General features: G+C 33.2%; 4 protein-coding genes across 5 annotated transcripts; 3 read left to right on the top strand and 1 right to left on the bottom strand.

The window, feature by feature from the left end:
* The first annotated feature begins 40,826 nt into the window (after positions 1-40,826).
* Positions 40,827-42,482, top strand: LOC118035603 (transcription factor SCREAM2). 2 transcript variants are annotated; one of them, XM_035041205.2, is made up of 4 exons: positions 40,827-41,057; positions 41,227-41,346; positions 41,475-41,648; positions 42,217-42,482. In XM_035041205.2, exons 1-4 carry the CDS (start codon positions 40,989-40,991, stop codon positions 42,289-42,291), a joined length of 438 nt encoding a protein of 145 aa, XP_034897096.1. In that variant the 5' UTR covers positions 40,827-40,988; the 3' UTR covers positions 42,292-42,482. The 2 variants fall into 2 exon arrangements, with proteins under 2 accessions (XP_034897096.1, XP_034897095.1); XM_035041204.2 differs by having other exon boundaries at positions 40,832-41,057; positions 41,472-41,648.
* Positions 42,483-44,650: 2,168 nt separating this feature from the next.
* LOC118035636 (EP1-like glycoprotein 3) lies at positions 44,651-46,636 on the bottom strand. The gene is made up of 2 exons (XM_035041245.2): positions 45,966-46,636; positions 44,651-45,861 (listed from the first exon to the last, which is right to left on the bottom strand). The coding sequence occupies exons 1-2, from the start codon at positions 46,473-46,475 to the stop codon at positions 44,851-44,853; spliced, it is 1,521 nt and encodes a 506-aa protein (XP_034897136.1). The 5' UTR covers positions 46,476-46,636; the 3' UTR covers positions 44,651-44,850.
* A 4,159-nt stretch (positions 46,637-50,795) lies between these two features.
* Positions 50,796-53,776, top strand: LOC118035633 (DNA N(6)-methyladenine demethylase ALKBH1D). The gene is made up of 4 exons (XM_035041241.2): positions 50,796-51,047; positions 51,382-51,818; positions 52,253-52,597; positions 53,271-53,776. Exons 1-4 carry the CDS (start codon positions 50,891-50,893, stop codon positions 53,544-53,546), a joined length of 1,215 nt encoding a protein of 404 aa, XP_034897132.1. The 5' UTR covers positions 50,796-50,890; the 3' UTR covers positions 53,547-53,776.
* A 6,293-nt stretch (positions 53,777-60,069) lies between these two features.
* LOC118035601 (alanine--glyoxylate aminotransferase 2 homolog 2, mitochondrial) lies at positions 60,070-63,918 on the top strand. Its single transcript, XM_035041201.2, has 9 exons — positions 60,070-60,418; positions 60,617-60,847; positions 60,972-61,142; positions 61,916-62,059; positions 62,156-62,335; positions 62,642-62,867; positions 63,275-63,388; positions 63,471-63,557; positions 63,656-63,918. The coding sequence occupies exons 1-9, from the start codon at positions 60,176-60,178 to the stop codon at positions 63,697-63,699; spliced, it is 1,440 nt and encodes a 479-aa protein (XP_034897092.1). The 5' UTR covers positions 60,070-60,175; the 3' UTR covers positions 63,700-63,918.
* Positions 63,919-72,089: the final 8,171 nt, after the last annotated feature.

Raw genomic sequence — 72,089 nt, 5'->3', positions numbered from 1 at the left:
AAGACGCGCCACCAGCGTTCAGTTGCCCTGAAAATGCTCCCAGCACTGTTTCAGTGGTGCAAAAGGTGTTCCTGTGAATTCCATATTGTTTTAGGGCTGTTATTGTAATTTTTATTGTAATTTTTGTTTGATGTAATTTCTTATTTAGTTTTGAATTTGTATTTGTATTTGTATTATGGAAAGAAAAGACAAGAAAAGAAAAAGAAAAGAAAAGAAACAAAAAAAATAAAATAGTGAAATATGAATGTGTGTGTTTGTATTTTTTATTATATGTTATTGAATTATAAAAATTAAAAAAGGACAAAAAGAATTATTTGTTAATTTAAATATGGTTAAATATCTCAAGGACAAATAAAATCAAGTTGTATTTTCCATGAAAATATGAGGACAAGTTTCTACATATATTCGGGAATTTAATAACTGATTTATTCAAGCCTAAGAATTTAATTAATATTTTAAATTTTCAAATCACATCAGAACACGAAGCAGCTTATCTCAGGTAGGGTGTGTTAGGGGTGCTAATACCTTTCCTAACCACAACCAGTCCCTTACCCGCGATCTCTGACAAGACCAGTACATCAGGTTTCCTAGTAGCCCTCAATGAATTACTAGGTGGCGACTCCAACGAACTAAATTCAAGCAAACACAACAAACGATGAAAAATCGACAGCCGATGCCGCGCGCCAGATTTTTTTTGGGGTGCGACAGAATGGCGACTCCACTGGGGAAAGGTATTGTTTTCAACTTTATCGGACTAAGCTTTGTGTTTTGATGTGTTCAATTTTATTTTTTCTTTGGTGCTTTGTTTTATTTATTTGTGTTTTATTCATGCATTGTATATAATTCTCTCATGCATCACAAGTTTTAATTTTTGTTAAGCACACACCTGCTTTAAGTTAGGTGGGGGACTAGCAGCTTACCTTATGACTTGAGTCAAGGTTGAAGTTTGTGTAAACCCCAACTCTTCGTTGAGTGCTTAGACTGGTAATAGTTGGACACGTGCCAACCAATTACCTGCTGGGCCCCTATATTGCCTTTACGAGGGCAATCACTGGGACAACAAGAGACCCCTTTTAGAGACCAAGTAGCAAACCTACCCTGTCTCACGTAAAATGAATAGAACCTGCCTGTAGGATGTATGCTCCGTAAATATTTGTTTTGCATCTGAGCAAACCCTTCTTGAAGCATTGGCCGTCACTTCGAAAATTTTCATTGGAGAGTTTGGGCAAAAATCATGATTCTTGTTCCATCATACAAGAGTTACGATCATATTGTCACCCCTCGAAAGGCGAGTTCATCATATAGGTTACATGTTCATACATTTATCATGCATGAACCGGGTTGAAAGGTAGGTCCCCTGTACAAGTTGTGCTGCAAGTGATTGAAGAAAGATGATGAAAGTAAAGAAATGTGTCAGATAGAGGCTCATTATCAGATTAAGGTTGAGAGCATCGAAGGTGAAGTAGCTGGACTCAGATCTGCTCGAACAAGTGTTGAGCATCAAATGGAAAGAGAATGTCTGCATAGTCTTCTATAGGAACACTGCTTGTTCACATCCAATTGAAGCTATATCTCTCATTTTCAGTCATGAACAAACAACAACGCCTTCAGTCATCAACTAATGACAACTCTGATTCTTGTCCAGTTGCACTGTTAAGTGTTCATCGCCTCCACATCATTTAATGAAACCAAACGACTACTAGCCTCCTGTACATGGTGCATTAGCTTGCTTTGAAGTTACCCCCGATTATGAGCTCAATTCCAGTTCAGCAGCACAAGATGGTCTGAAAAACCATGATCAGACACTGCACTTCTACGTGGTAGAGCTCTCTCTGTAGAGATTTATTTGAGGATCTGCCAATGGGAAATGCAAAAGGGAATGTATTAATTTCATATGCTTTGAAATTTTTTTCCCACCAGTGGCACCAGCAAAGCATTGTAGTAGGCAGAAGAGTCAGACCTGGTTTGAAAAACATGGAGCAGACATCAAACTTCAACGTTGCAGAGATCTCTCGGCAGGAATCTATTTGTGGATCTGTAAGTGGGAAGTCCAAGAAGGAATATAGTAGTTTCAAATCATCTATGATTTTCCTCCAACAGTGTCAGTATTAAAATGCAAAAGTAGAGAGAAGAGACATGCCTAGACTGAAAAACATGAAGAATACTGAAACTTCGACAGAGCAGGACTTCCTCTATAGGTTTTTGTTTGCTGCACTGTCAGTGAGAAATCGAAGAGGGGACAAAGGAGTTTTAGATTCATCAGGTGCTCTTCCAATAGAGACAATGTGTAATTCCACACGTCGGTAGTAGCTATACTACAAGTTTCTATGCACTGCCAAGATTACCAAGCTGTTGGAAAGTTTTCTAACAATCCGCAGCCAACCATAACAACATTGGAAGATTGAAATGATGTTGTGAGGATTTGCCGAAGAATTGAACAAGCTATGAAAAGAGGATAGATTGAAGGATCTGCCATGGATTCCAGAACAATGATGAGAGGTGAATCAAGAGATGACTTCGACGGTGTGAACAATTATGGGGTATAGCCAGGTCTCACGGTAGCATCAATTGCTCAAATGTCTTTGCCAAGATGGGACATTCCTCTGCCGTTTAAGTTTGTCGACCAGCATCTGCCAGATTCCAGAATTTTGCTTGACTCCGACAAATCCCATGCAACCACCAATTTCTCGGTGGTATAATCCAGATAAGAGATGTGATGTCATGGTGGGGTCCTCAACCATTTCAAGTGAACAGTTTCAAGAATTGCAAGAATTGAGTCTGAAAGTTGGTGAGCAAGAGACAAGTGGAGTCGGTGAAGAAGGGTGTCATTGGCTATATTGTCCCCCGAACATCTTCAGAATGACATGTTGATCGAAAGTGCTTGGCAAAACGCAAATATTGCCAGAAAAGCTGATTCAAGAATGGTGATGAACAATCAATCATATTGTTTTGGAATTCTGCATTTTGTTTTGGGATCACATCTCATCCTTCAACGAAATATGTCTTGCTTTGTCTCTTTGTTGTTTTGAAATCAACAGATGTTTAACATTTTATTCTGACAAAATATTTTGATCAAACTCCAACATGCGATAAAGGTTAATCAATCCGGAAGATTAAAAGTGTTTTGATTACAGAAATGACTCGATGCTTGAAAATGACATGAGGTGACCAAACAATTTTGAACTCGTACCTTTTGAAACTGAACCACACATCATATAGCTAAGTTTTAGCAGTATGCATAATGACATATAGTGGATTCAATAGTTATGGACTCGTGAATCATGACTCTTACAAGTCCAAATCATTCATTGGATGAGGTCAAAATTTATCAGTTCTAACTGACCTTGCTTGAAATGAGAAAAGGCCATCTTTGATATCCCTTCACTTTCTAAAGGTTATATCCCTTGTAGTCCCATTTTGAGCTGAATAGAATATTCTTTTCATGAAAACCCTGACTAGGATCACACCCCATACTGGGGGCAGATGAGAGATATGTTGGAGACATTGATATAATTAATGGATAAAGAGGAAGGCTTAGAACAAAAGTCCAATGATTGAAAGAGAGCTAGAAGAAGACACATAGACTGAGGGCATATAAGAAAGTTTTGAGGAAGGCTACGATGAAAAAAAAAAATGAAAAAAAAAAGAAGAAGAAGTTGAAATTGCCTTCACTTAAAGACAAGTCGAAGATAAAGGAAAGAAAACGCCTATCATGTCTATGAAAAGCAAAAGCAATTTCAATCAAGGACACAACAAAAGTCAATACCAGAAAAAAAGACTAAGCTATAAACGTGACTTTTGGTGTCCATTATAAAGCCTCTGATGTTATCAGATGATTAAGGTTGGTTATTCATCAAGGAAATGTGGATTTGCATTATGACTTATGTTAAGAAAAGTCTAAACTTTGAGGTTAACAAGGTTATATGTCGTTTCCTCTAGAAAGACAACAATAGAAAAGAGTTGATGAATAGTTGATGTTGATCCTAGGTCTTTGAAACCCTCAAACACCTTTTGAGCCTGTGAAATTCCTTTCTTTCATAGCCATGAACCATAGCCTGCATTATGTGCTTTTAAAAGCCCTTTTTAATCAAGCAAGAAATTTGAACCGATAAATGGCGCTCTCAAAACTTAAAGAGCTTTTCCATAAGGGTCGTGACTTCATGAATTAAGCTACTGGTTATTATGCATGCTGATAAAATAAATGCTAAGAAAAGAAACAACTTTTCTTGATAAAGCCTGAGCATCTTGTTTTTGAAATTCACAAAAATGTCACCTCATCACAGACCATCAAATGATATACCCAATATCAAGGATTCAAATTGATACAAAGAACCATGGAAAAAGCCATTTTAATCCTACAACGGGTCGATTTCTGTTTTCAAAATACAAGACAATCAAAGGACTGTGTATTTCGAATAACGTGTGTTGGGTCTTTGATCAAAAAGCTTGATTTTCAAAAGATTTCCAAAAAAGGGACATCTCTGATTTCATTTCAACAAACTAGACTTTGAATAGACATGATCTTTGAAATATGAGAGTTGATTCCAGAACAAGGAAGATTATCAAACACAGAAGAACATTGATTGAGTATGCAAAATCGTTGATAGAAATGACATTGAAGTCCTCGACACTCCTTGAAAAGTTGAGCAGCTGGGGGCAATACAGTGGACCTTAAGAAGGAAAACAAACAGTATCCAGATCAACTGGGGGCAAAGAAAGAATCACATGATGAGTCATCAAAGTCCATCAAAGTCATTCCTGGCATTCACAAAAGCCATTTGGTTGTAAACAGAAGAATGAGCATGTTCAGATCAACTAGGGGCAATGTTGTTCAAAGACAATCCATGATTTAGTGAACTTCAGCAACAATTGATGAGCAACACTGCACTTGAAGGATATTTTCATATCTTCATCTTGGGTAACCCTCTGAAACATGGCTATGACTCCTGACAGATGTTATCGGGTGAGTGCATTTGAATGAACATCGAACATATGCACACCACCAAGACTGACTGTGGAACAATGCTGCACTTGAAGGACAATCTCATATTGTCATCCTTTGAAACATGGTTATCGACAGACGTTACCACGCAACTGCATTGAATGAATGTCAGAAAGGCACCCACCCCGAAGACTGACTGTGTGGGACAATTTGTTTTAAGCCAGATGAGCACTTCACCGCATGAGTATGGGTGATAGAAGTAGCATCATTGATGAGGCCGAGGCATTTCTTTTCACAATCTGATTAGAAGAGTTGAAAGGAGTCCATGAGAAGAGCACTGAGCATACAACCATGAGCCTTTGTACTGCAAGCTATGAGATGCATGATTGGATGACTGAATGAGTTCCAAGAAGGCTGATGATAACATGTACTTGAAGAGTACTGTTTCAAATAGAGGCAAGTTCATGACTGATTAACAAGTTTGATGGGTGTTGGCATGATGCACACAATCAATCAGAGGATAATTCTCAGAAGAAGCCAGGAGAGAAAATCCTTCATGATGAATCAAGCAGTACCACACTTGGGGGCAGGGTCAAGCTTGATGAACGATGCAAGCAATAATTGTCGAAGACAGCTCGGGTTGGGCACTAAATTTACAACTGAGTGGATGGCTAGCACATGAATGAGCCAATGCATCGGAAGAGTAAGGAAAGCTTTGGAATGCAAACAAAGGCACCCTATGACGATGGAGCATCAAAGAGGGGGGGACCTATATTTCAAAACAGGTAAGGATGCATGCATGTCATCTAACCTAAAAAAAAAAAAAAAAATTGCACATATTTTTGAATTGTTACAGGAAAATCCTTAAGGAGGTCCAGCAAGATATTGGAAAAAGAAAGAAGCATGGTGGTGATGATAATAAAGAATCGGTTTTGATCATGGAATAAAAGGACGATGGGATGAACCCTAACATTAGGAAAATCCCAAAGAAATGAAAAGATCAGCCTTGCAATCGGGAAGCCTCGAGTTTTCAACCCTTGCAGTCAGGAAACACCGAGTTTTCAAATCCTATGATCGGGACTTATCAGGAAGCACCAAGTTTTCCAGCCCTTCTTCTGTCATCCCATCAGGACTTCGCCAGGTAAGTCCTATTTTTCACACGTGTCATATCATATTTTTTCCATCTGGGTAGGTCGCCCATCATAATAAGACCGTTCTTCATATTTTTTCCATCCGGGTAGGTCACCCATGACAATGAGACCGCAGTTTTCCACATTTTTTCCATCTGGGTAGGTCACCCATTACAATGAGACCGCATTTCACATTCTTTCTATTTGGGTAGGTCGCCCATCACAACGAGACCACTTCATCATATTTTTTCCATCTGGGTAGGTCACCCATTACAATGAGACCACACTTCATATTTTTTCCATTTTTTTGGGTAGGTCGCCCATTACAGGAGACCACACTTCACATTCTTTCTATCTGGGTAGGTCACCCATTACAATGAGACCGCACTTCACAGCATTTTTCTAGGGTTCGTCACCCGTACAATGAGACCAGCATTTTTTTAGGGTTCGTCACCCGTACAATGAGACCAGCATCTTTCTAGGGTTCGTCACCCGTACAATGAGACCACCATTTTTCTAGGGTTCGTCACCCGTACAATGAGACCATCATTTTTCTAGGGTTCGTCACCCGTACAATGAGACCAGCACTTGTCTAGGGTTCGTCACCCATACAATGAGACCAGCAGCACCAGGGTTCGTCACCCGTACAATGAGACCAGCAGCACTAGGGTTCGTCACCCGTACAATGAGACCAGCTTTTTTCTAGGGTTCGTCACCCGTACAATGAGACCAGCACTTTTCTAGGGTTCGTCACCCCTACAATGAGACCATTTTTTACACATTCTTTTGTTTTGGTTAAATGAGGTCGCCAGATGGGATCTCATGTAGCTTTGGTTAAAGGGAATCGCCAGATGGGATTTCAGGTTAACCGAGTTACACAGTTTAGTTCCAGTTGAATGAGGTCGCCAGATGGGATCTCATGTAGCTTTGGTTAAAGGGAATCGCCAGATGGGATTTCAGGTTAACCGAGTTACGCAATATTTTCGTTCCAGTTGAATGAGGTCGCCAGATGGGATCTCAGGTAAACCCAATGTGTGGGCAGGTCGCCCGTGAAAATAGACTATTGGGAGAGTGTGGGTCGGTCGCCCGTGAAAATAGACTAGGGTGAGTGTGTATGGGTCGGTCGCCCGTGAAAATAGACTAGAGTGAGTATGTATAGGCAGGTTGCCCAAGATAATGAAATCATTTTCCTTTTGTTTTCTTTACAAAGCTTACTATGCAAAATTTTGAGAATTTTCGCTTCGTAAGCATTGTAAAGAGGGGGCATCTGTTGCTACCCAATTTTTGACCCATGTTTTTTATATATTTTCAAAAAAATCCAAAAATAGAGAAAAACAAAGAAAATCAAAAAAATATGTTTTTTAATATATTTTCATCATTTTAGCATTTTCAACGTCGTCTAAAAAGAATTTAATTTTTCAAAGGATTTTCAAACGCGTTCGACTTTTCACGCGTCATTTTTAAAATAATTGATTTTCCGTATTTGAGTCGACGTCGATATTGCTCGTTTTCAAAAAATACAAAAAAAACAAGAAAAATCAAATTTTACAAAAAAAAGAAAAAAGAAAATTAAGGGACCAATTTTGAGGCCGAAACAATATTTTTGCCTAAGGGAATTTTGAATTTTGGAAGGAGGGGCAACCTAAGAATTTTTTTCTCTTCACCCGAAATTAGCCGTTGCCCCTGGCCCAATACTATTATTTAATCCCTCTCTTTCGGCTAAAAATTAATTACTTAGCCCCCACCCATGGTCTTCTTTTCCTTGTTTCCCGCCGACATGTTGGCCCTCCTCATAATGAAAAAAAACCCATATTTCTTCTGATTCCCAGCTTTGCAAGAGGGGGGGGGGGAAGCCATTTTCGTCGGGTCCCGAGAGCAGTGTGCAGAGACCCACGATCCCCAGCTCCTTTGAGATTTTCTCCTTCTCCCCCACTGGACCTCCATTTTTCAGAAAACCCCCACAGCCATAGCTCCCTTCTCCTCCAAAACCGCACAGCCCCCTCACCATTTTCATTTTTCTTTTCTTCCCCAAACCAGCACCACCCACAACGCCGATCTTCCTCTCATCAGCACCGGACCACCCCCTTCCCTCACTGTCTCCCTCACCCCTCTCTCGGCCACGCCTCTATTTTCATTTGAAAATCAGAGGGACCTTCCCGATTCCCACAAATCCTCTCCTCTCAGCCGTTTCTCCTTCAACCGGTTAGCAGCAGCCCTTCTTCGGCCGACCAGCACCAGACCCTCCCCCCTCTCAGCAGCGTCACCTCCTCCTCCGGACCATCAACGCCATCCTCCAACAGCAGCAGCTCCTCCACAGCAGCACCCGATCTCCCCGCAACTGAAGAACCCAGCGACGACCACAGCAGCGGCCGAACAGTCCCAGCGGCAACGCCCCCTTCTCAGTCGTTTCCCTCTTCACTGCTGGCCACCTGAAACGGAGGAGAGGAAGGAGATGACCGATCTGCAGCGAGGCAGATTCAAAAGACCCGCACGGGACAGATCTGAAGAGAACTTGAACAGATCTAAAAAACTAAAATCGACTGTGTTGTGCATTTTCTGTTATTGCAGGTCACCGCCGGCGAGAGAAAGGAAGAGGAGAGGAAGCCATTACAGCCCCTCACGCTGCCCAGATTTCATGGCGGCGCGTGAACCCACACGCCGCCAGTGACGGTGGCGCGTGGGAAGACGCGCCACCAGCGTTCAGTTGCCCTGAAAATGCTCCCAGCACTGTTTCAGTGGTGCAAAAGGTGTTCCTGTGAATTCCATATTGTTTTAGGGCTGTTATTGTAATTTTTATTGTAATTTTTGTTTGATGTAATTTCTTATTTAGTTTTGAATTTGTATTTGTATTTGTATTATGGAAAGAAAAGACAAGAAAAGAAAAAGAAAAGAAAAGAAACAAAAAAAATAAAATAGTGAAATATGAATGTGTGTGTTTGTATTTTTTATTATATGTTATTGAATTATAAAAATTAAAAAAGGACAAAAAGAATTATTTGTTAATTTAAATATGGTTAAATATCTCAAGGACAAATAAAATCAAGTTGTATTTTCCATGAAAATATGAGGACAAGTTTCTACATATATTCGGGAATTTAATAACTGATTTATTCAAGCCTAAGAATTTAATTAATATTTTAAATTTTCAAATCACATCAGAACACGAAGCAGCTTATCTCAGGTAGGGTGTGTTAGGGGTGCTAATACCTTCCCTAACCACAACCAGTCCCTTACCCGCGATCTCTGACAAGACCAGTACATCAGGTTTCCTAGTAGCCCTCAATGAATTACTAGGTGGCGACTCCAACGAACTAAATTCAAGCAAACACAACAAACGATGAAAAATCGACAGCCGATGCCGCGCGCCAGATTTTTTTTGGGGTGCGACAAGGATGATGATTGTCATAACTCATTTCTAGGTTATTCCCTAAATTTACTTTTTTTTCTTCCAAAATAAAAATAAAAAAATAAAATAAAAACTGGCAACGCGGAGAAAGCAGGCCAAAAAAGATCTTAAACATATGAGAAAATCAAATTGTAATTTTAGAGGAAATTCGAGGCCTAATTGTACCTCATTATGCCTAAAAATAGAGAAAAAATATAGATTCAAGATCAAATTAAATGATTATTTGATGAATCTGCATAAAAATTAAGTCCAGGGACATAATTACATTTTAATAGGTCAATTTGATTTAATCATGGGCTAAATTTAATTTAATTTAATTAATTTGGGTCCAATTAAAGGATTTAATTAAATACAAGGATTTAATTAAACTCTTAAATGGTCAAATTAATTTTATTAGGGGCTTAATTGGTGATAAATTAAGTTTGGAAGCCTAATTTGAGCTTAATTCAGAAGATTAGAATTTTAGGAGACCAAATTTAATTTTTAGCAGGTTAATTGACTGAAATCAGGAGTAAAATCGCAAGAAAATTAAAGTTTTGGATTCAATTAGGGGTTAAATTGAAGAAATTTGTAGCCAATGACCAATCTACAAAAGGCGTCGAACTATAAGGACCTAATTGATTGAAATCAGAAGTGAAATTGAAAGTTTAATGGTCAATTGAGTGTCAAATTGCATAAATTCAAAATAAGGGACCAAAGAGAAAAACGCATGTAAATCCAAGGTTGAAATAAAGTTTTTCCATGGACGTAATTACATAAAATTAAAAAGTTTGAAGCCAATTTGGAGTGTAAATAATGCATTAAAAGTTGAACGCGTTCAAAATACCTTTGAAAATTTAAATTCTTCAAAGATGACATTGAAAATGCTAAAAACGATGCAAATATATTAAAAATGTATTTTTAGGGGTTTTCATTTTTTTTTTTTTGCTATTTTTGGTTTTTTCTGAAAATTTATCAAAAACATTGGTCAAAAATTGGGTAGCAACATGTATCATGCAAGATTGACATTTGCTTTCCAAAGCAATGGTATATGAAACACATTATGTATCATGGCTAAATGTGCATGCAACATTAATCGATAAGAAACTAGCCCAGTCTTCCCAATAACCTCAAATAACCCGATATATGCGAGTGTTAATTTACCCCTCATTCCAAATTGGATCATGTTCTTCCAATATGCAACATTTAAAAATACCTAACACTAACTTGAAATTCCAACTATCTTCTCCGATTATTGGCATAACTTTTTTATTGGTTTTGGGCTTTCTTCATCCCTTCCCCAATTACTTATGCTTGTAACAAGACTCTAGCAAATAACAACTCAACAAAGTTCTAAGCTCAGCAAAACTCGAGTGAATGTTAAACCTAGTTAGGTTTCAACAAGAAATAGTCCGACAAGCTTCGGCAAACGAGAACCCTATAAGATTTTGAACCTAGCAAAGCTCAAGTTGATTTCAAACCCAACAAGGTTTAGCAAAAAAAAAAAACAGTAGAACAAGACTCTGGTGAAAAGGAACTTGGTTGTCGCACTTGAGATCGCGATGATTTTTTTTTTTAAAAAAAGAGGGAATTTCAGACGTCAGTGAATAAACTAGTAAAATGATTGTAAAATCAATTCATATATATTTTTATGTTTTATTTAAAAAAAAAAAGTATCCTACACTAAATTTGTATTTCACATTAAAAATCCACAAATCAGATCAATTATATAGTGAAATACCTAAAATAAAAAAAAAAGTATGAGGGGCCTACAAATAAATTAAAAAGGGTTCACAAATTTTTTTTGGAATTTTCTGAAATTAAAAGAAGGCTTGTTTGGTCAAGTATTAAAAAAAAAAAAACTTAGATAAATAGGATTAGGCTAGCAGGGGCTGAGGCCCAAGCCTAGTTTTTTTTTTTTTTTTTTTTTTTTTTCTGTCGGATTTGACCCAACCTAAATGGTTGGGCTGGACCCAACCGGCCTAGACTGGTCATTGGCTTAAGCTAGTGATCCGGTTGAGTATTAGGCACGCAAACCTGCTACAGTAGTAAGGGAATTATAATTCACAGCTATAATAGAGTGAATTATAATGCAAAGGAGAGAAGAAGAGACTTACATGGTTCAGATGCTATTGGAGGCGAAAATGATGACTGGCCAATGTTACTCCTCTATGTTTATGCTTTTCATTTACTCCTCTAATTCTTGCTTTTCTTTTTCTTCTCTCTCTCTCTCTCTCTCTCCTGGAATGCTTTGTTTCTGGTGCAATGGCTGATAAAGATTATTCTTCTTTGTCATGCACCCGTCTTTCTCTGGCTTTTCTTAGAGCCAGAGAATGCCATGCGGTCACCTCTAAATAACGAGGTGACCGATCGTTTTTATTGCAGGAGTAATGGCGATTAAGGGGCGTTTGTTTTTTTTCTTGACCTGGTAAGATGAAGAAGATGAATGGTTTTCTTTGAAATGACACCGTTTTGGGATGAGAATTGTTATTTTCAGTTTGGTCATTGACGTTTTGAGATGTTGTAATCAAACCCCTTACTCAGTCAATTCCAGACCCTATATTTACGTGTATTTTCTATTTTGATTCTTAGTTTTGGATTTCTTCAATCAAGTCCCTAAATGCCCATTAAACTTTGATATTTATGTAATTAAGCCCCTGATTTGACCAAATCAACTCTTAAAAATTATAATTTGACCCTTAAAATTCAATTTCTTCCAATTAAAATCTAAATTGACTTAAAAATTAATATTTCTTGTAATCAAACCCTCCATAAATTCAATTAAACCTTAAATAAAATTTAATTGAGTCCATAAACATCTGATTTTGAACTTTTATTCCTCATATTGAATTTTATTTATCAACAAGGCTCTCATCAATCAAAACTATATTGTCAAATTTTAATCTTTGTATTTTTAACCTTTTTAACCAATTTTTGGTCATTGTCTGAGCACTTTGGTATTCTCTTTTCATTGCTATTTATTTTTTTTGTTTTTTTAATATTTTTTTGTATTTTCTCCTTTTTTTTGTGTTTAGGAACCCGAAAATGGGTAACAACAACTGTTATTCATTTTATTTTTAATCATTTTCTTAATTGAATTTTTATTTCAATTTCATTCATCGACATTTGATTTTATTTTATTTTTATGTCAAATTTTCTCTAGTATTCTTTTAATTGCTATTTGTTTTGTTTTAGATTATTTTTTATTGAAACTTTCTTTTTCAATTTTTTCCTCAACATTTTGTTGATTGAAAAATTAGCTTTGTAATTTTATTTTATTTTTCCTTTTATAGTTTATTTCCAACATCAAGACTCAAGTCACAGGTTTGAAATGTTAGCCTAGGTTGACTTCGGTCTTTTTTATGTTTTTTTTTCATAATTGATTTTTTTATTATAACTTTTAATATTAGGTTTGTTGAGGATTGAAATTCGTTAATTTTCTTTTCAAAAAAGTTATCTTGATCTTGTGTGCTGGGTCACGAGTTTGATAAGCAAACCTACATTGACTCGGGCTAAATTTTTTTATCTTCTTTTGTTGTCTATTTTTTTATCATAATATTAAATTAATTGACCTTATTAGATCCAGTCAAGTCAATGATCTGACTCTCAAATTTGTCTTACTTCTTTAAATACACTAACATCACTCGAGCATCTTTTTTTGTTTTGGAAAAAGTGTCCAACTTGCAACACAACATGAACCACCAATATAGTAACATAAAGTAATTGAGAAGGGAAATTCAATTTTGTTGTCCTTACATGTCACTGTTAACTGGATATTGATATATTTTTTTTAATTTTATTTTTTAACATTGAATTTATTGGAGAACTTTTTAATTTGTCTTGATTTATTTTTTATGAGATTATCCTAGTATCATGATCCATATCGCGGGTTTGGCATGTTAACTAAGGTATATTTTTTTTTCTTTAATTGAATTGTTTTCTAGTTCCATCCTTCAAAGTTTGGTTAATTGAGAACTAAGTTTCATAATTAGTTTTAGTTTTATTTATTTGAGGTTATCTTGATCTTATAACTCAGAATGCGTGTTTGGTGGGTTAACGCAATTGATTCAGGTCATTTTTTTTATCCTTTTTTAATTATTTTTTTAATATTTAGTTTATTAGAAATTAGGTTTTATAATTTATTTTAGTTTTATTTCTATAAGCTTATCCAAGTTTTATGGCCCAGGTCATGAGTTTGGCGGGTTAATTCGAGTTATTTTCATGTTATTTTTTTAATTATTATTTTTCAACTTCATCCTTTAATATTGAATTGATTAAGAATTGGGATTCATGATTGGTATCCAAGTCTCATGACCAGAGTCGCTGGTTTGGTAAGTTAATTTGAGGTGACGGGATTCATTTTCTTTTTCTTTTTTTAATTATTGTTTTTCAATTTTATCATTCAACATTTGTTTGATTAGAATTTAGAATTTAGAATTCATGATTTTTTTTATTTATTTATATTTTAAATTATCATGGTCCAGGTCTGGAATTTGAAAAAGTAACACGGGTTGAGGCAAATCAATCTAATATATTACAGTATTACTATTATAATAAGGATATCTTTTTTTAAAAAAAATTTTATAGTCAAACTATCTTTTAACCAATCATCTAAATTATCTTTGACCTTGCCAAATAAATGAGATCATATAAAAAAAATATTAATACAACCTTTAGCATAGTAGTATCTAGTAATCTAGTTAAGTGCTAAAAGGTTAAAATAATAGAAATCAAATCTAAAAAATTAAAAAAAATGAAAGATGAAGAAATTAAAATAATAATAATCAACATTTCATAAATTATTTCAAATAAAATAAGTAACAATCAAAAGAATGAGGATCAAATTTAATAGATAAAAAATTTCAATAAAAAAATGATAAGGAAAAAGCAAATATCAATTATAAAAATAAGAACCAAAGTTAATATAAAAATAAAATTTTAAGAGATGAAATTGAAAAATAAATATTCAAGACAAAATATATATAGCAATCAAAAGTTTGAAGATCAAATTTGATATAATCAACAAATAATAATATTTCTAAATTTTTCACAACATCCGGAAAGTGTTTTTCGTCCAAATTTTACAAGAAAACACTTTCTTGAAACCCAACCTAAATTTTCCTTTTATAAAATTTTAATACAACCAAAGTTACTGGAAAAGTGTTTTCTGTTGACCAACTTTTCTAATGGCAAACAAACACAAGAAAGTTTGGAAAGTGATTTTCCAAAAACCACTTTTCAGTTTCCGAAAAACAAATACAGCCAAGGGAAAACGCTTTTCTGAAAACTAAGCCAAATTTTTCTTTGACTGAAAAGTGTTTTTCGTTAACCGTAAAATGTTTTCCGTTGATTAGAAAATGTTTTCTGTTGACCAAAAAGTGATTTCTGTTGATCAGAAAATGTTTTCTGTTGATCAACTTTTCTTAAAAAAAAACAAATATAAAAAAGTTTAAAAAATAATTTTTCAAAAATTATTTTTCATAAAACAAACATGTTCGAATGGCTGCTCGTATCCTCATTAAAAAAGAGACTCGTGTTTTTGATGAGCATGTTTGTACATGTTCTTCTGGGGTATCAGGACAGGTCCTTTTTTGTGGGTCTATTTCTTGTTGGGCTTTTCAAGGCCTTTTTTATAATGGATATCAATGCTTGACGTAGAATGGGCCTCTTTGTTCTTATTTCTCAATTTCATTTCATACAGATTCTTAGTACTCATTGGGTCTTTTAGCCCATTATCTTCTTTCTTCGTTTCTTAACTAAAGGGCTTCGAGAAACCCTAAAATATTGATTTTTTAAAATAATAAATATCAACAACTTTGAAAGAATTAGATTGACGTCAGACTAAATATATTTTTATAAAAGCAATGGACTCCATCACCAAACACACTGAATGCCCTCAAAATGGACTAAATGGATGGACACGATACCGTCCTCCGCGAAAGGACAATGAGAATTCTTACTATAAACTGGGCAATTAACACACAAAATTTAAAAGTTCGTAGTAAAGTTTTGGTCAACTAACATAATTTTATTATGTTATACTTTAGAAACATAATTTTTATTAAATGTTATTATTCCTAAACACAATAATATATTTGTTACATTTAGTAACATTTAAAGTTATGTTTTTGAAGCGCGACATTATCAAAATATGTTAGTTATGGCTTAATTAGTTGACCTGTTCGTAATGGTCAAGGAAATCAGTTTTGAAAATAAAAAGAAAAATCTTAAAACTGTCAAAATTAAAAGGACCTAAAGATATTTTTTATATCTAAAGATATGATGATTCACATAACGACACAGTAGTTACTACAGGTAAAATGACTTCTGAAAACTACTATAAATATTTGAGTGCAATCTAATGATAAAATAAAAAGTTATTGCTCTTTTGAGATATTATTATGGTCTAGTACAACCAAACTTTTTTTTGGATTTAAACTTGTCCTGCCGGTTCATAAATACATCTGTTAGGTAATTTATGTAATCTATTTTGGATAGTTTTTTATTTAGTTATGATAGACTTATATATAATTGTTTAAAATCACTCACTATTAAATGAATAATAACATATTTGAAAGAAAAAATTTATAAAATCAATTTTTAATTTTGAGTTTATAAAATAATTTTAACTCGTAAAATATATTTGAATTTTTTTTTTTTATAAAATTATAATTTTTTTAGAAAACAATTGAACAGTTAAAATAAAAGATTGGAATTTAACCACGTTGTATGACATGGTATGTACTATTTTTTTAAAAAAATGAAATATTGTGTGAAATTTTTCAGGTTCTACTTTTTTTTTTTTTTTTTTAAATCCGACTTCTTTCAGTTTTTGAAGCTCGAAAACTCTCCCAAAAAGGTGGAAAGGGAGATGTTCGCAAGTCCTTGCGGCATTTTTCAACAAAAAAATGAGTGATGCAAGGCGTGAATGGAGCATCTCCAATCAAGAGTTTTACGCAATGATAAGTCCTTTCTCACATCTCATCTGATACAGTAAAGGTTGGGAAACTAAAAGGAAAAAAAAAAGAAGAGGAAAAGTCGTATAAACAAACTACCCATTCAGTCTCCAACAATCATTCCAATTTACTATATAAAAATAATTATTCCAACGTATTTACATATATGTAGTTCTCCAATACTGTCAAAGATCGAGTATTCAAGTTGCAGTCCCCATGTTAGGCAAAATATACTATTCATCTTCCCAAAACAATAAACAAAATATTTTTAAAATATTATCAAATAAGAACATTTTGGTTCATCTTCCTCTATCCGGCAAAAATATTTAACCAAGAGAGAGTTGTATATATATGGTTGCCTTTGAGTGAGTTTACTGAATAAAGCATATCAAGAGTGATTTACTCTATTCATTCTAAGAAAATGGATCGATTTACTTGATCTGATTATTATTTTTTAATAAATCTTGATGATATATATGCATCAATTAAAAATAAAAAGCAGGTTTGTATAACCTATTCGTATGGTTTCAATATTCAAGGAGATGATTCTTAGTTGATGGGTTTTATAGGATTTCTAAATTCAAGGTGTCAGGTAAACTTTATGATTCATAAATGAGATTTAGGGAAAAGGGTAACCTTAGAACCTCTCAAAAAAACAGAAATAAATAAATAATACTTGAGAAACATTATCATTTTCTCTATGTTTCTCGCGAACATATTTCTTTTTTATGTCAAAAGATGAGTAGAAAACACATGTCCATACTATCATTATTCAATTTGACTTAGGCATGCAAGCATTGTCAAGGGATCTTCATCCAATTTTCATGGGAATTGCAGCTAAATTAGTTTAGTTTATCTGGTCATTGGAATATTGAAAAACCATATGTAAATCTGCCGACTTCTCAACGTGTTTCGATGGAAATGGCAAGAACCTCCAAAAGTCACCTTCTCTTTTTTTATTTTATCTTTTTGTCATAAAATTAATCACAAAGTAGGTACCACATCGTTTCACCTACAGTTTGATGTAATTATGTACTAGCTTCAAATTCATAGTCTTGCGATGTAGCCCATCAAACTCCCTTCTTTCCTTGTATATGTCACAGAGAGAAGAAAAAAAAAGTCTTTCCCTTCCTCTCTGATCTCCTAATTTGTGGGGGATTAAGCATTTTGTTCAAAGTAGTACTAATTAATCAGCTTAGCTGTCTAGTGGCTAGCTGAAGAACCTACACCTGATGCTTGATAATGTAGGGATTTTACGATTTGCAGCTATCATGCATGTTGGATGCTAGGGAGTTTGATGGGCTACATCTACATGTGAGGAAATAATTGATAGTTCGGTTTGCACCTCAAAGCTTAAGCTTTCTAGTAGCTAGTGTATTCTAAACTATGATTTTGAAATAGTTAATATAGAACTATTTTCAAGGTTTTTGTTTTACTTTTTAAATTTTTTAATTAATATGATTTGTGTGCTTAATATTGCAGTTTTAATAATGATTATAAGTTTTAGATATATTCCACAAATAATATAAAATTACTAATAATATCTCAGTTTAAGTACTTGATTGGAATTTTTTTAAAAAAAATTTTATTTATACCATAATGAAGTTGAATATAAACTGATGTAATATGCAGGGATTTAAAAAATCTAGATTAGAATATTTGTCCATTTTATTTAAATGGTGGGTAAGATTACATATTAATTTTGAGGAAAATTATAATGTTAATATTTTGTTATGAGTATAACAATCTTATTAATAATTATATATATATATATATATATATATATATATATATATATATATATATATATATATATAAACTAGAGTTGTAATTAGGTAGTCAAGCCCGGGTGAAATCTTTTTTTTTTTTTTTACCTTTTTACTTTTATCTTCTAAACAACACTGTTTTGGATATGAACAAGACATAAAAATCTCTTGATTTCCCACAAGCAGAAGAGAATAAACAATCCCTTGTGCTCGTCTTCTACACCCAACCGGCTTCTTCTTTCAATTTGAATGTCCAGCAGATCAAAAAGTTGCTGAAATTTGTGAAAGTGTTGCCTACTTTCAATTAGATTGGCTCATCTTTCTTTCCAAGGTATAATTACCAACAACTATTTTAAAATAGCAGATTCATGTTCTACTCCTCCCACCACTGAGAATCATTTTCTTGGATCTAAAGATGACCTGAGATGGGACTTTCCAAAGCCGCCATCATCGTACAATGCCTCTTTCTTTTGAAGCAGGCCTTACACTTGAAAGAGATTGTTTCCTCTTCAAAACTTCTTTGTATAATATTGCATTCAGTGGCTTTTAATTTCAAATCTGAATTGCACAACTAAGACTTTTATTACATTGGTTCATTTATGTAAAAAAAAAAAAAAAACATCTTGATACAAAATTTGAAGTTTTTAGATGAAGTTTAATGAATTCATATTACTTTCTGAAATTTTGTCACATTGCTTTATTGAATTTGAATTTTATCTAAAAATAACTTATGGCCAATGATTTATTCTCAACTTTATTTATATCCGTTCTCACTGGATGTTGAAAAACACATATACCCTCCAAATTAAAATGATTTTTAAACACCTGACCACATTTTAAGGACTACCATCTATATTTTGGCCCGTGAACCATGATGTCACAAATCCCAGGTCACAACAGAGAGGAGGCATGTTTGTTTGCCTGGACCTGGCCCCTAGATGCATCACTTGAACTATCATTTGTCAATTTGTCATACCCTTAAAAGATACCCCACGACACCAGCAAGCCTTGACAGTTCATAGAAAAAAATTGTTTGTTGTAAGTGAAAATTACCATGGTTTTTTTTTTTTTTTTTCCTTTTGAAATGAGAGGTTGGAATCCGAAATCCTTACAAAGCATGGGCATCATCCAAAATCGAGTACGCAAAACCTCCAAGCTAGCTATCTCTGGATGTTCAAAAGGAAAAGAAAATGCCAAGAGCCTTCCAAATCGACCAGGCAAAACCTGCTTGCAAGCCAGCTCAAGATCATACGTGAGATGCATGCAAGAGGTAATATTAGCTCAGCAAGTTTCAATCACTTGTAATTATTTCTTTCTCTTTCTGTTCAGCTTTTATTCTGCTGATTTTGACGTTTGATTGATTCTTCTCTATCATCTTATTTTACTGATTAAACTTCATCATTGTGTTTCTAAACGCTAAATGAAAACAAGAGATTTAAGGTTATTTATTTCTTCTCCGTAATGATTACTATTCCTAGAAATGTTTTTGCTTTATAGGGTTTGCTCGAGTGTTCATTATAGTTTGTAAACTTCAATGTAGACAAATATACATAGCTGTCAAGAGATTGTGAGACTTGTTTCTGTGCTGTGTCTTGGATATACATGTATATTGAATATTACAAGTGCCATCAATCCATAAAATTAAGAGACTGTTTATGGGAACCCTAGTTACTTTAAGAACATGGAAAATCACCGTTTTTGTTTACCCTGATCAGAGTTTTGTCTGTGCCCTTGTAAGATCTGAAACCGACCCCTCTCGTCAAAGTGATCAATATTTCTTCTTGGTTTTTTACATTTTAAATTAATTATCATTACATGTATACATTCATGTGATCCTACATAATATTCGTAAGTACTGTAATACAAGTCTTGGACAGATGTCATATATAAAACTAGAAATCTACCATAATTAAAAACTGCTAAAGCATAAAAAAATTAACCAAAATTCGTAAATCTTTTGAAAGTCACATTTAGCCATATGGGTTTTGATAATTACAACTCATTTCTTGATTGTTGGCATTTCTATCCGTGATAAAGGGTTGCTTCTACTGCTGATAAAATGTGGGGCTAGGCAAGAGCAAAGGAGCACGAGCTTGATCATCAACAGTTGCTTGGCCTTTATTCATTCGTGGAAGATTCAACCAATCATCTCTTTTAATTACACCTATTCTCTTAACAATAAATTAATCTTTTAGAATAAAACATAGGCTGATAATATAATAAAAGTAGAAAAGATGTAGAAACCTAACAACACAATGGAAAAATAAAAGACTTACGACAAGCATCGATTCATCATGAGGGGAAAAAAAAATTACCTCTTGTTTCCTTCCTTTTCATCATGAATTTCTAGTTTTCAACTTCTCACAATATTGAGTCACTTTTGTGAATCTCAAGTTTCAACAATTCTATAAAATAAAAAAGGTCAAGTCAATATCCACTTCATCTATAGTTTTGCTTACTTTTAATAAAGAACAACATTAAATTCAAACCCGAGAGAAAAGCATAATTAAAAAAAGACCATAACATAGCAAACATTTCATGTGTCGCACCTTCATGTACGTCACGAACAACTAAATATGCTAAACATATCAAGAAAAATTGGGAGTCGCCACCCGATTAATTTAAGAAACTAGGGATTTTAAAACATACACTGGTTGAGAGACTCAGATAAAGGGTTAATCATGCCTAAGAAAAAATCGACATCGTCCTTATAGCATCCTTTCTTACAAAAGACCACCTTTACTATGTGTTTATTTTCTCACATTTATCTTTTTGACTAACCTTAATTATTCTACTTGTTTCTAGTGTTATACTTTTATTATTTTGAGAAAAACTTGACGTTGGTCTTTAGACATGACAGAAAATAACATCAGTCCCTAAAATTAAAAAATTCATCTAAGATGTTGACATTAAGTCTTAAAAAAGAATTTTCATGAAAATTGCTAAAAAATGAAGCATAACCCGTATTTGATTTTAAAAATTGGACATTGGTACATTTAAAAATGAGACCTATAAAAATTATGGTATTTATCCATAAAAAAAAAAAAAATTCATCAAGATTGTTATAAGAGTGGGTGTTTAACCCCTATGGAGGATAAGAATTGAGCTTTGAACTCATAAGAGGAGTGAAAATGGGCTTAGGCCTTTTTGTTCAAAAAATCATGTAAATTGAGAAATTTTATCATTGTTTATTTTATTTTAAAAAAGAAAATAAGGGTTTTTTATTTTTTTTATTTTTTTTTAATATGTAGGCCTAATGGGCCAGTTTATTCTGGCCAAGCTTTCAATGGGCTTGATGAACTTGTTATCAAGCCCAAAAATACATGAAAAAACAATACATTTTTTTTATTAATCCTAAATCATTCAAAATGATTTTTTTATGCTAAACATGGTATTAAAAAAAATGCTAAATTATGCAAAAGAGAGACATTTTTTCTGCTTTCTTTTTTCAAAAGCTTGTCCATGATGCAAATTAAAAAAAAATTAATTTTTCTAGTGTTCTGTTTTTTATTTGTCCTAACACATGCAAAGAAAATAAAATCATTCATAACACATATACATTTTCTTTTACTAATTAACATACACACCTTATAATTACATGCAGTAATACAATCATGATCCAATAACAATCACAAACAATACATTAAATCACACAAAATCCAAAATAAACCTTCTAGAATGTTGGAATTGATTGAAACTGTTGAAACCCCAACAAGGAAGTTGTTGGAATTGCTAGAATAGTGGCAGTGTATAAGTTCCACGTGCCACTGCCACAAATGGTGTTTGGAATCATACATCGTTATTCATGGAATATCGATGCCTAATGGATTTGAAATGCCTTTACCTTCTATTTCTTTTTTGGTTGGTGGTGTTGTTTCCTATTACTTGTAAACAAAATAAAATCCAAAATACACATAATCAGTTTATTTCCTTATTTTTTTCAAAGATCTACTTCTACACTCAATCAAGTTGAAAGGCGAGATGGACGATCCGTCAAGCATCGATGCTTCTCTATCCTTTTTGTCATTGGCACTACAAGTGGTGTTAGATTAGGCAATGGTTGAGATTTAGGTTAGAGAATATGGTGGTTGTGTGTGGTTATTGGCCGGAAGAAATGGCAGAGATAGGCTATATAGGGTGGCTCACCACAAAGAGAGGTTTTGATAATTAGAGTGAGCAGTAGTGCGTGTTGGTGAATTGAAAGATGAAAGACAATAAATTAGTATTGGCTTTGTGGAAAGGTTTTGTTTCTTTTTGTTGGTCCTGTATTTGGGTTTTTTGGCTTTTTTTTTCTATGTTACAAGTTCTTAAAAGGCTGGTTTCTATGTATTTTGAACATGTTCATAGAAAGAATCATGTGGTGGATTACTTGGTCAAGCAAGGAGCTCTTGGAGAAGATGACTTAGTTTCTAATTTATAGTTTAAGACTCATTTGGTTTTTTTTTTTTTGTATTCTTCTTTTTGTTAAGTCATATTTTTAATAGCTATAATAATTGTTTAATGAATCTGTTGTATTTTATAAAAAATTATATTGGGCATTGTTTTATATTATTTTTTAAAAAAACTATATTCAAATGGAAGCTTTTATTTTTAAAAATTGTACGAGCTCAATATTAAGTATTTAATTTTATTAGTTTAACTTAAAAAAATAAAAATGATAAGATTCGATTTCCTAACTATTTAATCAATAAAAACATAATAGTCTATCAAATAATCACCATAATCTAAAGTTTCATTCAAACTATTGGATGAATTATGAAAATTTGTTTTTTTATTAACTCTTTAACAATTTTCATATATATATATATATGCACACGCATGGTGGATATGGATATAGGCGTCATCATGGGCAAAAACTTTCTGACAATTCCATGAAGTTCCTGTTTGAGTTAGACTGCAGACTTATCTTCTCAAGGCTTGGATATGATTTGCCTATCTACCAATTAATGGATTTGCAGGAAAAGTTAATTTGTCAAGAAAATAATAGGTTTTGTCACGAGACACTTTTCCAAAATTAACTCTGTTTGAATCAACATAGGTATTGTGTGATTGGACATTTTAATCATAACCTCTTATAAATTCTTTTAATACTCCTATTTCACAGTAATTCAATTAAAAAATCAGAAGGGAAATGCTGTACAAAACAAAGCTGCACCACATAAAATTATAGCCGGCATCATAAGGTTATTTCCGAGGTTTTTTTTTTCTTAAAAAAAAAAAGAATTAGCACAGATATAAAAAAAAAAATGGACAAATAACACTATTCACAAAATATTTAAAATAAATAAATATTTTTTTGACTGCGTCAACTTTATTATTTTTTAAATATTTTTTTGATTATTTTTTTTTAAAAAAAAAACACTCTTGACTTCCCATCCTCCCCCTCGACAAAACAGGCATTGATTCTTGTTCTTGATGTCCAAACACACTGCAATTATTCAAAAAGAAAAAAGGGGAAAAAAAGGGGCAATTGCTATACTGCATGTAACACAACAAGGGTAGTCAGTCAAATCAATTTCTTTAGCATGTAATTATAGCAGGATGCAAAATGCATGAATTCTCTGGAACATATAGTCAACTTCAAATTAAAAACAAATATTATATTCTATAAGCATGTGAAAGAGTGTCAAAAACTTGAAATTTGTATAAATTTATATTATTTTATGATTAATTTTTATCAAATAAATAAATATGATGAGATTGAAACTCGTAATTATTTGGTCATTAAAGCTCTAATACCATATTAAAGAACATCTTAACTCAATAACTTAAATTATTAGATAAGATCTCAAGATATAATTTATATTATTTTTTAACACAAAAAAACAATCACAATATCTTAAAAGGAATCATCTCTTTCGCATTTCACTTGATTAATTATTAAGTAGTTGCTCTGGTCTTTGAAAACCGTAACTTCATTAGTCCCTTAATCATCTATGATTGTTTTTAATTATATTTTTTTCTAAAACCCCTTTAGCTTCTCAGATTTCTTCCAATTAACATAAGGTAACATTAACAGGTGTTTAGGGAAGAAAAATAACTAGATTGATGAAATTTCAATATTTTATTAACGGACACTTATTAGAAAAATTAATTTATAAATATAAATAAGATCACAATGATGAAATATATTTTTACATCAAATTAAGAGATTAACTAATTATTTTATTAAAAACACATGGACTAGCTAGATAATAATTTAATTACTTTCTAACCATTGCATCGCAAGCTTGCATTTAGCAAATTAACCAGGAACAATATATAGCAATAATATGTTCGATTAATTTAATTATGTTGTTGGTGGCTGACAAGTTCCACAGTGTTGGAATAAAGATTAATCAAGTGTTGTTGTTAAAGGTATGGCAGTCTATTTTTCTATTTTTCATCTCATATTAAATAATAAATGTTTTTTTAAAAAAATATATTTTAGTGAACTACTTAGTTTGATCCTTAAATTATGTATATTTTATTTAGAATTAAATTCCCGCTCAAAATAGTGGTGTTCTTTCTATTTGCTTCTTTTTTTGGTGATCATGGACTAAGATTAATTCATTCAAGATTTGAAGCTTTTTCACATGGATTTTCATTTGATGCCCGATAGATTGTTGATTTGTTCCTGTTTAAACAACCTTTTGAGAACCATATATAAACTAGCAAGAAGGGATTACTACACACACACGCACACACTCTCTGCACATTCTGATAATTATTATGTTTAATTAGAATTAGCTACTAATTAATTAACTCTTTCTATATATATGTAAAGAATGATTTAATTAGTAGCCAATTCTAATTAAACTTAATACTTATCAGAATGTGCAGTGCATGCATATTAGTTTATTCCACAGGTTGTGTTGATTTTGTCATGCAGTATAATTTTCTAACACAATAATTTGCCCATGAGATCAGATCGATAAGACCCGAGTCACCCTTAAATGAGTGATCAGATTCATCACTTTAGAAATCCACTACCGATGCTGTCCAAATGTCAAATTATTGAAAAACCTGCTGCCCCGACCAAGCTAATGGAGGTATTTGTTGAAATTTTGGAGGAAAAGGACGAATTACTGAGGGTCTAATCAAAGTTTACAACAATAATCTTGTTTGTACTTGATTCCATCATTACATATTTGGTCAAGGGAGAAGAGCAAGTGTTGCTGATTATTCTTGAACCCAACAGCTCTTAATTTGACAAGATGTCACCTACTTATCTAAAAACTGGACCATCTTGCTTGTTTGCAAGAACTCCAAGGAACCCAATTTCTTGCATAGGAATAAGTCTTTGCTGTGGAATTCCACTATGTTGATGGAATCAATTTGACTAAACGATGAGAAGATAGTCTCTCCGAGGCCCTAATCATTCACTGAAATGAAACTATGCACGCCTTAATTTCTAATTTCTAATTTGTTTATATTGGTGAATGTGATCATATTCATATAAATGAAGAAAAATCTTGAGATTGCAAGCATGGCCAACAAGAATATGGAAAACCATATCTCCATCAATCCACCCACTTGCTAGACTAACAAAACATGAGGGAGAGTGGAAAGGAAAACAGGTGGAGATTCAAGAACAAAAACAGCAAGATAATAAGATTATATATTGATTCAAAACTAATGGAGATGAAGCAAAATAAAGTTTAGAAGACCCAGGGCTCCTAGCTAGAGAGACCTAAAAGGCTATGAAGTGCAAAATTGGAACTAGGGCAAGAGACAAGGGTGGAGCAGGTTGTGCATGTATTTGGTTCATTGTTTTGTTGTGATGATTAATGTCCACTCATGTGAATCGGTGGGTACATGGTGGTTTGTATCTATTTAATAGGGACAACATTTGCGCTTTGGGATTGACATATAAATCTTTCAATGCGAGTTCATTGTTTGTGTGGATATGTACACGAACGTACGTAAAATCATGTATGTACTAGTTTGATTCCCCGTTCTGTGTTGTGCGGTGGATTTTTTTTCAACATAAAAAAAAAAGTTTAGCTATTATTAACGGTTTTTTACTATTAAAAAAATTAATTACAAATTGAAAGAGTTATATGTTTGTTTAATAAAATAAACAAAAATTATACATATCTATAAATGCTGATAAATCTATTCATTACAACTAAAGATAGAGTTGAGAATCTAACATAAAGATATGATTTTTTAGAAAAAAAGAGATTGAATATATGTTTCAATTTGAAATTGAGTCTCTAAAATTTTAATTGATTTGAATCAATAAAATTAAATTTTATTTTACCAAATCGAGTGTTAACCTAACATCAAAACATATTTTTAACATTAAAGAGCCTCATGTAAAGCCAATCGAAACAAAAAATCAAACTCAATCCCAAGTCAACTTAATATGAAATGATTAAATTGAAATAAAAAAATCAAGTGACAAATAAAAATTAAAGAAAAAGAGAATAAGAAAAAGAAAACACTATGGTAACTATTGCTAATAAGTTGTCCTATGTGGTTCTACGTTGTGAAGTCATTGAAAAGCTAATTTGAAAACTTAACTATAATATTGGGGAGTATTTTGTCAAATCTATGTGTGATATGTTACCTACTTCAACACAGTCTAATGTATGTAATTCCTTTAGTGGGATATAGAAATAACAGGCGCCTTCTAAGATAGAGATTTTATATTGGATGACAATTCTTAGTAAGATCAATACTAGAAGAGTTATGGTTTGAAAGCAAGTTCGTAATGCTAGGGATGCTAGCAATGTTTTTTGCTTGGTTTTAGAAGAATTTATGGATCATGTTCTCATTCATTGTCTTGCTATTTGGCATATCTGGGCTAGGTTTATTGATTGGTAAGGTATATCTTGGTGTTTTTCAGGGAATTTGTCTAATATGTTTAAAGAAATATCTTGTTCATGGGAGATCTCACAGATAGGTATGGTTCATGCTTTTTTTGCAACTTCATGGTCTATTTGGCTGATGTGTAATGAATTAATCTTTAATAAAAGGTTGTCTGATTATGATACTTATTTTCTCTTAATATTGACTAGACTGTGTGTATGGATCAAAGTTATTTTCTTAGGGTTTTTCTTATTGTGCAATTGATCTATTAATCTCCGCTAAAGGTATAGTCTTTTTGGACTAATATAAAATGTTTAAGGATTTTCACCTTATGGAATCCTCCTGATTTGTATACTCTAAAATGCATGTTGATGGTCTTAGGTTTTCGAATATCATACACGCAGTAGAAACTATGAAACAAAATTACTCGGGAGTTCATAGAATCTCGTTAAACAGATCTAGAGTTGTTTAAGGATTTATTACCTGAAAAATGATTTTTTTTTTTTTAAATATGTGTGACCCATTAGGTTTCTAATATGTTGGCCTATATATAAATTATAATTAAATAGAATTAAATAAATTAGATAATATAATTTATTATCAATTAAATAATTTATATTTGAAGATCATGTGCATTATCTAGCAACATGTCACTATCCTTCAAATATTAGAAAAGTCATTAGTAGTTTGACTTAACTTTTTCAGTGACTGGTTTCTCAGTGTAATTAATTTTTTATCATCAATAATATTTCGATTTAACATTAAAACATAGAGTATGTTTATCATGTTAAATCATACTTATTCTCTATATTGTCGCACATGGGCACACGGTGTCGGGGATCATAGGAGTCGCCACCTAGCTATTTAGTTTAGGGTTCCTAAAAAACCCGAGTATATTGGTTTTATCAGAGATTATAAGGGTAAGGGACTGGTTAGGGTTAGAAAAGGTATTAATACCCTTAGTGCACTCTACTTGAGTTAAGCTGCATTATATATGATCTGAATATGGTTTAAAGGTTTTTAATGGGTTCCTAACTAGTGGTCTATCTACGGCTTGTGGTGAAGATTTATCATAGTTTTTAAACCCGGCCGGCCCGGCAGGTCGACCTGAGACACGGCTAGCTTGGGGATGGAATTAGGCTGAGTTGAAAAAAAAAATAAGTGAAGAAAAAACCTGGTGTAACCCGGTTGACTCGGCAAGTTGACCCGGTGACCCGAAAAAACCTGGTCAAAAACTCAATTTCAACTCGTTGACTTTTATTTTTGTTTTTACTAAAACAATGTCATTTTGATTTTTTTTATAAAAAAAAAAAAATTGACCCAGTCAAAACCCAGAACTCGAGCCTTGGACCAGGTCAGGTTTGAAAACTATGAGATTTATTCATGTGAATAAATATGGCCTTTTGAATTTATTATAGGTCTCCCAAAATTCATAAATTAATTTGTAGAAATTGCTGAAAAATTCTGGAAGTGCAGGAATAGTGGCGGCAAGTGGTCTCCACGCCCCACTACCACTGGTGGCGCATGAAGCCATACACCGCCTACAATGAAAACAAAAAATAAAGGATTGGGAACATCTATTTCTTCTTGTATTGGCGATGAGGGGTACTACTACCTGCAAAACCTAAAAAAATCACATAAACAATTTTGTCAATTTTTATTCCCTCTCTTTCTATTGCATTTTCTTCCTTTTTGTTTGTTTCCAAAGATTCAAATGCTATTATTGATGGCTCAGGGAGGAAGAAATGACTAGATCACATGGTGGAACCGCTGTTGATGGTGACTAGCCGACGATTAAGGCATTGCTGGTTTCCAAGTTTTTGGTGCTCACAACGGCATAAAGGAGTTTAAGGTGAAGGGGGTTATCTTGTGTTGGCTTTGTTGGGGGAGAGCTCACTGTCAGATTTAAAAAAAAAAAAAAAGTTATCTTGGCTGGAGATGGTTTATGCAGTGGCTAGGTTATGAAAGGTGGTTCACGGTTGATGAGAGGTTGGCTACCGTGGGTAATGGGTTAATTTATGAGTTTCTTTTAGTCGAATTTTGGTTTGATTTGGAGTGGTTTTGGCTGGAAGTTTAAGGTTGTAATTGGTTTACAGATGAAAGTTGTGGTTATTAAAGGGCTATGTCTTAGTTCTTTGAATGGGAAGCTTGTGATAAGAAAATTTGATGGAAAATGTTGGCAATGGTTTGCAGATGGGGATTGTTAGATTCACGAGTTTATGGTGATGAAAAAGGGAATTGGTTTGTGAAGGTTGTTGGAGGTTCTATGGTTATTGTGATTGGTTTTGGAGAGATGTGATTTAACTTAGTAGATGGAAAATTGTGTAGGTGTATAAAGGTATTGATTTGATATGGGTGTTTTGTGAGACCGAAAGGAGGGTGGAATGACAATTCCAGTGGTGGATTTATAAGTTAGTATGGGTTGAATGGTTTACTGGGATATTAACAATGGTGGATGATCCAGGGCTGGATGTTGAAGAGTTGATTGGTCTCAATTAAGTGATGGTTATGCATATGGTGAGTGGTTAGGCTGATGTAATCGATGCCTAGCTGAAACTTGAAGAGAATCTCGGTTTCAATAAAGGAAGAGTGTTTGGGAGAGAAGAGTGAATTTTTTTCTTCTTCTATTCTTTATGTTTTTTTAACCAGTTCTTCCCCTTCTTTGTGTATGTGTGTCCACCTATTTATAGGTGAAAATTCTCTTTGTCTTAAAGGCAAAAGGAGCCAAGATCAACCATTAGATTTCAAGAATAATTCTCAACCATTCATTTGATAACTTGGAGACAAAGCAAAGAAAAATAGAACCTTAGATTAAGAGAATGATTGTAGACTATTTGATTTTAAAAAATAGGTTGCTTGGTGAAAGGGTTTTCAATTTTTAAATTCGTCATCTCCCTTCCATAATTATAATTAGATCACTAAAAATTAAATGTATTTTTTCATTTTCATTTTCTTTTTTTTTTATTTTAAATTCTTTGGAAAAGATATTGAAAACAACGCAAATATGTCAAAAACATATTTTTTGGGTTTTTGTTGTTTGTTTTGCTATTTTTGGTTTTTTTTTGTAATTTTTTAAAAAATAATGTCAAAAATTGGGTAGCAACATACATAATAGTCATTGATCATTTGAATAAGATTTGAAACTCTTTTCAAATCTCACTCCACCTTAGCCAAGGATTTCTCAATCAATACTATTTGAGAACAGATGAACATTTTTTCTAATTCATCTAGGGTGATGAATCCCTCTCTTAATCACTTAAGTACTTTCACATAGTTCATACTATACTTAATGTCTATCCCTTCATTACCTCGATTAAGATAATATTCTCTTTATAAGATAATTTAGTGATCTCAAGTCTAAGAATCACTTATACAGTCGTCACGTGAGCCTTTCCATAGACATAAGTGCTCTCTCCATATGAAATTCTCATACGGGTCAATTCAATGTACATATCTTATGACAAGCAATCATATAATATATATCAATCTCAACAACTCTAATGAATATCTAGTATTTAAGAAAGCATCAACCAAGAATATCTTAGGAACAATACTTTAATGCAATAGAAATCTCATAATTATAACAAGTTTATAATTTTCTTTGCAAAGCATTTTTATCTCATGGATTTTATCTTTCCTATAGATTCATTAATCTAAATTATATGAATATTAAAGATCAATTAAGCATGTATTAATTATAAATATGTATTTTTATGAATATAATAATACCACGTATAACCAACTGATTAGCTACAGGTCATATTAAACTGACAGATGGATCTTCTAAGGGTAAACCTGGACCCACTGGAATCAGAGGTGTCCTACATGATTATAATGGCATAGTGATGAGATTTTTTTCAGTCTCTATAGGAATTAAGAAGTCAAATGAGGTTGAATTGTTCACTATAATCAAAGCCCTATAATTATCCTCTTCAAAGAATGAATTTTTTGGAAGGAATTTCATTATTGAGTCTGATTCTACCCTTATTGTTAACTGGATGAACAAGCATCCTATTAGCCTTGGAAATATCATGACTTATTTATTTAGGCCTTTTGTTATGCTGATCTTTAGGTTTTGTATCTTATTGCATGTTTTAAAGGAATCAAATCATATGGTTGACAATCTGGCCAAACAAGGGGTTAATAGAGTGAATGAGTTTCTTGCTTGGATCTAATGTTGTGCTTCTTTTACTCTGCTCCTTCCAGATATATAATTTTGGTTACTATAATATTAAGAGAACATATGAAAATTGAACAGGGAATTGTAGCTTTGGTGCCTTAACTTATAGGAGGGTGATCTCTAAAGCTTTATATTGTTTTACTAGGTTATTTGAGTATTTTAATTGTATTTGTATTTGTCTACCCTCTGAGGTTCTTTTCCATTTCTTTGCATAAACTATGTTTCTTATTTTTTTAAAAATGGTAATATTTCAACCTATAGTGGATTGTGTCTCTCTTTTATGTTAATATTTCTTCCATCTCATATAGCATCACATGTTCATGATTCCAAATACTATTTCATGGTTCACTAAACATCAATTTTGAAAAACAAAACTACAATTATTAAATGGGAGGAAAAAGGACTTAACCTAAAAAAAAATTATAGAAGTGGAAAAAAAAGGACTCAATCAAGAAAAAAACAAAGATCTCAATGAAAAAAAAGACCTAATAAAAAAAGGATATGAATGAAAAAAGGTTTAAGATAGTTCACCATTCACAATCCAAATATCATTTCATGGTTTACAAAGTGTTAATTTTATGAAACCAAACTATAATTGTTAAATTAAATATAAAATGACTTAATAGAAAATGATGCAGATGGAAAAATAAAATTAAGGTGGTTAACTGTTTATATAAATAGTTTTTCCATCTAAAAATCTTTTAATATTTTTGTTAATAAGAGAGACTCCTATCATCAACTCAAGATATGTCTAAATAGTGGTCGTTGCTCAAGGTTAGTTATCTATTTCTTTTTTACCTTTAATAATATTTTGAGATAAGCAATGTATTAAAATCATACAACCTGATAAAGAAAATTATCACAATCTATTTAAAAACACGATAATTATATGTGCTTACAATGTTACAAGTGATTCAGCTATGTCTAAATTCATACATGGAAAATAAAGATTTTTATTATATCAAAACATTATAAACTTAGTTTTGATTTGAAATGTACTCAATACTTACATTAAATAATAAATGGTTTAAGTAAGGATAATAAAATATATCAAATATATTAGATTGAATTTCCTCAAAAAGTCCTTTTCACTACCAGAAATTCGTTAAATACCAACGAAATCACCGACGGAATTTTTACTGTCGGTATTTTTCGGTCGAAATCACCGACGGAATATTTTCATCGGTAATTCGGTCGGTATTTGCCGACGGATATAGTCCGTCGGTAATTACCGACCGAATTACCGACAGAAAATTCAGAATTAATGAAAAAAATGGCGCGGAGGTTTTGGCGGGTGATTTTTCCGACGGAATCACCGACGGAATTAAAACCGGGGAGCCGTACGCGTGATGGGACCTGTTCACCGTCAATAATACCGATGGAATCACCGATGGATTTGAAATGTCAGATCCGTACCGGTGACGTGACCGGTGCACCGTTAAAAATACCGACGGAATCACCGAGGGATTTGAATAGCAGGTCCGTGTGGTGACGTGTCAATTGCCCGTCAGAATTACCGATGGTTTCGCCGACGTATTCACCGACGAAATAAAACTGTCGGTAAGTCCGTCGGCAAAAGTGAATATATGGCCACTCTGCCGACACTCTTATCCCCTATTTCTCCTTCTTCTTCCTAATCCTAACCCTCTCCATCTGCAAAGAACCAGCCCCCCCTCGCCCCAAAACAAAAATCTTCCTCATCTCAGCACAACAAGTTGTATTTCTTGAAGTTTTGTGGTCACAGCATCCGTGTTCTAATTTACCGACGGATTTTATCATTTTTTGTAAGTAATTCTATCTTTTAAAATTTTAACATTTAAATGTCAATTTTATTGTTTTTTTAGTATATGTATTTTTTTTTACTAGATGTACATGTTTTATTATTATTTCTCAAACAAACTTATAGTATATGAATGTATAATTTTATACTTGTTGTGGTTTGTTTTAGATTTTGTAAGAATGTATTTGTTTGTAAATTGTTAAAACTTAATTTGTAGAATTACCGAATTACATGTTATGTTTTGAAATAATTAAGAGCTTGCTTAATGGGTCCTTTTTATAGAGGTTCGATAGAAGTCATGGATGATCGTTCATGGATGTATCTAGATTCACCCCAAGGATTGCGGAGGATGGATTATTGTAACGGGGTTCAGGGTTTTATTAATTTCGCAACATCTATTCCCAGAAATTTTACTGGAGGCGGTATTAGGTGTCCATGCAGGAAGTGTCAAAATAAAAAGTATATGCATCCAGATGTTGTAATAATGCATCTTCTACACAAAGGGTTTGTGGAGGATTACGAGTGTTGGTATGCACATGGAGAGGTATTTGTTAGTAATAGGAGAATGGGAGAAACGGTGGTTGAGTCAACTTCTAGTGCTAGCAACATGCATGAAGCGGTAAATGAGAACACTAATCCTTACAGAAACATGGTTATGGATGCAATGAGAATGAATCAAGATAATGTCAATCAATGTCCAATCGTAGAAGAAGAACCTAATGCGGAGGCAGCTAGGTTTTTTGATTTGTTGAAAGATTCTGACGAACCATTATGGGATGGCTGCACAAATCACAGTAAATTATCGGCCGTGGCACAGGTGTTCACCATCAAGTCAGATCACGGGTTGAGTGAGGCCGGGTATGACAAAATTATTGATTGGGCAAGAAGCATTTTACCTGAAGGGAACAGGCTCAAAGAGAACTTCTATGCTGCGAAGTCCATGATGAAACCCCTCGGTTTAGGATACCAGAAAATTGACATGTGCCCTAACTTCTGCATGTTATACTACCTTGAAAATGCTGAGATGACTGAGTGCATGACATGCGGGCATTCCCGTTACAAACCCTGAACTGGCATGGGGAAGACTCTAGTGGCATATAAAAAACTTAGATATTTCCCGATCACACCTAGACTGCAGAGGTTATTGATGTCACCAAGGACTGCTGAGCACATGACATGGCACCAAACACACGATGCCGTTGATGGTGTGATGGTGCATCCTTCTGACGGCGAAGCGTGGAAACGCTTTAACAGTGTGCATCCTGACTTTTCTACTGAATCAAGGAATGTCCGACTTGGGTTATGTACAGACGGGTTCAACCCATTTGGGTCATTTGCTGCTCCCTACTCTTGTTGGCCGGTCATTCTCACAGTTTATAACTTGCCACCGGGAATGTGTATGGGGCCAGAGTTCATGTTTCTATCTACTGTCATACCCGGTCCAAGCAGCCCGGGGCGGAATATAGATGTTTGTCTTCGACCGTTGATAAATGAGCTGGTGCAATTGTGGTCTTCCGGATCTCTGACTTATGATATATCAAGGAAACAAAATTTCCTTATGAGGGCGGCTTTATACACAGCATCAATTCAGCTGAGATGATGAACATGACACCGTTATGAGGAGGGTGTGGGAAAATCACGCGGCAATTAGGTAACATCGAAAACAATACGACTTTTTTTTTACATAATTATTTATGTTTCGAAATGTAATTTTTTCGTGTGTGAATTAGGTTGCGTGATTTTTGGTATGAAACCTAGAAAAAGGCAAAAAAAACAGCGAGGGATAAAGGGTTCCAAGGCTGGAACGATGTTGCGGTTTGGAGGGATTTCAAACCGATATACATCTCGGAAGATATATGGCCGCACTATCTTCAGCATGTGACGTCTGAGCGGTTCACTCGATGCTCACAGTCCGGTGCAGGCAACCGGAATCGGCCAATTCATGGCTCGGTGACAACGCACACCGGCGGCTCCGTTCCGTTTGCTGCACATGCGAAATGGATGGTAAGATTAATTTAAATGAAATATATCGTTCAATTAATTTGTTGTTAATAAATTTTTTTCAAAATAGGCTACATCTCTTGGACGTGAGCTGAGCCCTATGGAGCTGTTTGTGGAGACGCACGTGCGGAGTCATGACCGCCAAAAGGGGACGCAACAGTTCGTTGACAACCGTGCTCAACAGTTTGTGGTATGTTTGTTCAACCATTTTATTTTGTAAGTTATTATTATGCTTATTGAATTGAATATGATGATTTTTTTTTTCAGGAGACCTATAATAATCGGTTGAGGGAGAGATACGGGGACGATCCTTCGACCCATCCGGAATTCGATCCGGATTTGTGGATGGAGGCTGGATCGTCAGGTGGACCCGATAAAAATCGGGTTTACGGGCTCTCCAACACTACCGCCGCCAACTTGCGGTCGACCGGTACTGCTTTAACCGTTGGGAGCTCCCAATCTGTATCGAGCTCCCAATCTAAAGAGTTCGTGGCCTTGCAGCAAAGGTGCGACCACCTATCAGAGGCGTACACACAACTCAAAGAAGAGCAAAGATTGGCGAACGAACAACACAGAGCAGAGTCTGAACAACAAAGAGCGGCCTATGAAGAGCTTCGCCAAATGGTCATGAACATGACACAAGGTGGAACATGTGCGCCTAATCCTTTTTGGCCGCCTAACCCCTAGTCTCCTCCTCCTCCTCCTCCTCCACCTTTATATTAATTTTTAATAAACATTATTTACATTTAAAATTTCGTTTAATGTTTTTTTGAAACACGTTCATTTTGTAATGAATATTATTTAACTTTGAGTTTTTGTTGCTTAATATAAATTTTATTTGCATAATTGGTTTGTATTACCATTAATTTATATTATTTTTTCTAAAAAATTAAAAAAAAAATTACACAGGGATTTACCAACGGAATAACTCTATCGGCATTGGACAGTGTCTGCCACCATCACCGACGAATATTCAGACGGACAGATTCGGTCGGTATTCCATCCCATCACCGACATATTCACCGACGGAAATAATCCGTCGGTATAAAATTACCGATGAATTTACAGACGGAAATATTCGGTCGATATGAAATATCACCGACACTTTTACAGATTTAGTCCGTCGGTATTTATATAAAACCGATGGAAAATATTCCATCGGTATATTCCAAGCGGGAAACTTTTTTTTTTTGGCGCGCACGGTCCGTTGGTAAAACCGTCGGTAAATGTTTTTTTTGTATTTCCGACCGATATAGCGACGGAATGTGGAATCACCGACAAAAGGTATTCCGACGGGCGTATTCCGTCGGTAAATAATTTACCGACGAACTTTCTATCACACACCGACGGAATATGTCTGTCGGTAAAACTGTGAAATCTTGTAGTGTTTGATTTTTTTGAGAGGAAAAAATGATGTATTTTTTTTAATTAAAAAAAAAAAATCTCCCAATAACATACAAGAGATATATTAGCACAAAACCAAAATCTATCCAAAAGACTGGGTCCGTCTTCCGATCTACCTTAGTGTACAAATCGTACCTAGCACATTAATGGATTGACGAATATTGGGTCGAGCCCTAGCAAAGTTGGATGTAACTGATTTACATTTACACATATAGTAGTTTGTTTTTCTTAAAAAAAAAAAGATATTAATTAACTATATATTTATTAAGAGGTTCATCAATTTATCCATGGCCCTCCCTTCTTTAATCTCTTAAATTCCTGGTAATAATTAATAAAACTATATGATGTCATTTTTGGATTCATGCCAAGAAGACTTGGTACCTAAGATCTGCAAGCTATAATTAACTGTATCTTCCGTACATAGACTCACGAGTATATGAATAATATTCTTGAAAATGTTGCCATTTTTATCTTATCTGTATTCGATTTTTAAAAGAAAAGATTCAAAATAAGATAAAACTAGATTTAAGTGAAAGACGCGTGGCTGTATTGGTGACAACTTTCAAAAGCTGCCACTATCACTAGTGTTTTTTCTGTTTCTAAGAAAGAAGCATTTGATCATTTGCTAATATCTACAGCTAATTAATAAATCTTCCCCTCCCCTGATAGCGATGCCGCCATGCAGACACCCTAAGGCACCCATTTTTTTGGAAGAAGATTACAGGTAGCTAGGCATGGCCGTGGCACGTGGATCAGAAGGGGAGGGAGCAATATTTGCCGGGGAAAGAAAAGACCATTTTACGCGTAGAGAGCTGGAAAGGAATCTGCTCGTGATCGGAGACGACATGGATTAAGAGGGGAGAGAGACATTGAAAGCAGTGAAGGAAGCGTCAAAGGATGTTTAGCTGTCAATCCCTCCAAACCCTTCTCACGGGGGAAGTTTTATTATATCTTACACCCTCTCTCTTCCTCTCGCAGTCATCCATTTGTCCCTCTCCCAAGTAATTCCAAAACCCTCCCATACACACCCCTGGATCATACCTGTTTCTTCTTCTTTCATTATTCGTCATTTCTCATTCTAATTAATTTGATATGTACATGCAGTAGCTTGTTTTTGGGCTGGTAGAATAATCATAATAATAATGGTAAATTATCACATTATTAATAAGCAGTAATTAATCCTTGGCTATATATATACTATCACAAGATCTAGTGCACATGTATTTTAATTCATATATCCTTTCAAGTATTAGCAAAACTGCAATTTTACTTTTAAGTTATTCTTACTAGTGTGTGTAAAAGAGTAATGTTAAAAGTCTCCTTGGCACCTTAAATTTTAGGCTTTGGATTTTTTTTAGATGATATGCAAATCTTAGTGACTAAGTGTTCAAGAGTTGGTGTGCTATCATTTTCAGATGACATTTCAAAATCCAGGAGGCTTGGTAATAGAGTTTTTTGGTGATTAGATTATGGGTTGATAAGTGTTCATTCAATTAAATCCACTCCCATAAAGGAAGATAATCTCTTGATGAAAGAATCTCCATACCTATAAAAAGTCCTCTTTGAATGGATTTGGAGACTATCAAATATTTAATTTAGTAACTTTTTACAGAGAAAGAGTAATAAATATGCTAAAAAGCATTAAATCTAAGAATTTGATTGTTTGTTCTTATTTGATATAAAATGAATGCTCTAAAAGAAGATGGTATGTCTATACAGAATGGAAATTGTAAACTTTTTGCATGGGTTTTTCAAGAGGTATTTATATTAGCTTAATATGCTTTATTGTCAATCGGTTGGTTACATGTGGTATTATTATATTTATTTAAATACATATTTATTATTGAAAAAACTTAATTTATCTTTAATATGCATATAATATTATATTAATGAATCTAATATTTTATTTATGAATCAAGATTAAAGATAAAGTACATAGGACAAAAATATTTGGCAAAGAAAATTATAAAATTGTTATAATTATGGAATTTCGATTACATCAAAGCATTGTTCCTAAAATGTTCTTAGTTGATACCCTCTTAAATATTGAAAAATTATTTAAGCTGCAGAAACTTGTAGATATTATGTTTTTTTTTTATGAAAGGAAGTAGTTGTTCTCATAAGTTGAGGTATAAGAGATGTTTAGAACTAATCTATAGGTTCTTGTCATAAGACATTTATATTGAACTAACTTGCATGAGAATTTTATATGGAAAAATCACTTATGTCTATAGAAAGACTCAAGTGATGGTTGTGTAAGTGATCCTTAAACTTGAGAGCATTAAGTTATCTTATATAGAAAATATTATACTTTGATCCTGCTACATGTTATCTTAATCGAGGTAATGAAGTGGTAGACATTGGGTATAGCATGAACTATATGAAGGTACTTAAGTGATTAAGAGAGGATTTATCACCCCATATGAATTAAGAAAACTGTTTCATCTATTCTTAAATAGTATTGACTGAGAAATCATTAGTCAATATGGAATGAGATTTAAAAAGAGTTTTAAATCATATTCAAATGATCAATTACTATTATGTAGAGAATAAACATGATTTAACATGTCAGACTTACTTCGTGCTTTAAAATTAAACCAGAATATTATTTATGAAAGGATATTAGTTACACTGAGAAACCGATCATTGAAAGGTTAAATCAAACCACTATTGACTTTTCTAATATTTAGGAAATCATGACATGTTGGTAGACGATGCACCTGATCTTCAAATATAAATTATTAAGAACTTAATAGGTTACACACATTAAGAACCATTAGTCAGAAATTAAACTCAGATGATTTAATTAAGTATGACTTGATTAAAATATATTTTAGAACTAAAGAGTAGAATATAATTAATACATGGATTATATTTCTAGACCTGGAAAAATCAAGTAAGGACATAATTGAGTTAATTTCTAAAATTATCATAAATTAATATATAGATATTATTCAAGGGGAAAATTAATATTTTTCAATTTATAAAGTTTTTCATATTTCTTTATAAATAGTAAATTATGCCTCTTATTTTATTTTTTTATGGTTCTCTATTAGATTAAAAAAAAACTACGTAAGTCATATAATAGAGAACTAACACTCTAAGCATAGCAATCCCTCTCTCCTAAATAGGAATTTAGAAGATTTTTCATTGGTGGTTCGTGTAGATCACCGTTGAAGGTTGAACAATTGAACGGCTTGTTGTTTACGATAACCTACACTTTAAAGAATTATCTAAAGCTAAAAAGATCGGATCTTTATGTAATAAATTCATAAACAACTCTAGATCTATCTAACAGGATCTTATGAATTTCCGAATAATTATGTTTTATTGTTTATGCTTCATGTACGATATTCGAGAGACCCAACAATTTATACCTCATATACCTTGTCTTTTTGCTCGAGGGAAAGCGTTAGAAAGTCATTATACCCTTGTGGTATTAATAAAAAATAAATATCACTTACACGTATATTAATAAAGGATAAATATCCATAACATAAGAGATAAATACTTCTTATACATATATTAATAAAGGGATAAATATCTCTTATATAAACATTAATGAAAAGCAAATATTCTTTACACATGTATTAATTAGGGATAAAATGGTAGGCCACAAAAGACTCTTGTGCACCTAGGGTGCACATTGAGTATGACCCACCAAAAAAGACTAAGATTTGATTAAAAAAATCTTTCAAGGAAAAAAGTGTTAGATTCAAACCACAAGCCTTAAAAGAGCCAAGACATGTGTTGAGCCTAAGAATATTTGGAAATGTACTTAGGCTCAAGCAAGAGGCTGGTGTCTGAGTCTAAAGGGATGGTGGGCATGTCTAGCCTCTTGGGCTCAAGTTCTACGTCTGAGCCTAAAAGGTGTTGGGTGTGGGCCTAATACATGGGCTCGGGGGTGTTGCCCGAGCCCATGAGGCGCTGGACGCGAGCCATGATCATGGTTTGGATCCAAATTGTGTTTTTAAAGTTAACATGTTGAGTTCAAATCATTGAGTTAATTTAATGTGTTTAATTGAGTTTAATATTTATTCTATAAACTAGCATGAGAAAGAATTTAAGTCGCACAGGAATGGAATGAATTATCAAAAACAAAGGAGGGTATTTTTCTGATCCATTGAATTATCCATGGCTAGATGGAACCTCAAATGAGTAAAAAGAGAAGATAAAAACTTCCAGCAGTATATATTTGATAATTTATGACGAATTAATGTACGTATTTGACTGAAAGTGAAATTATATTAATCAATGTTCCGTCACTACTCTTCTCTTTGGTGGTTGAAAGAAGACTAATCAGAGACTATATATATATATATATATATACGCGCTTGGCCAATGGGCCCTACGGTTCAATGGCATTGAGCTCTTTTTCTTTCAACCAAAAAAAGAAAAAAAAAAGACAGATTTTGAAATTACTTTTAAAAGACAAAATGTCAGGAAAACAAAATGGTTAATAATGTAAATTTCAAAATGAATTATGATTTTATTTGGGGAAACGGGAGCATCCATGCAGGAAACGAACAAGCAATGATAGAGTTCGAGAGGTCATCTTCTTGTTATAAAATCCTCAAAAGCTTGAGGTGAAAAAATAAGCAAGGGAGAGGAGAGAGCTAGCTAGCTAGTCAAGAGGCAGAAAACAAGAATGTCTTCCAGGAAGAAAAAGAAGGCAGCTCTTTATGAGAAGTTACGTGCTGCTACCAATTCTAATGCTGTAAATGCCTGAACCCGGCTTCTTCAAGCTTTAGTTTCAGTTTTTCTTTTCTTTCCTCCCTTCTCCCTTCTTCGTTCTTCTTCTTCTACTTTGTTTTCTTCTTCTTTCTTTTCCAATCTTCGGTTACTTATTTTGATATTTTCTCTTCTGCGATCGGTGATTTTGGCAGATGAACAAAACCTCAATCATAGTAGACGCGTCAAAATATATTGGAGAGTTGAAGAACAAGGTGGATAGGCTAAAAAAAGAAATCGGAACATCTTCAACCCCCCAAAATTCATTACCTGCGGTGCGAATATATTAGCTACAATTCCCTTTATCTGTTCATTTCTTATATTTTCAGTTCTTATTAATTTCTGAAAAACTTCCATTACTAGCCCATGTAATAATACTTCATTATTTTTCATACTTCAGCAGGTCACAGTGGAAAACCTAGAAAAGGGTTTCCTTGTTAATGTATTTTCAGGAAAGAATTGCCCTGGATTACTTGTCTCCATACTTGAAGCCTTCGAGGAACTAGGCCTTGATGTGCTCGATGCTAGGGTTTCTTGTGAAGACAATTTCCAACTTGAAGCGATTGGTGGAGACCAAGTAAGAATTAAATTGCTGTCTTTCTTTCCTTTCTTGGATTGACATTCTTCCTCTTAGCACGCCACTTGAATTAAGGGAGCGTATCTTTTTTGCAAGTATATTAAATGTTGCTGATGTTATATGCTATAAATGTCTCAAGCATCATTCTCAAAAATTAATAAATAGTAGTCCAGACAAACGAGACTGATCTCACGTGTGCAACTTAGAAACAAGCTGGCTTGAACCACATATTTTGGACTTTCCACAGTACACCAGAATGGGTGGACAGCATCGGAGCACAATATCTAGCTATCCATTGAGCAAGTTCATGGGACAAATTAATGTCATTAATTAGGATTAATCCATGCATCTATGTCTATTTTGGGTTTGTTGGCTTCTAGCAGTGGCTTGTATAATTTACATGGGTGTGAATGTCTATCCACAGTCCATTCTCATTTTCCTCCTTTAATTTCTGGAGTTTTATTTATGAATTTTAGCTTATATATAGAAGCAATTCATGCATCTAGCTATATTTGATAGGAAATTGTTTAATTAATTCTTCAATAAAATATACTTGATGATTTTGCAGAACCAAGGCCATGATGCTCAAGTAGTGAAACAAGCAGTGCTGCAAGCTATCCATAACTGGAATGAAGGCAGCTAGCTAGCGAGCAAGAATGACCCAAATATTTTCTTCCCCTGTCTTCCTGTACGCTACTGAGAAATTGGGAATTTGTATATTGAATTTCAAGCACACTAGGCAGTCCTAATTCCAAGTTAGTAGTCAGTCAAAATGTTCAGCAATGGGATTCTGGTAATTAATTTTCAGTTTTTAATTAAGCAACTTTAACCTTCTATGATCTATACATATATTTGAACATAAAATGCTTAATTAAAATCCGTATGATTGCTTTCAGCTAATAAGGAGCTCTTTGGCAAGATCATTCTGCTTCTATCAATAGTTTATCGCTCGTACACACACACACACACACACGCACACATCAAGCTGATTAGCTTAAAACAACTGATGAACAGTGCAACTAAATGCAACTTGCTAGCTTTCGTAAGAAATATCCAAGCCAAAGTTCTCGTGTATGAACAACAACAAACGTAAATTTTGTCCCCTGTTGTGCGTGAGGGAGACTTAAAAGTATATAAATCTATAATTACGCAGGCCCTTAATTTAGTATATATAGAATTAGGCAAGTGTTCTGTGCTTAACCTTATGCAAACTTGATTGTACTGCCTATATTTCGTTATATATTTAAAAATTTATTGTCTGAGAGTGGTTTTTCTCGCTTGTCAAATATTATATGATTGTAATCTATTATTTATTATTCAGTAAATTCCAATGAAATCATGATTATAAAAGTAGAAAATATAATTCTTTATTGGTTCTCTACAACTAATAATTTAATGTTCAGTGGCATAATGACGTGCTTTAAACCTTTTTTTAAGAATTAAAAAAAAAATTGTTTGATAGCTAGTCACTCTTTAACTTCTTAAAACAAGAATTCTAAAATAATATTTTAACCCAAAAATCCTAAAAAAATAATATAAGTTAGCAGGTTACATTGTTGAGCTTCTTGTAAAGTTTTTTTTTTTTTTAAGAAAAGATAAATAATAAGTTCTCAAATGTACTATTAGAATATTTTAGGAATTTTAATGAAACATGAAATAATGTAGAAGAAAACTTAAAAACTGGAGAACTTATTTGTCTAAAAAATATATCATAAACTTATTCATCATTTATCTACTTTTCCATCATGATCACAAAATTGGAATATAAATGTCCATAGGGCTTCTAACCACTGAGTTGGTGAATGGTGGATATTATTTGCAAACCCTAACCTTAACACTTAGATAATATCCTGCCCAAAATTATTAAATTACTGGATTTGGTATCCTTGAAGTTGAAATAGAATCTCGAAGCCCTAATCTTTCACCATTAGCAGCTTAAAAATTGGATAATTGAAGAGCATCTTGAAGCCCAAGATTAAAGGCATTGTGGAGTGGCTTCAGCCTTTCGTAGCTCACATTGGGATCCTTGAAATATAATCTAGTTAAGAACCCAGGCTCGAAACAAAAGGCTATGGTTTTGGGCTGGTCTTTATGCGTGTGTGTTAAGAACACTAAACAAAAATCACTGTTTCAAAGTTAAATTGTTTTAAAACTCGATTGATAGACGCATGTCAAACTAATCAATTTCAAAAAATAATTGAGAAAAAACAAAAACTTTATTATTTTGATCTAAAATTAGATTTTCAAGAAAAAGAATCAAGTCCATTAGGCAAACTAAGTTTTTGATCGAATTAGCCTAGCCTTTTTTATTGTTTATTTTTAACCTGAATTGCTCTGAGTTCTAATAAATAAAGTTCTGGATTACTTTTTTAAATTGATCTAGGTTTTATAACAATATTTTTATTTTAAATATAAATAATAAAATAAAACTTTCACATTCAAATTCATTATTCAAATAACTTATTACATATATGAAAAAGTAGGTTAAGTTAGTTCGAAACAAGTTTAAATTTGTTGTTTTATAAGGTTAAGTGTTCGGCATCTTGGATTATTTATAAAGAGTAACATCGAGATATGTCGTAGCTTTTTTAAAAAAAAAAAAAAATCTGAAATTCTAATGTTAGGGAGATTTTAAATTAACTCTATTATAACTATTTGTTAGATTTTAAAAAAAAAAAATCTGGGTTTTGGCCAAGAACTAGTTGGTTGTTCGGTAGATTTTGATATTATAGTAATGTTGAATAAGAAGCTTGTTCTTTTCTTGTCTTTTTTCCTAAAAATTATCTATGACGACTAGATTTTTTTCGAGTCCTTTTCGTTTAACTTTCCAAAATCTACAAGTTGGATCTTTGATCACTCTTTTGCTCTCTGCATTGCATATCAATTAGAAGAATTTGGATTTGGCTCTATAAGATGTTCATGCTTACCCGATTAATTATGGGACTTTTTCCAAAAGCTTGTTGATAAAAGAATTTTGCTTGAACTAGCAAGCAAGCACAACCAAAAAAAAAATCCCTTGCATAAATGAAAAATTGATTTCAACTATACCAATGGTGTTAAAAAGAGATGAATACTTGTCCTATGAACATATCAGCTTGTAGAAATGAACCAAAATCGTTTCCCCTCTCTCTATAAGCAGAAAGAATTGCAAATACGATCATGAATTCTCATGAGAAAAGAATCACGGGAAGACTAAGCAGTCCTAAGTATTGTTGTCAGAGGCAAGCATGTTTCTTCTTCTTCTTCTCTGAACCAGATAATACCCAAGCCCTCCAAAAACAAGCAGGATGATGAAACCATCAATCACTCCTACCATGACCAACACCCATTTCTTCACATTTGATTTCCCATGGGAAACCTGTGTTCCTTTTGGAACCTTAACCATGTAAGTCAATCCTGCTCCGCTTTCAACCTGCTTAACACCTGAGACCAATCCATAAGTAAAGCATTCTCTGGAGCTTGTGCCATCCTTGCCAGTAGAATATAATGCAGCAGCACATTTACAATCTTGTAAGCATAAGTTTTCACATACTTCTTTGCTAACATTGACCCTCGTAGGAGCAGTCCTTAGAACACTACTCACACCACTTAGTTCAAGCATTTCCTGCTGTTCTCTGTCACAAAACCCTTCAGAAAACCCCCCATTGCAATCTGAACCAGCCCCTTTTTTCGCCGTCAACAGCCGGATACATGAGCAAGCATTGGACAAGGTACAGATACCATAAGGTCTACAAGCTAGAGGAAGATCACATGTAGTATTGAGTGCTTGAAAAGCAGCCTCAAAACTTCGTTTCTCCGGGGAGTAAAAATACAGCCCCATGTTTCCTGTTTTATTCCCCAGTGCTAAGAATCTTAGGGGCTGAAATTGCATCCCGAATGATAAAATCTGCGCAATTTTCTTGTATTTATCATTGAATATTTCTAACCCTTTTGAACCTAATTCAATAAATGTGATGTTTCTGTTCTTGGTAGGCTGAAATTCCCAGTAAGAATAGTTCCACTTACCAGAACTCAGGTAGAGAGCAATCTTGTTGTGCTGTATCTCAAAAGAATAGAATGCTGTTGAGTTGGTAGGAAAAGATGTCAAGCGAGTCGCCACATTTAGTCTCTGTCCCCATAGCATTACATCAGTCGGAAAGTTGAAACTCTGCCACTTTATCCTGTTCAAGGCATCAACAAGGACTAAATTGCCCGTCTTCAGAATCTGTAGTCTCTGCAACGAAGGGGAGAGAACAGAAAGATTAGTAGCTAGAAAACATGTGCAGTGATTTGTGTTTTTTCAGGTTTTGCTGATGATTCTTTTACTATTAATGTTACCTCCACACCTTGTCCTGAAGTCCCGGTTCGCCATCCGATTCGGTCATTCGAACCCTTCAAGTGCAAATCTCCATCCTTTGTCAGCGCAAGCACGCATTTATCAGTAGTGTAAAAACGAGAATAATGGCCAGAATTCCACACCTTGACATCTCCAAGAAAGACTTCCAAGGAGCATGAATATTCTCCTTTAATTGGTTCAACACTCAATGCTACTCTAAAATCGGGCTCCATTTGGTCAGTCTCCATCAGAAATGCTCTTCCAAGTAACTCCACACTGTACTCGCTAGGTACTTCCACTGCGAGGCTGTAGTCAACGTGAATGTATGTTTTGCAACAGACCTGATTAGCCAACAAAAGAACGAGAAAAACGAGCTGGTGGAGCTTCATGACAGGAAAATTGCAAAATCTGAATTTCACTTTTGGTGCAAACCTTTGCTTTTCCCTGGCAAAAGGGTATTGTTTTACCAGGAAGAAGTGATGGAAAGAAGGAAAAAGAAAGAGGCTGGACATGAGTGTGGAACTTTCCAAAAAGGATATGTGCCTTCATTTTGCCCATTATGCACTATAAGTGTAAGTGGGGTTACTGATGGCATTATGCTGGATAGCTTGTTAATTTTGGTTACTTATGCAAAAAAGCAGCCCACTGAAAGGTTGACGAAGCACAGGCTGTCCCATGTGAGAGGGTTTTAGGAGTGTCTTATTATGATGATATTTCATCCTAGCATTAGTACTTTTACCGACCTGGACTCCATTTTGTTTATATGTTTCGAAAGTTTTTAAAAAAGTCTTTTTATTGGAAAAATCAATTTAACCCACTTGCCTACAGATCAAATTATGATTGATTTAAAATAAATAAATAAATAAAACAAATTTATTCTGATTTTAAAAGAAAAAACAAAGAAAAAGAATCCGAATAGGATCTAAAACATGGTATGAAATTCATACTATTTTTTGTAAAATCTTCTTGTGATTAGTTTATCTATACTTCATTTTCATTTTATAAAAGGGAAACGGATTCTGAGGTGGGACACAGACTTATCTGATTTTGTTGGGTAAATCGATTGCTTCTTGCAATCTGCTGTGAGTGCGCAGGGGGACTCAAAAAGCCTTCTTGAGTGGGTTCCGGAAAGAGTGGTGAAAGGTGCTTGCTACTTGTAATAATGAAAGATGAACCATTTGTAAAGTGGTCTGTGTGCTGACAGTGCTCTCACGTTTGAATGATGCCATGCCCTAATCCGTATCAGCATTTCACAAGTGCTGCTGCCGCCATGTCCGGCAATCGGAGGAAACGTTGCAGGTTTCCATGATGGTGTGTTCTTGGAGAGATCATTCTGGGGTTTCGGTGGAGTGAGAGTATGCCGGAGGCTCTGTACATGAAGGCCCGGTTTTATGTTGTTGCTTAAACTGAATTATGTGCCGCACGAAGTTTGAAGATCAAATTTGATATAATTAGTAAATAATATGATATTTTTAAAGCTGTGTTTGTTTCTCGAAAAGTGGCTTCTGGAAAACCATTTTCCAAACTTTCATGTGTTTGTTTGTCATTAGAAAAGTTGGTTAACAGAAAACACTTTTCAGTCAAAGAAAAATTTAACTTGGTTTTCAGGAAAGTGTTTTTCTTTTATTTTGGGCGGAAAACACTTTCCGGAAGTTGTGAAAAATTTAAAAATGTTATACTATTTGCTGATTATATCAAATTTGATCCTCAAACTTTTGATTGCTATATATATTTTGTTTTCCATATTTTTTTTTCAATTTTATCCCTTAAAATTTAATTTTTATATTAACTTTGGTCCTCATTTTTATAATTGCTATTTGATTTTTTGTTATCATTTTTAATTAAAGTTTTTTATTTATCAAATTTGGTCCTCATTCTTTTGATTGTTACTTATTTTATTTGAAATAATTTATGAAATATTAATTATTATTATTTTAATTTCTTCATCTTTCAATTTTTTTATTTTTTAGATTTGATCTCTATTATTTTGATTATTATTTATTTTATTTGAGATAATTTATGAAATTATATTTTTTCAATTTTATTCTCATTCAACTTTTTAATTTGTAAGATTTGTTCCTCGTTATTTTAATAAATTTAAGAAAAATAAAATATTAATAAGTTATTTTTCAGCTTATTTTTCATGATATAACCAAATACTGGAAAGTGTTTTCCAACTTATTTTCCATTACACTACCAAACATCGAAAAATATTTTCTCGGAATTCACTTTTCCTGGAATTTACTTTCCAAAAGGAAACTACTTTCTAACAAACAAACGGAGCCTAAATTTTTTACAACTTCGAAAAAGTGTTTTCCGTCCAAATTTTCCAAGAAAACACTTTCTTGCGAAACCAAGCTAATTTTTTTTTTTACTGGAAAGTGTTTTCCGTTGACCAACTTTTCTAATGGCAAACAAACACATGAAAGTTTGGAAAGTGGTTTTTCAAAAACCACTTTCCGAGAAACAAACATAGCTTTAATGGTGTTATAATTGCGAACCAGTACTAGATAAATAATAGAAATTGAAGGCCTGATGAAACCAATATTCCATAAAAGGAAAAAATTATGTTGATGATAAAAAATTTAAAGACATAATAGAATGAGTTGTGTGAAAAATATTGATATTGTAGAAAAATTAGAAGAGCAAAGACTTATGTGATTGGAGAATATTTATAACACAAATTATAATATTTTTTATATTAATACTTAGAATTATAATAAAAATAATAATAATTTTTATATGAATACTTTGAATTATATTTTTTAATCTTCTAAAAAAATAATGGTTTTTCTTCGATAATAATAATAGTATGTTTTAAATTTATTAATGACAAATTATAATATTTAGAAACCCAAAAACATTGAGTCCTACCTCTGGACCCAATGCTTTTAGATCCTTCATTGGGACCCATTACCATGTGTCTAAACGCTTGACCCAACAAAATTGGGTTCCGACCCAAAAGGGTTAGAGGTTGGGTGTGTGGCAGGACCCAAGAGGGTTGGGGATGGGTCTCTCTTTGGATCCAAGGAGGATGGGTCCAAGTACGGACTCAAGGGAATTGGGGGATAGGTCCATCTCCAGACCCAAGAGGTGGGGTCCTTGGCGAAACCCAAGCATGTTGGGGTTTGGGTTTGTGGCAAGACCTAAAGGGATTAGGAGCAGGGTCGTGTCCGAACCCAAGGGAATTAGGGGTAGAGTCTGAGTCCAGACCCAAATGGGTTGGGGGATGGGTCCGTCTTTAGACCCAAGGGGGTTGGGGATTAGATCCTTTTATATTCGAACCCAAGAGGAATCGGAGGTTTGGATCCATGGCTGGACCCAAGGGGGTCGGGGGTTGGGGGATAGGCCGTGTCCGGACCCAAAGGGATTAGGGATGGGGTCGTATTTGGACCCAAAAGGGTTGGGCTTTGGTTCCTTTGGTGTCAGGACCCAATGGGTTTGGGGTTTGGTTCCTTTCATGTCTGGACCTTAAGGCTTTGGGATTTGGATCCCTTTTGTGTCCAAACCCAAGGGGGTTGGTGTTTGGGTCCTTTGATGGCCAGGCCCAAGCGATTTGGGCTAGGACTCCTGACCCAATAGAAGGGGGTTCATGTCCGAACCCAACGTACAAGTCAGCAATCCTGCTAGTCTAGGTGAGCAGCCAGGCTCGCGAGTCTTGCTCCAACACCAGGTGTCCATAGCCTGGAGCGCAACCTCTCCCCCCTGCAACCTTGGAACTCTTTGTGGGTGGGCATTACTACTGTTGCGCTAGGTGTTTGTACATAGAGCTGCAGCACACCATGCCCTTGCCAAATATGCAATTCGCAATGCAATGAATCTTCTTGAACAGTGTCGTGTCTGTTTTTAGTATTATTCCAATTCACAGTGCAATGAATCTTGATGAATAGGTTTTTTCCCACGTGATAAATGTTTTTGAGAAACAATCCCATAATTACGAAACATGCTTTTAAGGGGTTGATCTGTTTTTTGTTTATTGTTTTTTATTTAAATCTTAGCGTTCATCCTTAGAAAAATTAATTGATTTTCTCTAAATTTCTTTTAAAAAGTTCTTTAAGCCTCAATTAACACATAAATTAGTCTCAAAATATACCTTACGAGGCAGGGATACACATAAATTTGATGTACGTAAATTATCATATCAATTTTCGGATGAGGAGAAAAAAATAGAAGCTGGATATTGTAGCCAAAAAAGATATCGTTAAACCACACGTAGTTTTCTTGAGTTTGTTTATTTTTATGGGTAAAAAATATTTTTATTTTAAATTAAATGTTATATGTTTTTATATTATTTTAATATATTAATGTTAAAAATAAATTTTTAAAAATAAAAAATATTATTTTAATATATTTTAAAATAAAAAATATTTTAAAAAATAAACAACAATCTTAAAAATTATTTTTATAGAGCTGTTTATTTATATGTTTTAAAAATATTTTTAAAAAATTAAAATATATATTTTTTATTTTAAATTAATTTTTTATATTTTTATATTATTTTAAAATATATATATATATAAATATATATATATATATATATTATTTTAATATATTTATAAACAACTAAAAATTAATAATTAACGCTATTAAAATACATATTAGTAGTAAAACTGAACATTGAAGAGGCAAGGCCGCAAGGGGGCTTTTTATTATATGAGTGTGTTTGAAATTTTATAGTAGTTGTAATGGTTTAAAATATTTTTTATTTTTAAAAAATTAATTTTAATATTATTATATTAAAATAATTTAAAAATATAAAAAATTTTCATTTTAAATAAAAAAAAATTAAATTTAAAATAACATGATTTGCACGCGTTCCAAACACACTAGTTCGAATAGCTGTTTGGGTATAGGTCCGCTTCCTCTTCCTCTTTCCCAGCTTCCTGTCTGGCTGCTGGTGGCTACTTGCTGAGCCAAACCAGCACTCATGGTCTTTATGTACCGTCTAGTTAAAGCAAAAACTTTCCGACTAGTGACATCACCAGTGCCTGTGCCCTACATTTCCCGCCAAATTTGTTCTGGGCTTCTCTCAATCAGAAAGATGAATGGTGGAAAAGACAGCGCAAGTGAAGATTCAATCTCCGGTAGAGCTAATTCTACGAGCCTTTGTATCTATTTTCTTAAATTCTAAACTGAACATTGATTTTCTCTGATTATGTTCTGTAAAGCTTGTCTTTATATAGACAATATTGCCTTTGTTCTGTAATTAGCACATGGGTTTTCGTGATTAAGGTTTAAGAATTGAGGAAGGTTGATTTTTTCTTAGGAAGCTATAAAAATGTGGATAACAACCCAAAAATTGGATTGAATGGATTATGTATCGATTCTTGATATGTAAAAGAAGGAGAAATGTCTGTAGAGAAAAACTATGATTATTGTTTTGGGTAATTAGAAATTAAAAAGGTAGAGACTTTGCAGGGGGAGCTGCCATCAAGTTGAGGCCTTCACCTGATTGTATTGATCGGAGAGAATGTAGGGGTGCCGTGGAAACTAGTAGCAATAGTTTAGGTGTTAGGCATGGAAGTTTCGGTAAAAGGAGAAGTATGATTGATCTTCGATCAGAGCAGAGGAGTGGGGATGGTAACTCATCGAAATTCAGGAACAAGAACATTCCTGCTCGTGTTAAAAGATCTAAATCTGGCCAGAGTTATCGCAAGCCTGATGAAGGTGCCAATCATGTTGCACCGTTTGATATCTGCCTCTCTGGGAGTAGAGATTCTACTGTTTTGAAGTCCTTGCAGGAAATGGAGGAAAATCAGGAAAATGTCGAACATCCCATTGAAGAGAGTGGTGGACAAGGAGTGTTGCGGCCTGGGATGGTTCTTCTAAAACGTTATATTTCCCTCGGTGATCAGGTGCTTCTTAGTGTTAATGCACTCCTTAATTTATAGCTAGCTTTTACTTTTGCAGTTTAGAATTGGCAGTTGAAAACTATGATGTCTTTTACTTATCTAATAAGTGCTTTTGGATTTTGATTGCAACCATGATGAGAAGCATGTTCTAGCCGCCTGTATTGTTTGACAAAAAATTGGACTTGATCAGCATTTATCCACATTAGGCCGTTCTCAATATTGATCAACTGACTCTGATGAATGCAATTGTCTGACCATGAACATCAATTGGTGGATGACAAGAAGAAAATGTAAAATTGATTCACATTTAATATTCATTCATTAGAGTAAAAGATCTTTGCATACGTTTTTTTTTTCCCTCTATTTTTCACACATTATTAATAACCATTTTTTGTAATTGCATATTACTCAAGTTTGAAGCAATTATTATTTTTCAGATTGAAATGGTGAAGACTTGCCGAGAAATTGGTCTGGGCCCTGGGGGATTTTATAGGCCTGGTTACAAAAATGGAGCAAAGCTTCGTCTGCAGATGATGTGTCTTGGTTTGAACTGGGATCCTGAGACAAGAAAATATGAAGATCAAAGCCCAGCTGACGGTTGTAAGCCTCCTTGTATTCCTCGTAAATTTAATCAGTTGGTTGAAACAGCAATTCAAGATGCGCATGGTCTTCTAGGAAAGGACTGTACCTTAAGCAATGTGGAAGACATGCTTCCTGCGATGTCTCCAGATATATGCATTGTGAACTTCTACACAACCACCGGGCGGCTTGGGCTCCATCAGGTATGTAGTTAACTGTTATATGTTACTTTATCCTCTTACATAAACTTTGAGCACAGACATGGAGGTTTTTTTTATTATAATTATTTTTCAGTGATAAGTTTATATTCTCAAATTTCCAGACTTTGAGCATACATCATTCTTCATTGACATGAAAAAGTTAGTGAAAGTCCTAGGATTGTTTGAGATTGTAAAAGATTCCATGATTTTTTTGTGAATTTGTACTATAACACAATTGTGTTTTCTTTAAATTTTCTGGACTTAATTTTTAGAGAGAGAATTTACGATGATTTGTTAGTTGAGGTATAATATTCAAAGAAGGTTGCATCACCCTTTTTCTTTCACACATCTCAAGCCATGAGAGGCTCATTTGGTGGTAATGCTAAGTACTTTAAAAAGCTCTGGTTGAAACACGAGGTCTTGAATTTCTTTCTGCATCAGTTTGTTCATGTGTCCAGCACCCTGGTTATGTCAATTTGGTTAGTCATTTTTAAAGTAAGAAGAGAACTATAGAAGGCTCTGCTCAGAAAAAGAATTGCCAATTTTGCAATTTCGTTACTGGCAATTGCATGAGCGTTGTCAAAACCTTTTCAGATACTCTTTTTTATTGTATATATGAACATCAAAGGGGGCATTAAGGCAATATTTGCACTCATCCCGGCTCTTACATTTGTAGGATCGTGATGAAAGCTCAGAGAGTCTTGACAAAGGATTGCCTGTTGTCTCCTTCTCAGTAGGGGATTCTGCAGAATTTCTCTATGGGGATCAGAGGGATGTGAACAAGGCAGATAAAGTTGTGCTAGAATCAGGAGATGTGTTGATATTTGGTGGCAAGTCTAGACATATATTTCATGGCGTAACATCTGTAATCCCAGATTCCGCCCCCAAGGCTTTAATTGAAGAAACCAGGCTTCGTCCTGGCCGTCTCAATCTAACTTTCAGACAGTACTAGAAACCTTCAACCTTAACCTGTGCTTCACATTCTGGACATGTTTCCCCTCTCATCTACACTTAGCGGACTGCAAGTCTTACCTTTTCATCTGTAACAAATTTTAGTCCTTGTTTTACCGGTATAGATTGTATAAATTCATATTCTACACGGTTTCGCACCCGAGATTGTTGACTCCTGTCAAATTTAGCAAGCAAACTAGCAGATATGAATGAACAAGTCATGGATAGCCATGCCTGGTTGTCTCACCAAGAATCTTTTATCTATCTATCTATATATATATATATATATATAGATAGATAGATAGATAGATATAAACGACAGAGTTGGCATGTGAGGAGTCTAAAACTTCCAAGTCATGAACTACGATTTCTGTTTGTATAAAGTTGGATGGTCATCTTTAAGCTATATGATCTCTTAAATAATTAATTACTTCTGCCAAGAATCTTTGGACCTGTCTGCTATGGTGATTAATCAATCTAAGCTTCAATAATCAAGAATATCTGTCACAAGTTAAGCCACGTTATATTAGTTAACACATACTTGACATGAATTTTGTTACATCTTGCTTGTTAGTACGTGTCGTCTATGCCTTTTCTTTCACGTTTCAGTAGACATAACTAATCACTTCACAGGGTTTTTATTTTTTTTTAAGTGTGTTCAAGTTCCTTTCCAACAATAAATCCAACAAGATCGAACATAGTTTTGAAAGTACAGTAACGAATCCAACAAGATCGAACATGGTTTTGGAAGGTGTTTTGTAATATAATAGTAATTATTTTTAAAAATATTTTTTATTTATAAATATATTAAAACAATTGTTTTATATATCAAAATAATCTAAAAATTAATTAAGATAAAAACAAAATTTCGAATGCGTTTCCAAACCACTTATGGATACAAAGCCATCCCATCACATTGATAATGTTAACATGTCAGAAATCAAATCAAGATGAGCTGGAAAATATAAAATATTAGTGACGCCACGTCTGCAAGGCATTATTGGGTTAGCAAGATAAAGTTGGTGAGGTTGGATTTTGCAAGGTAGATAGGCTCCGCCCATCTCCGTTTTGGTCTTGTGCCGATTAATGAGGGTTGGAATTTATCTTTATAAAATTTAAGTTGATTTTTTTAATAATAAAGTTTCCCCTCATTTTAAAATATAAGCTTTTTTTCTCATGCAAAAGCTTGTTGTTGAATCTTAAACTATATAATAAGGATAGTGCTCCTTAATTACATAATAACTTAATAAATTGAAGTAATTAAATCTATTTTAGTAAAAGAAGTCGGATACGTAACCTCAAGTCATGCTGACTTGTATAGCTATATTAATTATTAGTTTGTCTCCTCAATCTCATCAATCATTATTAATAATTTAATTATTTATTTTCTCTCCTTCTTTTTTATACTTATAATGTATCCTTACCCTTTAAAAAAAAAAATTACCCTTTGATATATTGTCATGGTCACGCTAAGGGTTATTTAAAAAAGTGACAATGGTGGTGTTTTTATAAGAAAAAATTATTAAAATAATTTTTTTATTTTTTTAAAATTATTTTTAATATCAGGATATTAAAACTACTTAAAAATATAAAAAAATCATGAATTATATGAGTTTTTACATCCTTAAAAATTACTATTATAATTATCACAAGGGCAATAATTCAATCAAAAGTAATTTTTTGCACAACTCAAAACTATTATCTAATTTGGCTATCTTACAAAGAGAGAGCCCTCATTGTCCAATCTCTTTGCAGCATTTACTTGGCATAGGTGGCCTCTGTTATATCGTCCATGGTGGATGTATTGTTAACCTTTCACATCAACTCGTGTTGTCTCTATGTATGCAGGCATCTTTCGAGAAGAGGCTCTTCTCGTTCAATTATTGCCCTTCTGATGGAAAGAGTGTACTCTAACTACCATTTTGGTTTGCTACCATGGTTATATTGAAAAAAAAAAGAAAAAACCATAGGCTAGGTCCAAAGTAGATGTTTAATATCTCCTTTTTAAATTATGGTTTTGAAACTTTATGTTATTGTATTTGTTAATAATGCACGTAACGCGGTGCATCTTGTAAAAAAATATATTCTTAAGCTAGTCTATTTTTTTTTTTTTTTTTGATAACCGGAGTGTCTAGGCCAGCTTGCGCGCACCACAACTAATCCCCGGGCCCACTGAACATCCTGCAAGCCCAGTGAACAGGTAAGACACCACGGGGATGACAGGGGTACTCTTTGAGGTTCGAACCCGGGACGTTCGCAAGGATTGAACTTGCAGTTGACCACAGCAGCTAAGCCCTCAAGTGTTAAGCTAGTCTATTTTATAATGTTGTGTTGCACATGTTATTATGATTGTGTTTGAAAATATTTGGTTAATTATTATTAGATTTTCAAAAAATATAATTAAAAAAATTATAATTTATATTTTTTAAAATAATAATTGAAAAAACTATCACAGTACCAAATATATATTTAATTTTGATTTGAAAAACACTAAAATTTAATGTTTTTTTTAAGAGGATGATTTTAAATGCAAACTATGGTTATGGAAACACAATAGCAAACGAAGCGATAACATCAACATAAAGCTTTGATTTCTTTTAGGCTTTTAATGTGGTGACATTAACAAGAGGGATGTGGAAATCCTACCAGGCAAAACATACAAGATGTCGTCATCCGATGTTGAAAGCCATTTTGTTCTATAGTTCTTGGATCATAAATTTCATCATTGTCTTGTAAAAAATATACATTGTTGTAATTTTAATTACGTAGCATCCCCTTTGTGGCTTCAAGCAATGACCACAAACTTACAATGTTTATAGCTCTTGAGCACCATATAATCATAGGTGTTTGGCACTGTAATTGAAAAGTATTTCTAAAATAATTTAAAAAAAATTTATTTTTTATTTTGTATTAAATTAATATATTTTTTATATTTTCAGATCATTTTGATATGTTGATATCAAAAAAAAAAAAATTTTAAAAAAAAATATTAGTTTAATATATTTTAAAATAAAATGCACTTTAAAAAACAACTGCTACCACACTCTCAAATATGTAATAGTCCTAAATCAAGGCTAGATACATCAAACCCTACATTTATCTATGAGTAATTTGTCCCTGATTTCTTTCTTGCAATTAAGGTCCTATCATTATATCCCCACCATGTATGATCACTAGAAGTAATTGGTTCTAAATCAAGGCTAGATACATTAAACCCTACATTTATCCATGATTTTGTCCCTAATTTCTTGCAATTAAGGTTCTATCATACCCGCAACATGTATGATCACTATAAGTATTTGGTCACAAAACAAGGTTAGATACATATTTAAACCCTATATTTTATCTACGAGTTTATCCTTGATCATACCCCCAACATGCATAATCATTGGAAGTAATTGATCCCGAAACAATGTTAAATACTTTAAACCCTATATTTATCTTGTTAGATACATGGGATTGTGTTCTTAATATGTGTAGATCATTATTTTTTGGTGGAAACACCTTAATTTGTCAAATTTTACGATCATTTAACTTGGTAGTCATTCACGAGGGATTTTGTTTTCAACTTAAGGTAATTGAGATAGTGAAAGACTTTCTTTACTTGGCAAATATTAATAAATTTCAAACTTTAATTTTTTAAAAAATTTAAATTTAAGAAGCAAACTATATTTTTATTCACCGAACATAGAATAAAGTCTAAATTTTAAATTCATGGATGGAACAAGAAAGAAATCATTCATGAATAATAAAATGGTATTCATTAATTACATTAAAAAAAGAAATTACAACTCTTCAAAATAAAATAAGAAAGTTTAAAAAGACAGAATGAGATCTTGCGGAATCGGGTGTCGAGCATTATTTGTCTCAGCATCTAACTTTTATCATATATTTTTTTATTCACAATAAAAATTCAATCTAACTAGATGATATCAAATTGTATAATGCATTGAATAAAATTGTCATAGATTGAAAATGGGAATTAGTGGATGATGAGACTCATGTCATCTTTATATACATCGAGTGGTATTATGTGGGGTGAATGGACACCAAAATAACTGTGACGCTTGATGGCTGTGCCCCCACTTTCATGGCACATGAACATTGTATTGGCCAGTTTTGCTAGAATTCACGGTCCAAATTTATATGGATTTTTCATTGGGAGAGAAACCGACTTTATTGCTAAGAAAAGCCCACCACGAAAAAATGATAATGAAAGGCGAAAGAAACCTAACCAAAACATCACCTCATTAAAGTATATTTGAAAATATAATTATAATTATTTTTTAAAATATTTTTTATACTAAAATATATTAAAATAATATTTTTTTATTTATAAAAAATTATTTTTAAGATCAATATATTAAAATAATTCAAAATATATAAAATAAATTAAAAATAATTATGAAAGGCGAAAGAAACCTAACCAAAACATCACCTCATTAAAGTATGTTTGAAAATATAATTATAATTATTTTTTAAAATATTTTTTATACTAAAATATATTAAAATAATATTTTTTTATTTATAAAAAATTATTTTTAAGATCAATATATTAAAATAATTCAAAATATATAAAATAAATTAATCTTTTATAAGATAATAATTTTTTAAAACACGTTCCCAACATTCTCTAAAAAATCAATAACTATTGCATATGTTTTGCACCTCCTTATACTCTTTAATATTTGGATTACAAACTAAGTAGGTTAATTTAAAATTATATATTTTTAAAAAAAATTAAAAAAACTGATTTAAAAAAAATTAAATCAATTAACTCACTTGATCAATTATCATATGATTTAATTTAAAAACAACCAGAATTAAAAGTAGGATCAATATATCATTAAGTTAACTTATTAAATCAGATATTAAACCTTATTAAATCAGATATGGTTTAATGATATTAATTTAATTGATATATTAACACAAAAAAGTCCTTTTTCATAATCTTTTATTGAATTTTAACACGAAATCATCATAATAATAAACTTACTGGTACTAACCTTAGCCAACATAAAATCAATTTGATTTTCATGATTTTCTCTATAAATATTGGACGGTCAGAATACTTTCTGGCTGTGAGTCCGAAACTGGGTTTCTCCGCTCAGTATTCTGGGCATGCTCCTAAATTCTTCTTATGGCACGGCTTACACGTGAAACTTGTGTTAGGTGCGCACTGCGCACTCTACTCTACGTCCCCGTCAATGTTACATTGTGCATGGCACCACTTTGGACCTCCATGTTTACACTTTACTTATTTTAAGTTCATTTTATTAATTATTAATTATTTCTTCACTTCAACTGTGTTTATATTTTACTAATGGCATGGGTATATATTAACATGTTATCAACGTTTCTCAATCAAATAAATTACTAGGATATCCTAGCATTTAATTTAATATAATGTATCTATTTATATATATATATATATGGTCGTTGGATATTAATAAGATTTATAAATGAATTATATTTCAAAATCATAAAGAAAATAGCTTGAATATATTCTTGGAGTTTTTTTTATTGTTTTTTTATGTTTAATATTTATCGTGTGAAAATATTCTTTAATTACAAATGACTTGAGAGTTAGGATGCTAAAATTAATCCCGATTTTTTAGATTAAAAAGAAAAGATAAGAATCCCACCTTCGTTTAATACCTAAGTAGTAAAATGGGATTAATTTTTTATTTCTTTTAATTATAAGTGAAGTCTGGAAGCAAACCACCAATTAACTTTGAAAGCTTTTTTTGTTTTTGTTTTTTTTATTGCTTCAATTTTTTTGTATTTTCAGATTTTTTATGTGTTAATATCAAAAATAAATTTTAAAAAATAAAAAATATATATTATATTAATATATTTTAAAATAAAAAATACTTTAAGGAATAATACCAAATAATTTCCATTACCCCGTTTCCTTGGCTATGCCAAGATGCCAGCCATAATTGATGTTTCTGGACCCATAAAAATCACTATTGATGATATATATATAAAAAAAAAACTCATTTAATTTGAAATTCCAATAATAAATCAAAGTCAATAACTTATCTATGATGTGATGTTATAACATTAAATGAGCTCCATTAACAAAAAAAAAAAAAAGTCTTGATTTCTACACATACTGATAATATCTTTTGACGTGAATATAAATATCATAATAATTTTCACCGGATTTTCATAGTAAGCAAGAGCTAAATTCTATTTATAGATATATATATTCAAATGATATTTCTTTATATGATACGATTGTTTGGTATTGAATTAACTTATATGATAAAAATATTTTAATATAAATTCTTTTAATTTATTTTATTAAAACTATAACTAAAAATATTTTATAATTTAAAAACTATAATAATATCAAACACAGTAATGTAGTTGCCATTGGCTATCCTTGTAATGAATTTCATAAAAAAATATTTCCATTAACCTTTGATATTTCCATTTTCCTCAGTATGACAAAAAAACCACCACACATGCACATAATTCCTCCCTCCGTCCCTCCCTCCCTCCTATATAAGGCGCCGCTCTGTCACCTCCTCTTTACCAACCTCCATCTCTCTCGCATCCAAGTTTTCTATCAAGAAACCAGACAGAGAGGGGATTTACAATTAGAAGCAGCAGCTAAGCAAGATGCAGAGATTTATAACCAAGAGGGTATTATCGTCAACAAATTCTCTGCGTTCTCATCGCTGCTTCTCTCAACTTGCCCAAAAACAAACCTCCTTCTCCGTTCATGATAATGATATCCCTATTCCCAAACTACCCCCATTCGATTATTCCCCTCCTCCATACACCGGTCCTTCCGCCGACCAAATCTTGGCTAAACGCAAACAATATCTCAGCCCTTCTTTGTTTCACTTCTTCAGTAAACCTGTGAGTCTGCACCACACCCTATCATTTATCTTCTTTTTTGTTTTCTCGTGATAAATCTCGGACAGAACTGCCAGTTGAAGCAGAAATCGTGGGCTCGGCTGATGTCCCACATGGGATTCTAGTCTTTTTCTATGTTTGTTTTAATATAAGAATATTCAAGATTGATTTTGATGGAATATACTGTTGAATTCTTTGCAGTTAAACGTGGTTGATGGAAAGATGCAGTATCTATTCGATGAGAACGGCCGTAGATACCTTGATGGTTTTGGAGGTATTGCGACGGTGTGTTGCGGTCATTGTCATCCTGACGTGGTTGATGCAATTGTCAAACAAGTCAACCGTATACAGCACTCTACTGTTCTTTACCTCAATCATGCCATAGCTGATTTCGCCGAGGCCTTGGCCTCCAAAATGCCTGGAAACCTTAAAGTAAATTAAAAAAACTCATGGGTTCATTTTGTTTTTCTTTTAATGGGAATTTTTTTGGTTTTTTTAATAGATTTTCCAGCTGAACTAGTTAGCGCCCGCATTGGCGCATGGTTTTGATGTATAGGTGGTGTTTTTTACGAATTCCGGGACGGAGGCGAATGAACTGGCGTTGATGATAGCAAGATTGTATACGGGTTGTCAAGATATAATATCGTTGAGGAATGCTTATCATGGGAATGCAGCTGGGACTATGGGGGCTACAGCACAGTCTCTTTGGAAATTTAATGTTATTCAGGTAAATCTTCTTGAAAAATTATGGGCTTTTTTATGGTTGAATGTTGTTTGTTTCTTTGAAAAATCCAAAATGATGACCCCAAGCTTTATGGAGTCAATTCAATGTGAAGTTAGGCGGTGACTGTGGACCAGTGGTACTCTTAGGAAGCTGTTAAGGGGGTGTGTGTTTGGCAATTTTTGGTTAAGAAAAATAAAGGAATTTGTATTTTTTTTTTTTTTTTAAAGAATAAGGAAATAAAGGTTAATGGAAAGGAGAAACAAAATGGGTTATGTTTGGTTATTTAGGAGAGATGAAAGGAAATATTGATAAATGGAATTGTAGGGTCCACAAGCTTGAATTATTGGAGGTCTTTAATATAATTAATTTTAATTAATTGTATTAAATTTGTTCTTCACTTTCAATGTTCCTGTTTGTGGGTAACTTTTCAATAGTCTTGGGATGTATAATTTGTTACTTCATAACTTCTGATAATGTGGAGAAAGAGTAGATTTTTTTGTGGAGATTGTTCTTTCAAGTTCTGAAGTTATCAATATAGCTCACTTTTGTCATCCATTGACCAATCCACTTTCCTCAGAATGTTGAGGCCATTGTCCTGTCAGAGCCTTACTGAAGGGAGTATCTGATTTTACAGTAATGTTCTCTGTCAGTTTGTGGTTTCTGGGAAGAACTTAACCACAAATAATGTGCTGTTCAAATCAATGCTCGCCATGCTTGACCATTTGCATGTCAGTATTCATCATAAATTGTAATTGCAAATTCCATTTTGTGATCAGAGTGGGGTCCATCATGCATTGAACCCAGATCCATACAGAGGAGTGTTCGGTTCAGATGGAGAGATGTATGCAAAAGATGTCCAAGATATTATTGACTTTGGGACTTCTGGTCATGTTGCTGGATTTATATCTGAAGCTATCCAGGTGATCATCATCTACTCTGATTTTTATTGATCAACATCTTATTATCCTTGGTGAGACACCATTGAGTATGCTTATCAGAAATATTTTCTGTGATAGGGAGTGGGAGGAATTATAGAACTGGCCCCGGATTACTTGCCTGCGGCTTATAAAAGTATCAAGAAAGCAGGAGGCCTTTGTATTGCTGACGAGGTTCAGGCGGGGTTTGGACGCACAGGGAGTCATTTCTGGGGATTTGAGGCCCAGGGTGTTGTTCCTGACATTGTGACAATGGCAAAGGTTAGTCCTCCCCTGTTTGTTTCAGGCATTGCCTTCCTTTCTTCGGCTGGAAAATACAAAAACAGCTGCTTCCTACGTTGGCAATTGTATTTGGATGATCATATCTTCAATTCCTGGTCCTAGATGTTTGTCTTTCGTGCCAGGTTTTCTTGTTACTTGTCATTACAATTCCTTAGGCACATCTTTAGACAAAGTCCCTTTGGATACATACAGATTTGCCTCATAGATTTCTCAGCATGCCTACCTTTCCTCGCATAAGAAGCCGGGTTTGCGTGTCACCTTATTTTTCCTCATTGACATACGCAGGGGATTGGGAATGGCATACCTCTTGGTGCTGTGGTGACCACCCCTGAAATTGCAGAAGTCTTGACTCGTCGTTGTTACTTCAACACATTTGGAGGAAATCCTTTATGTACCGCTGCGGGTCTGGCAGTTTTAAGAGTGATCGAGAAAGAAAATCTTCAGGAGAATGCACTAGTTGTGGGGTCCCATCTGAAAAAGAGACTGGCTGAACTCAAGGATAAATATGAAAGTAAGTTGCCTCACATGTTATTCTGTGCTGCTTTCAAACATAATGATCATTAAACCTCAACCTGAATTAAGTAAAAAAAACACCTCTCTCTATGTTATTTGACATTGTGTTTCTACCTGTGTTTGGGAACGTTTTAAAAGTGTGTTTTGCATGAAACGGCATTAAACTGATGTATTTTTTTAGTGTTTTCTGATAGTCACCTTGCATTTCCTGATATGTCTGATGTGCAGTTTTGAAATAACACATCCTCGAATGATTAAATACCTTAATTTTTAACTATATTTAAGTTTTTTTAATGTTTTATTTCGACATCAGCGGTTAACCAATATGGTTTTTAAGAATCTCTTCTGGTGGTATTTGCTCTTTATATTGCTATCAATGGTTGCTTTGTCCATAATTGTCTGCAGTCATTGGAGATGTGAGGGGAAAGGGATTGATGCTCGGTGTTGAACTTGTAACTGACCGCCAACAGAAAACTCCAGCAAAGGCTGAAACTCTGCATGTAATGGAGCAGATGAAAGGTAGATATTCCTCTCATCCCGTCGTCCTGCTAACCTCTTGAGCCAACTTCTAGTCACTAACAGGCCTTTTTTGTCATCGCAGAACTGGGGGTCTTGATTGGGAAAGGCGGATTCTACGGCAACGTTTTTAGAATTACACCTCCGCTATGCTTTACTAAAGAAGATGCAGGTACAGCCTCTTCGTTTCTTTCGGAGACGACCATTATCTACTGTATATTACCAGCTTGGCTGCCATTCTTATCATCTTGTGTACCCTTTTGGTTGCAGATTTCCTCGTGGATGCGATGGATCACACAATGTCAAAGATGTGAAGTCGGCAGCTGTAATGTAGATATAGATGTCCTATTGGGTCATTCACAAGCTGGTCCTACTGGTTGATCATATGATTTCGAAAAACTATGAATGCATATTTAGGTTTCTACTTTGAATAATTTGCTAGGGCTTAGTTAACGATGAGTCAACCGCTCGTTGTCTCTTGGGAAACCTCTCTTTGGGTTTCGACTTCAATAATTTGCATGAGTGTTTCTTTCTGTGGTTGGAAAATCCCTGGTAATCTCCTTAACAAATCCCGATTGCACTCCACTTGAATTCGTTTTGAAGAGCAGAATGCATTTTCTATGACTTATTTCACCATCTAAAACGATGAATCACACAATAATACTCTTCCAAATCATTAAAATTCATCTATATCTTCGGGGGTTTTTTTTTGCTGTTCATCGAGGAGCTTGTGGTGTTTTTAAGACCACACAATGAATAGATTTCTTGAAACATTTGATTGCTAACATTTTAGATGATCCAATCACATATTCAATTCGGTCTAAATTTTATAAGACCAAGTTGGATTTAACAGCTACGGTTAAAAAAAAAAAACAATACAGGTTAAAACACATAAGTCAAATATTTCTCAATTGAATCTCAATCAATTTCGGTTTTCAAGTTTTTTTTCAGAAATAAATTAAACTAATAATATTTTTAATTTTTTTTAATAGTAGCATATTAAAAATAATTTTAAATAAAAAAAATTAGATTTTGATAAAGCTTCATTTGGGATGCAACCCAAACGGGCTTAATGTGAAAGGTCCATATTAGACCAACATGAGAGGAGCCGGATCCACAAATTGAATTATTCTTCAAAATCAAATAAATCTTAAATATCTTTATCCTCTAGAAAAATTATATTCAAACTTATAATTTTTAAATAGGTAAAAAATATTTTTGTTTTTTATTTGAATTTTATTTCTTTTAAGTTTTTTCAGTTTTGTTTGTTATATTTAAAAAACAATATTAAACAAAATATTGATAAAATTACTGATAAACTAAGTCTGTAAAAGAATTCTAAAAAGTTGAAAAAATAATTACATGACTTTATCACTGTTTATTATAAATAGATTTATTAACGGACTAAGCTTATTAAAAAGTTGAAAAAATTATATGGCTTTGTCACTCACAATATATAAATCACTAACATTAATTTCATTGGTAATTTAAAATCAATCATCGATGGAGTTACAAACTGTCTTTTCTATCGGCAATATGCTATACTCATTGATAAAATTACCGATTGCATGATGCTGGTAATTTTTTTTTGTTTAGCCAACCTTTTCTATTTATAAATTTATTGATAATTATATTACTGTGATTAACAAAATAAAAACCATCATCGATAGGTTTTTTAACGACCATGTATAATTTGTAATTCCATCAATAAAGTTTTTCAAATAGAATTAATGTCTAAATACTAATAGAATAATCTGAATCGTCATTTATTTTTAATTCAAAATTTCAATTAATTTCTCCACCAATGAGAATTTCCCAATTGGAAAAGTGTCACATTATTAATTGCAAGTAGAAATGTTATTCAAACGAAAATTATAAAAATAAATTATGAATAAATAAAAATTTGAATTTGAATAACATGTTTTTGTAAAACTTAAAATTCTTTATCATATATATAAAAAAGTAAAGGTTTTTTTTTTGTAATTTATATTATGGAAAGTTGAAGGGTTAAAATTAAGCCCTAAAAACACAAAAGCTTTTAGAAGGATATGACCTAAATAAAATGGATTGTAGGCTTAGACCACACATGTTTGCTCTAACATCGGGTCTTAGGTTTAGATTTATTGTAAAATATTTTTTTATATAAACTTAAATGAAGAATTATTTTTTTGCGAACTATTTTGAGATTGAGTTTGGGTTTATATCTTCTTCTTCAACCCGATTAGTTTTATTTAACACAAAAAGCACCTAGTTTAAAGCTAAAATTATTAGGTCTAATTTTATTTTATGATGACTAATTAAGGTTAATAATAGTGATAATTAATTTCATTAATTACCGGAATTAATTTCATATTAGTTTTGATTTCAAAATCCAATATAAAAGAAATTGAAGGAAAAAAAAGAATTTCTACATAATTTTACAAAAAAATCAAATCACACTCTTCTTCACCTCAATTTTCAGCCTAGTTTCCTTAATTTTAAGCTCTATTTTTACTTCTAGTTTTTTCACAACTCAAGAGCTGACGTTTTGTCTAAGTAAAGAGATATTTAAGCAAATTTTTTTTTTAAGTTAGTAAACCTTGTTTAAAAGAGCATTTAAATAAGAGATAGTGTTATTAAAATTCTAGACGGTTTATTGACAATATTTTAATTACATCGAGAAATAAGTAATAAAATCTTTATGGTTAAAAAAATTATTATTAACAATAATAAATTTTTAAAAAAAAATTAATCAAATTAATAGAATAAGTTTTGACCAATCAATTAAATAAAACCGATTTAACTTGAGATTGATATTTTTGGACACCTAGCTTGTGCTAGGGGCAGGTCGGACGGAAAATGCTAGTTCAATATTCCACGATCAAATCAAAATTCGAAATTATTATTATTATCCATCGATTTTGAAGTGGATTACAGAACCAACATCAATCGAACAATAATTGAAAAACATAAAATTAATTAACAACGATACAGAAAGAGGAAAGGGTAGCTAGAGAAGTAACCAACCATCATGTGGAGCAGCCATTGATGGTGTAAGGGAGGACCTGCGGAAAACTGCAATGTTAGAACGCCTAGAGTGCAAGGCAGAGCTGTATCGGATAGCTGACACAGAAAGCAAGATGACATCCAGCAAGAGGAGCGCAAGATCTTGAAAAAAGCTAATGTTTTTCCTTAGCATTACACTCATCAATGTGGACATTGATAAGTGTCGAGCTGGGCACACCATTTATGGACTTGATTGTTGACTGTGAGATGATGCAGATAGCTAGCAAGGACCAACAAGAAGAGATAGTGTGTGGATGGGTTTTATGAGAAACTAGGGCTAGGTCATTCATTGTAATAATGAGAACATTATGTGCTCATTCCATGGACAAATCAAGCAGCATGGTTTTTCCCGTACATCAAGATTCTGGGACTTTTTGCTGAATATGTCGACATTTTTCACTGAATAATTAATTAATAATGGAAATGTTGAAATAATTAACGTGAGGCTAAAATTCTAAATAATTTGAATATTATAAATGCATAATCTTAATCTAAATACAAATAATATATATATATATATATATTAAACTAAAAATACTATTTTACTCTTAATAAATAAAACTATATAAATTTAAGTTTCTTTCTATTAATTAAAATTCCTCAATTTGATCATCCTTGTATAAAATCACCACGGGTTTTTATTTCAATTTCTCAGTCATGTTTTCATCCAAGTTTTCCACCCACGAGAGTTTCTTAATCGGAAAAGTAACAAATTATTAATTGTAAGTAAACATGGTGGCAGCTTTGGTGACATGGTGGTGATTGTGACGGTGATGACAAAGAAAAAGAAGGTATTGATTGTTAAGGAGGAGTAAAAGATAAGTATTATGACGATGAGATGATGGTGGTGGAATTAGAGGAGGTGGTCGAGGTAGTGGTGAAGAAGAATAGTGGTGATATGATAATAATAGAAAAGGAGATGATAGCAATGTTATCGTGGTAGTGGTTGTCACAGTAAAAGAAAAGGTGGTGACGGTGATATAAAGATAGTAGTTAAAATAATTAGATAATATTGTAAGTAAATTATTATTTATAAAATATTTTATAAATTTTATAAGTTAAAAATATTTTATAGAAAATGAACTAACTTTGAAGTTTGATGTAAAATATTTTATATTAATTTTTTTTTTAAAAAGAATAAATACAGAAAAATCTAGATAAAATATTTTAGGTGAAACAAACGGATCTAAAGAGGAGGAGGATGGCTGGGCCTTTTTGAACCTCTACACGGGCCCTACCTACAGCAAGCTGAATTGGTGGATTAAGCGAGTCCAGGTGTAATGCTTCGCATGTCCATCACATCTAAATGGACCAACGTCTACCACCTTATGCCATGTAGTTTAAAAAAGAGATTATTAGAACCCATTTTCAAGTACATATTTCTTTTTCTTTTTTTAACTTTGTTCCAATGTATTCATACGATAGTAGTTATTATCACGAGATAAAATAATAAAGATAGCTGAGATGAAAGGGATGTATTTTTATTTTTCTGTTATGAAATGGTAAAATATTATTTAAAAATTATTCAAAATATATAATTATTTTGTATTTTTTGTCTCAGTCTTAAATATTCATAAACATGTTTTTATTACTTCTATATTTGTAAAATTAATTTAATGCGATCTAAATAAATATTTAGTGCCACTAATCCTTAATCTCGTCAAATAAAGCAATATAATTATCAGATCTGAACTGAAAATCAATCTAAACCAAAACTTGAATAGCAAATTGAATGTTGATTTTAGGTAGATCCAAATCAATTTAATTTTCCATTTTTTCTAAAAAAAAAGTTTAAAATAGTATTATTTTAATAAATAGTCTGCAGTTAGTCAAGAGGATTGAGTAATTTTATTACCATTAGAATGATCGAATAGGCCCTTGTTGGAAAGCTGAAGTGCTACTCCTACCTCTTCTTGTTTTTTTTGTTTTTTTAAACTAAAATTTACCTAAATTAACCCATGTATTATCATCTTAATATATATTTAAAAAAATATAAATTGCTTGAATTTTTTTTAATCAAGTTATGTTTTACCTATTATTCTATTATTTTCTAATTTGTCAAACCGATAAAATCATACTAAATCAACCTTGGATAATTACTTTTCTTTACTAAAATACATGTTAATAACAATATTTTTTTATATATTTTTTAAAAAAATATTCAACTCGCAAGTAACCGGAACAATTATATAAGTAAGAAATCTTTACCAGGGTAAGAAGGCTATCGGCGTATACCTCTTTCCTGTATGGTAGGATAGAACCTGCAATTTTTAGATTCGGATGGTCCAAGAAAACCTTTATATGTCCACAGGTTGACCCCATTGCTGTCATGCGATATGAACATGTGTAATCCCTAAAGACTACTTCCAGCCTCATTATTGGTTGGACACCACAGAAACAGCACAAGACAGCAACTTCCCACGACAACCTTAGGAGCTGTAATCATGCAAGAACAGCAAGCAAGGCTTGGGAGTTGATGGTCATCGTTGTTGTTAAGCAGATGAGAGAGGAAGGAGAGCCCCCATTAATGGCTGTAGAGCATGAGTGCAATCCTGTAGAATGGGCCTTGAGAAAGGTGTTTTTAGTTGTGGCATTTGCAGGAACCAGCCTGGCTGAGAACCGGCATTCGTACAACTTTCCATGGGTCCTCCATTGTTCAGGCCCCAGACAGAAGGATACATGGTGCCATCGCCCAGATGTTTGTTGTTGTTGTCGTCGTCGTCAGAAAGGACCTTGCCGTTAACATGATGGGTTTTAATTTGCTTTAAATTTTTAAAAATAACAATTAATTCAAAATGACCCTTAACTTGAACAAGTGGCCTGATTTTAACTGTCGGTGGGCTTTGCGTTTTGTGGAATTATAAATCTCGTAGTCATGAACGTATAATTCCTTCATAAAAGCGCATCGAGCATGGCTCCTCCTCACTACTCTTTTCCTCGAAGGATCACATTAAATTCATTGATATTAGGATCTTTGATGAGACTAATCGGTAGGATCCACAAATGAGATGACAGAAAGGATTCGAAAAACCAATTTAAGATACCAATTCTATGAATATATCAACTTTTTTAGCAAACTTGCCTTTAAACTGTCAATCAAAGCTAATTTCTTGAGCTTGTGGTTCTAGCTTAGCTGCCCCCAAACAAGCCAATGATCCAATTATAAAGAATTTCATAGTTAATAGCTCTTGAGATTAGAATGTTCAAGTGCAAATTCTACCTACAATCAAAGCTAGTTTTAAGTTTTAACCAATTACCCCCTGTTCCACCAGCATAATTCGCCTGAGCAAAAAAAAAATGAAAACTATTAGCAACTGTCACGCTTATATGAACGACCGGTAAATTTGAAAAGGGTTTGTATCTTGAAAATAAAAGAAGTTGAACAGGTAAAAATCGGTGATATAACGAAAAGGTGAGTGAGTAGATAAATAATTGCATAAAGTCCAAAGTGATTGGAAGGCAATTTTATCTGCCCGAGGCAAGAACATAGAGATGCTAGCATATTGTTACTGTTGATAAATGGGTTAACAGCAGCAATCACGGCAGCCATTGGGCTCAAACGGCTACATAATCCCATGTCAGAAGGATTTAATTTCATGGGAATATGCACGTCATGGATGACCTCCGAGATTTCATCACACACCAATTAAGACCCTTTCTTCTTTCCCGAGACCTTGAAATCTAGACATCTTCCACATCCATTCCCCCTGTCAAATTTCCACAGATCAAAGCGACAGGGTGCACTGTTTGAGCCATAGAATGTTCAAACAACATGGAATAGAAAATTATAATCACCAGCTATAGTGAGACCTAGTGGAGGTCTTTGTTTTTATCGTTTCTTTACTTACCTTCCTAGTCAAACCCACTATCCTGGGCATGGACTGGTGCTCTGTAGGGCTCGACTGATGGATGCTTGGGGATGTCTAGGTGATTTGGAAGCTGAATCATACGTTTAAATCATATAAAGATTGAAAACTCTCGTACTTACAAGATTGCATCTTTTGATCCTTTCATGATTTTCATCATGCTTGTGTTTGTTTGTTTGTGCTGTCTGCCGCGCAGTTCACTGTGCAAACGAACAGATATTAACCAGTCCATGAGAATTTCGAACACAACGACCTTAAACTTTCAATTTGAGGTTTTTTGGGTCCTTTTTTCGGCAGCCATTTATAGAGGATGAGTTTTGAGGATGGGCAAAACATGCAGACATGTTTAAGATCTTGGTAGATGAATTAGGATTGACCTAGATCAAAAACTTGGAGGACTTCTCTTTTTTTTCCTCCAACCTTCGAGATACGTTTGATTATTTTCGGACAGCTTATACATCAATCAGAACAAGATTTTATTTTTAGGATAACTTTGAAAATTCATCCATCACATCAGCATGTTTCATCAAAATGATGATCTTCTGTGGCATCAAGATTCGAAATTAAATAAGCTAGCAAGCTTATTTCAACACCAGGCCTGGCTATTGAGGTTAATTAGCTATAGTATACGCCACAGGAGCGGGCATCTTCTGGGAAAAAATGTTATCAAGCATGTGATCAATTAAAGACAACTAGAATTCCTCCACTCTTTTGATGTTGTCTCCTTGCCATTGCTGCCACTCAAATTCGCCATTAATGGCTTGCAGGCTTGAAGCCAACCTTGTAGGGACGCACAGGGTCCTCTGGTTGGGAATGTGTTCTCTCACGAGCTAAAGAGAGGCTTGGTTCTTGGCGAGCCTTGTTTTCTTTTTCTTATTTTAGTGTATAATGCACAAAAAGCAATGGGGAGAAAAGCTAGCTGGGGCATAGGAAAGGACCAAAGACGATAAAGTTATGGATTCTTTATAGTAGAATTTGAGACTTCAAGGTCAACCATTCCCCTTATGTTAATCATTTAAAAAAAACAAATAATAATGAAAATGAGGATGGTTGTCCTTTTTAATTTCCATTGTTTAAATCTGCCCTTTTGTTTTAAATTACAGATTAAAATTTCAATTTTTTAAAAAAGCTATAATTTATGATGTGTTTTTAAACATGTTTGTTAAAAAACCAATGCAATATAATAATTTAAGTTGGTAGGTAAGTCTTGTTTTTTCAAACTATTTTATATTTATATTTTATTAAATAAAAAATAAATGATGAAATTTAAACTAATAATCATTTAATCAACAAAGAGTTATGTTAAAAAGTCAATTCAACTTAATAACTTTACTACCATGTTAAAAAATTAATTTAATTTAATAATTTAAATTGTTAGTTCTCGAGAGACATGATGCATGTTATTTTTTTAATACTAAGTAACAAAAGTTAAACGCATTGCTTGGGAGTTATGGAAAGAAAGTGAGGCTGACACTACTTGCATGATTTTGAAATTGTCGACATCCCTCGGATTCTAACGCTATGCTTGGCTAATTGAATTGGATCGTGGCTAGCTGGCTGATGCAGCAAACGAAAATCCAAAGTGAAGCATGACCCACTAGGCACTGCCAAGTGAAAAACACCATGAAAACATTAGATTTGAAATTAATAAGTTAGTGCATTGAATATTTGATACTTTTCCCCCATCGATTTATCATCTTCACGAGTAAAAGTTGTTGTTCTTAATTATAAACTTTTCATTCAAGTGCGGATGTATCTTCTAGTTTTGATTTTTTAGATTCCTGCTTTGCTTT

The sequence above is a fragment of the Populus alba genome, chromosome 16 (assembly GCF_005239225.2).
Source record: "Populus alba chromosome 16, ASM523922v2, whole genome shotgun sequence".
Lineage (NCBI taxonomy): Eukaryota > Viridiplantae > Streptophyta > Magnoliopsida > Malpighiales > Salicaceae > Populus > Populus alba.
Note: the sequence above shows the minus strand (reverse complement) of the source record. Positions and strands in the feature narration are given on the sequence as shown.

Coding starts and splice junctions, on each gene's coding strand:
- LOC118035601 (XM_035041201.2), top strand. CDS start 60,176: ATGCAGAGATTTATAACCAAGAGGGTATTATCGTCAACAAATTCTCTG. Junction 60,848..60,971: donor AAATGCCTGGAAACCTTAAA/GTAAATTAAAAA, acceptor TTTGATGTATAG/GTGGTGTTTTTTACGAATTC. Junction 62,336..62,641: donor ACATTGTGACAATGGCAAAG/GTTAGTCCTCCC, acceptor TGACATACGCAG/GGGATTGGGAATGGCATACC.
- LOC118035633 (XM_035041241.2), top strand. CDS start 50,891: ATGGTCTTTATGTACCGTCTAGTTAAAGCAAAAACTTTCCGACTAGTG. Junction 51,048..51,381: donor AAGTGAAGATTCAATCTCCG/GTAGAGCTAATT, acceptor GAGACTTTGCAG/GGGGAGCTGCCATCAAGTTG. Junction 51,819..52,252: donor ATATTTCCCTCGGTGATCAG/GTGCTTCTTAGT, acceptor ATTATTTTTCAG/ATTGAAATGGTGAAGACTTG.
- LOC118035603 (XM_035041204.2), top strand. CDS start 40,989: ATGTCTTCCAGGAAGAAAAAGAAGGCAGCTCTTTATGAGAAGTTACGT. Junction 41,058..41,226: donor CTGCTACCAATTCTAATGCT/GTAAATGCCTGA, acceptor TGATTTTGGCAG/ATGAACAAAACCTCAATCAT. Junction 41,347..41,471: donor CCCAAAATTCATTACCTGCG/GTGCGAATATAT, acceptor TTCATACTTCAG/CAGGTCACAGTGGAAAACCT.
- LOC118035636 (XM_035041245.2), bottom strand. CDS start 46,475: ATGTCCAGCCTCTTTCTTTTTCCTTCTTTCCATCACTTCTTCCTGGTA. Junction 45,862..45,965: donor CTTCAGGACAAGGTGTGGAG/GTAACATTAATA, acceptor CCTTCGTTGCAG/AGACTACAGATTCTGAAGAC.